This window comes from Apium graveolens, chromosome 4 (genome assembly GCF_009905375.1).
Source record: "Apium graveolens cultivar Ventura chromosome 4, ASM990537v1, whole genome shotgun sequence".
Taxonomy (NCBI): domain Eukaryota; kingdom Viridiplantae; phylum Streptophyta; class Magnoliopsida; order Apiales; family Apiaceae; genus Apium; species Apium graveolens.
This window is the reverse complement of record NC_133650.1, coordinates 1,689,220-1,761,308: the sequence shown is the minus strand read 5'-3', so window position 1 is coordinate 1,761,308 and position 72,089 is coordinate 1,689,220. Positions and strand designations below refer to the sequence as shown.

The 72,089-nt window shown below is 36.3% G+C and overlaps 1 protein-coding gene and 1 long non-coding RNA gene across 8 annotated transcripts; one reads left to right on the top strand and one right to left on the bottom strand.

Moving 5' to 3' along the window:
* Positions 1-43,156: 43,156 nt before the first annotated feature.
* Positions 43,157-57,670, bottom strand: LOC141717435 (uncharacterized). 5 transcript variants are annotated; one of them, XR_012573651.1, is made up of 9 exons: positions 57,374-57,669; positions 57,133-57,214; positions 54,966-55,215; positions 54,585-54,740; positions 53,968-54,131; positions 53,716-53,781; positions 53,243-53,311; positions 52,457-52,619; positions 43,157-43,175 (listed from the first exon to the last, which is right to left on the bottom strand). It is a non-coding gene; the product is annotated as an uncharacterized LOC141717435 (long non-coding RNA). The 5 variants fall into 5 exon arrangements; XR_012573650.1 differs by lacking the exon at positions 43,157-43,175 and adding an exon at positions 45,001-45,019; XR_012573649.1 differs by lacking the exon at positions 43,157-43,175 and adding an exon at positions 50,098-50,524 and having other exon boundaries at positions 57,374-57,668.
* On the top strand, positions 45,429-51,244 carry LOC141717434 (uncharacterized). 3 transcript variants are annotated; one of them, XR_012573646.1, is made up of 3 exons: positions 45,446-45,747; positions 48,974-49,055; positions 49,227-49,430. XR_012573646.1 is itself a non-coding variant. In XM_074519486.1 (2 exons), the coding sequence occupies exons 1-2, from the start codon at positions 45,518-45,520 to the stop codon at positions 50,581-50,583; spliced, it is 732 nt and encodes a 243-aa protein (XP_074375587.1). In that variant the 5' UTR covers positions 45,451-45,517; the 3' UTR covers positions 50,584-51,244. The 3 variants fall into 3 exon arrangements, 1 of the variants encoding a protein (XP_074375587.1); XR_012573645.1 differs by lacking the exon at positions 48,974-49,055 and having other exon boundaries at positions 45,429-45,747; XM_074519486.1 differs by lacking the exons at positions 48,974-49,055; positions 49,227-49,430 and adding an exon at positions 50,082-51,244 and having other exon boundaries at positions 45,451-45,747.
* Positions 57,671-72,089: the final 14,419 nt, after the last annotated feature.

The following is a 72,089-nucleotide window of genomic DNA, read 5'->3' as shown; positions in this document are numbered from 1 at the left end:
TTTTCCCTTGTCTTTCCTTGAGACAACAACTTTTGGGATTTCCTCCTCAGCCTTAAGAGCAACTGTCTTTAACTTTCTCCCATTCCTCTTGCTTCTTTGTTTCATCTCAAGTTCATGAGTCTTGAGCATCCCATAAATTTCATCAAGAGTTGTTTCCTCAAGAGCATAGTTGTGTCTTATTATTGTGGCCTTCAAATCCCATCTTTCAGGAAGAGCTAACAGGAATTTAAGATTTGAATCTTCAAGGTCGTATTCCTTGTCTACTAGTGACAAATCATTCAAGAGTTTGACAAATCTGTCATATAAACCAGTTAATGACTCATCAGGTTTTGAGTCAAAGTGCTCATAATCTTGAGTGAGTATTGTCTTCCTGTTCTTCTTGATTACATCAGTTCCCTGACACCTTGTCTCCAAGGCATCCCATATCTCCTTTGCAGTCTTGCAGTGAATTACCCTGTTTGACATAACATTATCAATGGCATTGTGCAGCAAATGCCTTACCTTTGCATCATTGGCAATAGATGAGATATCTTCAGCTGTATATTCACTTTTCTCCTTTGGTACAGTCTTTGCTGGATGATCTGCAACTACAACAGAGAGCTTAGTTGGCTTATGTGGCCCTTCATTAATTCTGTCACGGTATCTTGGATCTGTAGCTTCTAGAAACATAGTCATCTTCACTTTCCATATGGGATACTCAGAAGGTCTCAATATGGGAACCCTTATTATCTCATATCGACTGTGGGTTATGGTTTTTGGAGTTTCTTCAGTGTTGGTGGGCTTGGTTGGAGTTTCTTCTTCAGACATGATTGTTTTTGGATCTTAAACTGTTTGTGTGTTAACAGATCTGCTCTGATACCACTTGTTAGGTCACACACACTGTAGAAGGGGGTTAAATACAGTGTATAACACAATCAAATCGAATTAAAAACACAAGTAACAGAACACAGATTATATTCAATATAATAAACTCTGTTACAATGGAATTGTCCTCTCTCAGTGATGAACAAATATCACGAGAGCTGCTAGGGTTACAATGATTAATATTCTCGATTAAGATAACACATATAGTGTAAACCCTATGTCTGTGTTTATATACTACACAGTTACAAGATAATCTTCTAATTGATATGGAATATAATTCTGTCTCCTAAAATATATCAATCAGATATCTTATACAAGTCTTTCAGTCCTCTAACTCTTTCCATGCATATCTTCCTTTGTTTTAGTCTCGATCTTCTACTGCAAATCAGCTTCCTTCCTTAACTTTAAGTCCTCCCGTACTTCAGTTCTGATATGACCTTAAGTCCTGACTTCCAGTAAGTCCTGATTTCAGTAAGTCCCGATATTTCCTGTTAGTTAAGATCTGAAAACTAAACATGAAACATATTAGACATGACATCTCAAATATATCTAACAGAGTTATTTTCTGGGACTTCAAGTCAAGCAAACTGAAGAAGGTACTTTTATCATTCAATCCAAGTACGCCAGAAATCTACTCAAAAAATTTGGAATGCAAGACAGTTCTACTGCATCAACTCCCATGGCCACTGCCACAAAGTTAGATAAGGATATTGGATCATCAGTAGATATTACTAACTACAGAGGTATGATTGGATCTTTACTTTATTTAACTGCAAGTAAACCTGATATCATGTATGCTACCTGTCTTTGTGCAAGATTTCAAGTTGATCCAAGAGAACCTCATCTTGTAGCTGTGAAAATAATTTTCAAGTACCTCAAGGGTACAATTGATTTAGGATTGTTGTATCCTAGAGAATCAGACTTTAAGCTAATAGGTTACTCAGATGCAGATTTTGCAGGATGCAAAATTGACAGGAAAAGCACTAGTGGAAGCTGCCAATTTCTTGGAGGCAGATTGGTTTCTTGGTTTAGCAAGAAACAGAAATCAATTTCCACATCAACTGCAGAAGCATAATATATTGTTGTAGGGAGCTGTTGTGCACAGATTCTATGGATGAAGAATCAGTTACTGGACTATGGGTTAGAATTCTCTAAAATACCCATTTAGTGTGATAATCAAAGTGTTATTGTTATGACAGGGAATCCAGTTCAACACTCAATGAAATAGCACATCAGCAATAGGTACCATTTCATAAGGGAACATGTGATGGAAAGTACAGTGGAACTGCATTTTGTTCCAACAGATCAGCAACTAGCAGATATCTTCACAAAACCACTATGTGAAGCTACTTTTACAAGACTGGTAAATGAACTTGGAATGGTTTCAGGTTCTTTCTCAAAATCTGCTTAGTTTGTGCTCTCATACATCAGACTTAATGATCAGTATTTACAGATTGTATAACTGCTATATAATCTGTACTCATATTATACTTTATCAAACACTGATTTGAGAAGAAGGAAGTTGACAGAAGAAGTCAAAACAACCTCTGACACTGCCCAAGTTGTTCAAAGCCAAAAAGCTCAGAATTCTGTAAATTTTGAAGATGCTACAAAGCAAAGGGATGGAGCTGAAGCTGAAAAGTCTGAAGAATTAAAGAAGAAGCTTTCAACCTCTGACAAGGCTCAAGTTGACATAGACAGCCTATCTCTTGATCAGAAAAAGAAGCTGCTATGGAATAAAGCTACTCCTGTGGAACCCAAGACCAATTCAACTTTGAACCATCTTGTATCTTTTGGGGTTAAACCTAAACAGGCTAGGGACACATCAGGGTTAGGTTCTGACAGAGAGAAGAGACAGACAGGAATTGAAGTTAGCCTCAGAGATCCTTTCAGTTTGACAGACAAACCTTATGAAGAAATCAAACAAAAGCACCTTAACAAAGTGTTGTCTGCTCAGATTGTCATGGATACTCATGATGGATCAGAAGATAAAGAAAAGTTGATCTTGTTTCTAAATGATGCAAGAACTTACAGACTGGGAGATCATGATGTTCTGAAAAAGCCTGTCAAGGAACTTCAATACATCCACTACCTTCTAGAAGAAAAATCTGATGTTACTAGAAGATGGTCAGACTATATCTTAAAGACTATCAGAGATCTTCTCAGAATTTCTGGTACAAAAGCTTCTGAATTTGTTCCAAAGATTACTGAAGATGATGGAAAGGAAATCTCAATGAAGAAAAAGTCTGCTAAGATTGAAGTCATCATGAAGGGTAAATGTATGTGCTACAATGAAGATTCTTCATATCCCAAGGTTATCAGACTTGGAGATGGTCTTGAAAGGACATCCATTCCAGCACTCAAAGCAGCCATATATCAGATTGGTGATACTGAATATCAAGAACTGTTGCAAGTCAAAGCACAGTTAGCTGAAGTTCTGAGGAATGCTGAGAATAAGTTGATAACAGACTTTACAAGGAATCAATATGGATTCAGATTGATCCAGTGATGTTGATAAAGTCACATGTACTATAAGTTGTATTTAGCTGTTTAAATTATATCTCATTGCATTTGTACTTAACTGTTTTTGACATCATCAAATCTATGAACTTGTATATTTTTCATAATTTACAAGTTGGGGGAGATTGTTAGATATATTTGTGATGTCATGTCTAATATCATTTGTTTAGTTTCAGAACTTAGTATCAGAACTTACTGGAATCAGAACTTGCTGAGTACTGGAGTTATCAGAACTTAAATCAGAACTTAAGTGCGGGTACACTTCAGATAAGGAAAGCAGCTGATTTACAGGAGTGGAATTGGAATAAACAAGTGAAGATATGCATGAAGAGATATACAGCTATAGGACTGCAGGAGATAAACTCTAATTGATGTATTCTACGAAATTGAATCATTATCATATCAATTAGTAATTATCTTGTAACTGTGTAATATATAAACACAGATTAGGGTTTACACTATAAATGTTATCATTAACGAGAAGATTATTCTTTGTAATCCTAGCAGCTCTTAGTGATAATTGTTCATCACTGAGAGAGTAGATTAAAACCTACTGTAACAAATTATCATATATTGAATAAATCAGTTTTATGTTACATACCTGTGTGATTAATCGAATTGGTTGTAAATACTATATTCAACCCCCTTCTATAGTATCATCCGGGTCTAACAGACAGAATTTTACTTATTGAGGCATTTCGGGTTAATGGATTTTTGTATAGAAGGGTTTTGTGTATAAAAGGATAACTTTGGGTGTTAATTAGTGGCATTCATATCATTTTTGGGCCTTGTATTTGTGAATTTTGTTAATATTACACCCTACTTAGAAGTCATTTGATCTGTTTTACTTTCATATTTTTATAGGCTCTGATGCTCTGAAGCCTGTGGAAACCAGTGAGGATGTTGATGTCCTCTCTCTCTCTCTCTCAATGTTGGAGTTGACATATTTATTAAATTAAGCCTCTTTCTGTCTATCTTTCTGAAGAATGTTACGCTAGTGCAATATTTTCAACTTACAACTTGTTGGCAGGATTCCAGTTTGACTATGTATTTGATTGGACCATTCTGAAGTATCAGATGTCAAAGATGTCTGCTCCTCCATCCGGGATCTAGTAACTGGCATAATATAATGAGCTTCTATCTGGTTTTAAAATGTTGGTTTGTGCTAAATGACAGTATTTCTGGTAGGAGCTAAATGACAGTGAAGCAGGAAGGTTTGTCTTCTGTTGATCTTGTTCGTAGAAGCAGCCTTGGACAATACATAAATAATAGAGGTTCATTCAAGCAGCCTTGGAAAAGAGAAAAGATTTTGATTGATGGAGCCTTAGTTTGGAAGCAGTTGTACGTGAGAACTGATCTTTCTCTCTCTCTCCCCCCTTCTGATCATGCCTTGTTAATTTAATCACATACAATTAGATTGATATGTCGGACATATAAGATAATTTAATATGTTCAAGTTTAAAAGAAGAAACAATTGATAAACTAAGTGTGATCAGGGAGCATACCATGACGATGAAGGAAAGCCGTTGGTATTGGAGTGTGTTAGAGAAGCTGAACAGAGAATTGCTTGCAATCTCATCATGTCAGTCCCCCTCTATGCACTTAGTGTATTTACTTTAGTTGTCTAATATTATTCAAAATTAATTCGTCTCGATTCAAAATACAGCTGAAGTGAGTAATCCTATAATTCTTGTCTCAGATTGTGGAAGTTTATGCAGACCCGACAACACCCTTAAGGCCGGTTGATGAGCTTTTCAGGTAATTGGTCACTTCCCTATTTAGCTTGTTTCGTAAATTGGGAAGTTTTATATTTATGTTTTGTAATTGTTTATGTAGAATTAAGGTAGGACAATGTAGGCATTTTATGGTTTAAAGTTTGGTTTTAGAGTAGATGGGTTGTTTGGCATATGATTCATTTTTTTCGACCGAGTGTAAACTGGACTTTGGATAGTGAAGTTAATGCAGGCTGGAAATATTGTTGTTGAGTTATGGTGTTGTGATTGAAAATTATTCTCGGGTTTGTTGTTAGGTTTGTAGTCATTTATTGGGCATTTGTACAAGTTTAGTTTTGATTATGAGGACAAACAAATAAATTTTGTAAACGAAGTTGGAACGAAATATTAACTTTTAGTTGAAGAGTTTATTGACTGAAATTAATACTCTTGGATATTTAGAAAAGATAGTTTTGTTTAGCAAATTGACCAAAACTACTTGTTTTAGTGAAATCATATAGTAATTTTTTAAATGGTTGGGGATCCTATCATGCTACGCTACAAGTAATTTGTAATTTACGGTTAGTAGTTTTTTTTGCTTCTTTTAAGCCTTGTTTGCTGTTAATCCTGGTTTTTCTACAGTACGTTAAATGTGTTTTCAATTATTACACAGTTGGGTATATATGCTTGCCTATTTTTGATGATTGTATAACATCTGCTAGAGCCTGGAGGGCATGTTTTTTTGGGGTATTGGAAGGCGTTTATCACGTTTGTTTGTCATTTTATCACTAAAATGTTCGTGAGTTCATTAAAATTAAGAGAGCAACTATTTTGCACCAGAGGATGTGTTTTTATACCTGGTTTCTTTTCTGAATACTTCTTTTGAATAATCTATGCCTTAGATGAACCCTTTCTTTTTTGGGCTGGGAAAAAAACCAACTCCAGGATATATATTTAAGTTTTAAGATAATTATCCATAAGTGACTTGTTATTTCTATTTTATTTGACTGCTCTGTTGCTGAAAGTAAACATAGAAAACTTTAATACATGAACCAGTGAAACAAAAATGCTCAAGATCAGAGAATCATGTTAATTTAGTTTGTGCTTGCTATACGTCTGCAGAGTCAGGTTCATATTTTAATACATCAGTGTATATGAGTATTAATGCTCTTCATTTTCTTGCACACTGATCCATTTTTTGTTCAATGCACCAGATTTTTTACTTGTTATGTGCGCTTGGAGATGGACATCTTATTAACTTCTTGTTGAATATGACAATTGGTCAGTTAACAGATAGGAAAAAGGCGTCCCTTGGGACCCAACCTATACCCTACGAACTTTCTCATCGAAGAAAGTAAGCACTGGTTCATGTATGATGGTTTAATTTTAATGTCAATCAGTGACTTGTTTAGTGGCAGTTAGGGAGGCGGTGGATTTATGATGATTTACATTTGCGGTATTGTTATTAGTAGTAGTTCTGATGTAAAATTGATTGTATTTTCGTTTATGGAGATAATATATGAATGAAATTCAAATTGTTATCGTTATACCTAAACCGCATTATCGGACCGCAAATATATAGAACTGGGCATTGATATATGTAAAAGTATATTTCAAAATTGACAATTACATAAATATTGCAATATATATTTAAAAATGTTGCAAAAACTGTATATTGTTGTTGTTATCTTCAATAAAGTGTTGACATTTAGTGTAAGTGTTACAAAATAAAAGCGGGACCCGGATTTTAGTGGGACCCATACGTCAGTGGGAGCCACCCGTCAGCAGGACCCACCTCTCCACGTGTCAAGCCACGTGTTGAGCTACGTGGCAGTCCATGTGACAATCCACATGTCATGTGGGCCCATTTTTTTTTGCTAAATCATAGTTTTTAGCAACATAATTTTTGGTGTTGCCCTAAACGAGGAAATGTTGTCATTGAACCCTAAGGCAACATCGAAAATACTAACAACAGAAAAGTGTTGTCGTTAAATTTTTTCAATATTTTGCAACATTTATTGGGCCTTTTGCAACTTTTTTGGAATGTTGCAGAAAGCCATTATTGGCGTAGTGGTAGCAAACTAGTTCAATTGCCTTCATGCATCTTATTAAAGATTTCAGTTATGTTCTTGGTTGTTTATAAGTAGCATGCACTACACCATAAATGACCTATCACAACCCCTGTTATTCCTAGTGGACTAACAATGAGATTTACAGAAGGGGGGTTGAATGTAAATCTCAAAACTTTTTCAAGTTTTGAGCAGTTTATGAAAGTTGTGTGTTCAAGATGAACAAGTGTGTGAATTGCTTTAAGCTAATACAGACAGATATATATTCAAGCACAAATGTAAAGAACACAACAGACCTTAAAAACTTTTCTGGTGGATTTGTTGTTCCACCAGAGATGGTGTTTTAGAAAATCTGTGATTCAACAATGTTGATCACAGCTGCATCCTAGTACAAACTAGATGAATTTTCTCTCAATATTTTTCTAAACAGCTCTGGAAAATCTCTCTTCTAATTACTAGCTTCTACTTGGTTTTATATATTACCAAGTGTACAAGTGAGGACCAATATAAAATACAGTAATAAAATAAGTTCTTCACTTGCTTCTTTTCCTGTTCACTCCAGTACTTTGTTGACTATTGCATCTTTGTACTAAAGAAGAACGGCTGCTTTTTCTGTTGTTCCAACGGCTGTTAAACACCTGAATCGACTGATGTGACATTTCAACGGATAAGGCAAATTGTCATCCGTTGAAAGGTACTTCAGTTTTATCCGTTGACGGATAAAAATTCCAGAAATGTATTTGTCTTTCAATGGATAATGACTATCCGTTGATAGAGCAATTTTGACTTTCAACGGATAGGGAACATCCGTTGATGGAATAAACTATGTTAAAAGTCAAATTTGTTCTAGCAACTAATATTTTTCAGGCTTCAATTCAAATTGCAATAAAGACATGAATTTTAAGAGTAATTAAGCATACCTAGCTCACTTACCAATCTTGTGAATGTTGATTCATCAAGTGGCTTGGTAAATATGTCAGTAATTTGTTGTTCACTTGGAACAAAATGTAGTTCCACTGTACCATTCATGACATGCTCCCTAATGAAGTGGTACTTGATATCAATGTGCTTGGTCCTTGAGTGCTGCACAGGATTCTCTGTTATGGCTATGGCACTTGTGTTGTCACAAAAGATAGGAATTCTATCAACATGAAGTCCATAGTCAAGGAGTTGATTCCTCATCCATAACACTTGAGAACAGCAACTTCCAGCAGCAATGTATTCAGCCTCAGCTGTAGAAGTAGAGACTGAATTTTGCTTTTTGCTAAACCATGATACAAGCTTGTTTCCCAGGAATTGGCAGGAGCCTGTTGTACTTTTCCTGTCTATTTTGCAACCTGCATAGTCTGCATCTGAATAACCAATTAGATCAAAGCCAGATTCTCTAGGATACCAAATACCTAAATTTGGTGTACCCTTGAGATATCTGAAAATCCTTTTGATAGCAATTAAGTGAGACTCCCTAGGATCAGCTTGAAATCTAGCACATAGACATGTAGCAAACATTATATCTGGTCTGCTAGCAGTTAAATATAAAAGTGAACCAACCATGCCTCTATAACTTGTAATATCCACAGACCTTTCAGTCTTATTTAATTCAAGTTTGGTGGCAGTGGCCATGGGAGTTTTTGCAGATGAACATTCCATTAAGTCAAACTTCTTTAAAAGATCATAAATATATTTAGTTTGACTAATGAAAATTCCATCACTAACTTGTTTAACTTGTAAACCAAGAAAATAGGTTAGTTCTCCCATTAGGCTCATTTCATAATTACTTTGCATTAGCTTAGCAAACTTTTTGCAAAGTTTATCATCTATAGAACCAATTATTATGTCATCTACATAAATTTGAACAAGTATACTAGAGCCATTAACATCCCTAAAGAAGAGAGTTTTATCAATAGTACCTCTAGTGAAGTGATTCTCCAAAAGAAATTTTGATAAGGTTTCATACCAGGCTCTAGGTGCTTGCTTCAGTCCATAGAGTGCTTTCAACAGATAATACACATAGTCTGGAAAATTTGGATCTTCAAATCCTGGAGGTTGACTTACATAGACTTCTTCCTCTAATTTCCCATTTAGAAATGCACTCTTGACATCCATTTGATAGACTTTGAAATTGGCATGGGCTGCATGGGCTAGAAAGATTCTGATGGCTTCAAGTCTTGCAACAGGAGCATATATTTCATCAAAATCTATTCCCTCTTGCTGAGAATAGCCTTTAGCAACCAATCTGGCTTTATTCCTTATGATAATGCCATTTTCATCCATCTTGTTTCTGAATACCCACTTTGTGTCAATAGGACTCTTGTTCTTTGGTTTGGGTACCAGCTTCCATACTTGGTTTCTCTCAAATTGGTTCAGCTCTTCCTGCATAGCTAATATCCAATCTGGATCCAATAGAGCTTCTTCCACTTTCTTAGGTTCCTCCTGAGACAGAAAACTACTATACAGACATTCATCTTGAGTAGCTTTTCGTGTTTGCACTTTAGATGATGCATCACCAATGATCAGTTCAAAGGGATGATTCTTGGTCCATTTCCTTTGTGGTGGAAGATGTGCTCTAGATGAGGTGGCCTCAGTATTGTCATGATGTGAGACAGAGTGTTGACTAGTTGAAACTCCCCCTGAGTTGTTGGTCCTTTGCAGGGAACTTGGAGTTCTATCAACTGATGATGTAAATCGATTATCCGTTGATGAACTATGATCAACGGATGCTTCATTTTGTACTTCAACGGATGATGCACTATGTCTTTCAACGGATACTGCATTGCCTCTATCAACGGATGCAGTATTTTGTGCATTATCCAAGGGCATGTTTTGAATCCCTTTTGAAGTGTCATCTCCATCAGTCTCCTCTTCACTATCATCACAATATATCTCAATGTTGTCAAATTTGAGTCTCTCATTATGTCCCTCATCTGTTAGTCCATCAATCTTTTTATCATCAAACACAACATGCACAGATTCCATAACAATGTTGGTTCTTAGATTGTAGACCCTATAAGATTTTCCAGCTGAATAACCAACAAATATCCCTTCATCAGCCTTTGCATCAAACTTCCCTTTATGGTCAGATTGATTCCTCAGTATAAAGCATTTACATCCAAAGACATGAAGAAAGTTTAGAGTTGGTTTTCTTCTCTTGAACAACTGATAAGGAGTCATGCCTTTAGCTTGATTGATCAAAGAAATATTCTGAGTGTAGCAAGCACAATTAACAGCTTCAGCCCAGAAATATGTTGGTAACTTTGATTCTTCAAGCATTGTTCTGGCAGCTTCAATTAAAGATCTGTTCTTCCTTTCAACAACCCCATTTTGCTGAGGTGTTCTTGGAGCTGAGAACTCATGCATGATTCCATTTTCTTCACAGAACAGCCTTAATGTCAAATTCTTGAACTCAGTTCCATTGTCACTCCTGATATTTCTAACCTTCAAGTCAGGATGATTGTTGACTTGCCTGATGTGATTGATAATGATTTCACTTGCTTCATCCTTTGATCCAAGAAAATAGACCCATGAGAACTTTGAGAAATCATCTACAATCACTAAGCAATATCTTTTTCTTGCAATAGACAATACATTGACTGGTCCAAACAAATCCATATGTAGCAGCTGTAATGGTTCATCAATTGTTGTTTCAAGCTTCTTTTTGAATGATGCTTTCCTTTGTTTGTCTTTCTGACAAGCATCACACAAACCATCCCTTGTGAATTCAACTAGAGGGATTCCTCTAACTAAGTCCTTTTTGACTAGATCATTCATTGTCTTGAAATTCAAGTGGGATAGCTTCTTGTGCCATAGCCAACTTTCAACTGTGCTTGCTTTGCTGAAGAGACAAGTAATGGATTCTGCATCTGTAGAGTTGAAGTCAGCTATGTACACATTTCCTTTTCTAACTCCAGTTAGAACCACTTTGTTGTCTTTCTTACTGGTGACAACACAGGCTTCAGAATTGAAGGAAACTGTATTCCCTTTATCACATAGTTGACTGATGCTCAGTAAATTGTGCTTGAGACCATCAACTAATGCAACTTCATTAATGATGACATTCCTTGTTGAAATCAAGCCATATCCCATAGTAAACCCTTTGCTGTCATCTCCAAAGGTTATGCTAGGGCCAGCTCTCTCCTTGAACTCTGTGAGCAGGGAGAAATCTCCTGTCATGTGTCTTGAACAACCACTGTCCAAGTACCATAGATTTCTTCCATTTCCCTGCACACCATAAAATCAATCAATTTGATTTTGGTACCCAAGTTTCCTTGGGTCCATTCTTGTTAGCCTTTCTCCTAGACTTCATTCCTCCTGCATCTTTAGACTTAGGTAAGTTTGAGTCAACCTTGGTCTTAGATGTAGTTGGTTGAGGTGTAGGGTTAGTCACAGAATCATTTAGCACATTTGTAAAATTATTAGGCATGGATTGTGCAAACATGTTATTCCACATGGGCATATTGTATGGCATTTGAGGCATACTAAATGCAGCAAGATAAGGATTGTTAAAATATGGCATGTTTGCAAAATGTGCATAAGGATTTTGTTGAGACATAACAGGCATAGCATGCAGAGGTGATGCAGACATATTAGGCATGGAAGAGGGTACAGTTATGGGAGTCTTCTTAATGGATTTGCAATTAGCAGATAGATGATTAACACTACTACAATGCACACAGCTTTTTCTAGGAGCATACCTATCAGGTGTGTAATTGTTGTGTTTATTAACTCCTACCTTCCCATTTCTGTTGGATTTTCTTTTAGATTCATTTTTATCCTCAACCATCTTGAGCCTATTATTTAACTGTTCTAAGGTCATGTGCCCTACATTCACCTTACTGACATCTTTGGATGTGCTTGCTTCTTCTTTGACAAAGTTCTTTGAAGTTGAACCAAACTTTTTGTTGAGTTTCTTTAGATTTTCTCTTTTAGAAGCATCTGCCTGTTTTGATTGAGGAACCTTCAACGGATGCTCCTTTTCTTCCTTCAACGGATAACTTTCATCATCCGTTGATTCCACATCCGTTGACAGCCCATCAATTAATTCCAGTTTCTTTTTATTTTTATCCCAGGCAGTTTCACAGAATGATTCAATTCCTTGGACCTTAGCAATTTGAGCACTTACATCCCTAGATGTCTTCCAGGCTTTAATCACCTCTTGCTCTTTCTCTAATTGATTGGAAAGTATTTCTACTTTCTTAACAGATTCAGCTAGTTCATTTTCAACAGATATACAATGCAACTTGGTTTTCTCTAGGTCAATCAACTTATCTTCTAACATAGCATTTCTATTACTTAAAAACAGATTGTTCTCTTTAATCCTACTATTTTCTTTAGCAAGAGATTTAAGAGACACACGCAAATGATACAATTCAGTAGACATGTCATTAAAAGCATCATTGCACTCTTCTTTAGTAAGCTGTGTTAAGTCAGTAGTGATTACCTGATTGCTTGATGAACTAACTTCATTTTCTTCAGAATCAGCCATGAGAGCAAGGTTGACATACTCCACATCTTCATCCTCTTCATCTCCATCAGCTGCCCAGTCCTTTTCTTGAGTAATGAAAGCCCTCTCCTTTTGCTTGAGCAGATCAAAATATTTCTTTTTGTAATCTACTTGTTCAAATTTCTTCTTTTCAGAAGTTGGCTTTCTGCACTCACTTGCAAAGTGTCCACTTATACCACAATTGAAACACTTGAACTTGGATTTGTCCACAGTGTTCTTGTGAGGTTTAGTGGCTCTAGTGTTTTTCTTGAATTTCATCTTCGCAAATCTTCTGGACAGAAATGCAAGATGCTCATCAATACCATCTGAGTCATCTTGGCTGGAGTTGTCTTCATTTTCAGCAACTTGCTCTTTCCCCTTGCTTGATTCCTGATTTCTTATACCATCTTTGGAGTTTGATGTAGATCTCACAGTTTCTTGTCTGCATTTCCTCTCATCTTCAGCTACCAATGCAACTGAACTTCCTTTCTTTCTCCCCTTCTCCAATACCTCATCCTGTTCCAGCTCTAGTTCATAAGTCTTCAAGATTCCATACAATCTTTCAAGAGTGAAGTCCTTATAATCTTGAGAGTTTCTTAAGGAGACAGTCATGGGTTTCCATTCCTTTGGCAAGGATCTTAAAAATTTAAGATTTGAATCCTTCACCTGGTACACTCTTCCATACAGCTTCAGTCCATTCAACAGCTTTTGGAACCTATTGAATGTTTCATTTAAAGATTCATTTTCTTCAAAATGAAAGTATTCATACTGTTGAATGAGAAGCTGCATTTTGTTTTCTTTCACTTGTTCTGTACCTTCACACAGTAGTTGAACTGTGTCCCAAACCTCTTTGGCAGTTGTGCAATTTATCACATTATCAAACATATCCATGTTAAGACCATTAAACAAAATGTTCATAGCCTTCTTATCCTTGTGGACTTCTTCTGTGTCTTCCATTGTCCATTCTGCTCTAGGTTTTGGAATGGATTGACCAACAGCAACTGTGGCTGTAGCAACTGTGGCTACTTTGTGGGGAATGTGAGGACCATTCTCAATGCAGTTTACATAACCTTCATCTTGGGAGAGTAGATGAAGGTGCATTTTCACCTTCCAATGGTGATAACTGTCTTTGTCAAGAACTGGGATCTTTACTCCAATATCCTTCTTACTCATCTTTGTTAGATTCCAAGATCTTTAAACTCTTTATATGTCAAGAGCCTGCTCTGATACCAATTGTTATTCCTAGTGGACTAACAATGAGATTTACAGAAGGGGGGTTGAATGTAAATCTCAAAACTTTTTCAAGTTTTGAGCAGTTTATGAAAGTTGTGTGTTCAAGATGAACAAGTGTGTGAATTGCTTTAAGCTAATACAGACAGATATATATTCAAGCACAAATGTAAAGAACACAACAGACCTTAAAAACTTTTCTGGTGGATTTGTTGTTCCACCAGAGATGGTGTTTTAGAAAATCTGTGATTCAACAATGTTGATCACAGCTGCATCCTAGTACAAACTAGATGAATTTTCTCTCAATATTTTTCTAAACAGCTCTGGAAAATCTCTCTTCTAATTACTAGCTTCTACTTGGTTTTATATATTACCAAGTGTACAAGTGAGGACCAATATAAAATACAGTAATAAAATAAGTTCTTCACTTGCTTCTTTTCCTGTTCACTCCAGTACTTTGTTGACTATTGCATCTTTGTACTAAAGAAGAACGGCTGCTTTTTCTGTTGTTCCTGAAATTCGGCTTCCACATCTCAGTTGTCTCTATCAACCCATGTGCCTCTGTTTGTAGGTACAACTACCACTTATCAACGGCTAATCATCAGAACATCCGTTGAAGCTTTCATCCGTTGATCCGTTGAAGCTTTCATCCGTTGATGCACTCATCCGTTGAAGGATGTTATCCGTTGATGACTTTATCCGTTGAAGCTTTAGAGACATCCGTTGAAGCTTAGCTTCTCATCCGTTGAAGGTCTTTAAGTCATCCGTTGATACCACTTCACTTATACAAAATTACAAGGCATGAAGTATTTACAATTGGCCTTCCTATCTGCATATCATCTAGTAGTCAACATGACTCGTAGTTTCTCTCAACTTCTAAGAATTACATTTTAAATACAGAGACTGAAATATGCTACAACACTAGACTTATTTCTAAGTAAAGCTACACCATCAACGGATAGCCAAAGTGGTCTTATCCGTTGAGGCTACAGACACTAAATTTCTACTTAAGTATTTTGTTAAACATATCATCAAACTAATGCACATACATTCCTAACAACCCCCTTTTGACAAATATTAGCCAAATATGTTATCTTAGGTATGCTACTTATGACCTAATCTAACATTATATTTTTTATGTTAGCTTAGCCAGAAATTTGGTGTTACATTAGTTACAAAGTGTTAAGATTTGCAACATACATGAATAATTGTTATCTTAGAGTATTAAAAAGAAAAATATAATACTATTTTAAGATTAAATATTAATTTTACAAGAATTGGAGGTGATACATGAATTAACTTTAATAAATAAAATACATGATGATCTACATATTTTCTTCATAACTAAAATTAAAAAGGAATTTTATAATACCAATTAAGTTTCTAATTTAAAAACGTCTTAATAAAAATAAATATAGTAAAATCTACCTCCATTATTAATATGAATATTTATAGATATTTTTTCAAAATAAAAATATTAAATTGTAAATCTATGATGTAAAAGTAAAAATTCACATAAAAACAATTATTTATTCACTGATAAATAAATAAATATTCTTTATTACGGTTTCTGTACATAACTATATGGAATACATAAAAAGTTTCAAACCGGGCGCCCAATTTTGATATGGGCGACTAATTTTTAGGTTAAAGCCGCCCAATTTTTCAGCCCATTTCAAATTTCAACCCACCAAGTCTCCTTCTCACTCATATTAGTCACTCGTTACCCTCTCTCTCGCTGGATGCTCTCTCTATTCTCTTCTTAATCATTTTTCTTTCAATTTTCTTGTTTATCTCATTCTGATTCTCTTCTTATTTGCGTCTTTTCCTTATTCACACTTTCATTCAAATGGGTTGAAATGAGTTTTCCAATTAGAGATTCAATTATCTCTCTAGTTCTCACTCTCGCTTAAAATGGGTTCTTCAACTAGTGATTCAATTCGCTTCTTCAAGTCTCGTACTTCGGGTCTTCTCAGTTTCTGCGGATTCAGATCTTGTCGAGTCTTCAAATTGGGGGTTCCTGATTTTGAGTTCTCATTTATGTATTTATTTATTTAAATTTCAATTATGTAGGTAAAAGATAAGCTCAAAAAGTCCATGGTTGCTGAAAATGAATTGGGGTTCTCACTTTGATTTAAGGACCTGATTTTTGCTTTAATGTTAGCTTCTATAGTTGAATAGACCTGCTTTTCTCTGGATTGCTCGATACAACATCCTTATGTAATACAGGGTCCGCCACGGTATTTCTTCTCTATAATGATGAATTGGATGCATATCTGGATTGGAACAACATGTTAGTGTAGGTGCCCTAGAGGCAATACATTATTCTTTTAAATCTTTATGTCAGTTGATCATTCAATAAATGTATTTATTATGACCTTAATTACTGCGATATTTTTCTAGCATAATAAATGTCCTTAGAATCATGATACACATTGTATAGTTTAAGTACATGACTTGAACTTGAGATTATATAATATATCATATTCTTAAAGGTCCCTAGTCGAGTATTATTATATAGGAAAATAATAATACATAGATAGACTAGTATGTTGTTTGACAAGATAACCACATCTCATTGGTTATAAGTATGGGGATACTAAAGTCAATACATAGGTACATGTGAGAGTACATGGTACTGGACAGACCCACAGTGAGATTCTTCATGTTTAATAAAGTCATAAGAAAGACTCACAGTGATAATGGTGTAACGATCCTTTGACTTGAAATCATTATATTTCTATACAAGGATTAATATACTTTGACTACATTAAAAGTTACTTTTAATCGGGTGATGATAAAAGTGGACATCGGGTATATCATGAGTCGTATGAGAAATATGAATGATAGATAAAGGTTTTAACCATCCTATAATTAGGAGAGATATTATTGGCCTCTTGATTGAGTGAGATTATAAAAGCATGGCCATGCTCAAATAATGATTTGTATTGATAATCTACTCATGGATCAAGTAAACCCGGATTAACTGTTGAAGAGGATGACTAAATACATGCCTCGAGTTTAATCTATAATATGTATGGTTAAAGGGATTATATTACATGAAAAACATTAATCACGAAAGGTTTTATCTAATCACGATTTAATTATTGTTTAATTGGGTAACAATGATGTATTACTAGATACCACTCATTGTTTATAATTTTATTAGAGAATAAAATTATTGCCAATTAAATAATAGCCTATAGGGTCGCACAAATAGAGCACTTAATGGAATAGTTAATTTAAATTATGGATTTAAATTAATTGATGATTATTCGAATTTTATTATAATTAAGTAAGACTTAATTGAGATAATATAAATTCGAATTAAAAGGAATGTTTTTGCCCATAATAATTAAGTATGACTTAGTTATTAATTAAATAATAGAAATTCGTTTTTATTATTTAATCCAATACCTACTAGGGTTGGGCTTTACTGTTATGGGCCTTTTTAATTAGCCATTATAAATACATAATGATAGGTTAAAGAGGCTTGTACGTTTTTTGTGAAAACCCTAGTAGCAAAGAGAGGCAGAGGCAATTCGGATCGTCAAGAAGCAGGCTAGTACATCCATTCCGTAGTCAAGTTCGTGAGACGTTCTTGGAGGTGCTCGTGTGGATACCATAGAGGTGTTTCTCCGAGAGGTAGACACAAAGCGTGATAACTAGGATCTCCGTTGAGTTCGTGAAAGTTAAGGTCTTGAAAGGTATGATTCGTTATCTCCATAATCCGCCCATAATTATACATGGATCCTGTTTTGGGTTTCGAAATTTTTTTTTGTTTTATTTACGTTTATCCGCTGCATTTTATGCCTCGGAACCCAACAATGATATTAGAGCTACGTGTATAAGGGGCTGATTTGGTTACGTGTTTACTGTATTTTTACAAGTATGCATGTGTGATGAGTTTTCCATGATAACAATTATGTTATATGAGTCTGCCATGATAACAGTTATGTTATATGAATGATATGATGAATCTGTTAATGATCTATATGATGATACTAGTATGTTTAAGATCTGCCATAACTCATATGTATGCGATCTCTTAAAATATGTATACTGATACATGTTTTTGGTAACTGGGATATGGATCGTGTGTATACTGATATATGCTTCTGGAATAGTATTCTGATACATGTTTTGCAAGTATTCTGATACTTGATTTTGCAAAAATTTCCGCCATCGGGGGGCTCGCTGCCCCCCCCCCCCGAACCCCCCCAGCGACCTCAGCGCGGAGGTCGATCCACGTGCTTAGGGTTTCGTTTTTAATTTGTGCTTATGACATATGCTTTACTTATTTATTTTTCTTGATTGGATCATGATAAGTGATAAATAGTATGTCATCTTTATATGATCTATCATGTTCTTTAATGGTTACTTGAGCATGGTGCATAGTTATGGCCTTAAGACCTTAGTTGTAATGGTTTATTCTTTTGGTTTGTAATAAATACGACTTACATGTTGTTTTCTATTTGTAGTTGTTTTATCTCGAATGTAACTCGAGTTCTTTTGTAAGTTCATTAGTATAATTCTTAATGTAACATCCAAAAAGGACAAGGGAACAAGGAGGCATCCTATGGAGGCCAAGGAGACAATGGAAGCAATATAGAAGACATATGTAATAGTTATTTTTACACCATAGATGGACCTTGATCTTTTCATTAGCCTGAAAAGATCACATAGGATTGGGCCATAACTATTGCACGTTTACTTTACGCACTTTTCATATGATGTATAAATAGTATGTGTAGAGTAGAAAATGCATGTTTTAATTAGATTAATGATGCATGTATGTATTAGATACATCACCCATGCCATGCCTTTAAACAAGATAAAATCTGTAACGACTCAAGATTTAAAATTAACAAACGATCATGAGATTCTCGTGTTTATGAAACACGGAATAAAATACGAATTTTCTTTATTTCTGACATGGGGCGATTTTGTCAACAACGGGTTCATAGAACTTGTAAGGTTGTGGGTTTTAAGCGAGACCGATGTGACTCCTCCACTACCTGGAAATCAAACCATTGACGAGTATTGATTTGAAGTATTTTATTCAAGAAAAAATTGGGAATCTCTTTATGATGGGATCATGATCGTTCTAAATTAAAAATCCCTAAGTAAAAATATTAAGTTTTAATCAGATGCTTTCCAATGAATGAACACTCATTGAATCCTAGATCGATAAGGGGAAGGGCTGTCAGTGGCAGGGGACTCCTATCTATCGTGGTGAAATGCGACGAATATAAATGGTTATATTCGGACGTTGTATCATTGGGTCTAACTTAACTGAGTCATCATAATAAGGTGAATATAAACGGTTATATTCAACTATTATGAACTTAGAAGCATAGAGTTTGGTTAAAAATCTATTAGATAGATAAGATCAATTGTTGTTCACCAAATTATCCAAGAATTATATATGATATAATTGACAACTGTTGTCTACCTAAATAATCATGTTTTAAGGATACCAGTGGTTGACTTAGGACATGACGAAATATGGATCTTGGCTCACTAGAAAGATTTATGGGATATACTTTCCGAATTAATAGTTAGGGCTATTAATTTGATAAAAAATAGTGGGAGATATATTATGAATATATCATAATCATATGAACATAAAATTTTAACTCAGACAATCTAATATTTATTTTGCGCTTTTATTATTGTAGATACTGAGTAATGGCAAACAACACAAACACACTATCCGTACGTTCAGTCCTTGAGAAGGACAAGCTGACAGGAGGAAACAACTTCCTAGACTGGCAGAGGAATTTGAGGATTGTCCTCAGGCAGGAGCGCAAGCTTCATGTCATTGATATTCCTCCTCCAGGCCCCCTTCCTGAGGGTGCTACTGCTGATGAACGAGCAGCACGCACAAGGGATGAGAATGATGCAAATGATGTTGCATGTCTTATGTTGGCAACTATGAGTGCTGAGCTTCAAAGACAACATGTGCATATGGATGCATATACTATCAATGAGCACTTGCAAAGCATGTTCGCAAGCCAAACTCGTCAAGAAAGGTTCAACACGAGTAAGTCACTTTTTAATTGCAAACAAGGGGCAAGTGAACCAGTTGGCCCACATGTTCTGAAGATGATTGGTTACATTGAGTACCTTGAAACTTTGGGTTTCCCGATTGGTCCGGAAACTGGTATTGACCTAATCATGAATTCTTTGAACAACAAATTCACTCAGTTTGTTGTGAACTACAATATGAATGAATTTGACAAAACACCTACTAAATTGTTGTATATGTTGAGAACATATGAGACCAACATGAAGACAGCTGAACCTGCTCCCATATTGATGGTGGGAAATAAAGGTAAGGCCAAAGGGAAGGGCAAGTGAAAGGGTAAGAAGAAGATTGGATCTGATTCTACACCCAAGCCAAAATCAGGTCCCAAACAGGCTTTAAAGCCTAAAGGTGGTGTGGCCAAGGGTGAATGTCACTACTGTAAGAAAGCTGGTCACTGGAAGAGAAACTGTCCAATTTACTTGGAGGATCTGAAGAAAATGAAAGCATTTCAGATTTCTGGATCAGGTATTTATGTTATAGAAGTCAATTTGTCTATTTCTACATCTTGGGTATTTGATACTGGATGTGCTTCTCACATTTGTATAAATGTGCAGGGCCTGCAGAGAAGTAGGACTTTGGCTAAGGGAGAAGTGGACCTAAGAGTAGGCAAAGGAGCAAAAGTTGCTGCTTTAGCTGTAGGGACTTATTATTTATCTATGCCCTCTGGGCTTGTTTTAGAACTAGAAGACTGTTTTTACGTGCCTGCGATTCGCAGAAACATTATTTCTGTTTCTTGTTTGGACAAGAAAGGTTTTTCGTTTACAATAAAGAACAACAGTTGCTCTTTTGCTTTGAATGATTTAACCTATGGTGTTGCGCGTTTATTTAATGATTTATGTTCTTGATTTAGATAATCCTATCTGTAATATAGAAAACAAATGACTTAAAATGAATGACTCAAATCAAACATACCTCTGGCATTGTCGTCTAGGCCACATAAATGAGAAACGCATATCCAAATTACATAAAGATGGATACTTGGATAAGTTTGATTTTGAATCATACCAAGAATGCGAATCTTGTTTGCTTGGTAAGATGACTAAAGCCCCTTTCACTGGTAAGGGTCAAAGGGTCACTAAACGTCTGGAGCTAATACTGTTAGGTCCCAATTTGTTTGTAGAAGGGGGGGTTGAATGCAAACAATACCGTTTAATCGAATAAAATGCGGAATAAAATTGTGAAACAAAATTCAAGTTAAATAAAACTTTTATTAAACTTGAAAGGTGTTACAACTACGGTATCGGTTACAAGGGATTAATCTCAAATCAATTATTACAAATCTAGAATAAATTCGACATGAACTTTTTCTATTTTTGTAATTAAAAGATCAAATGCTAAATGCGATTTGAGATTAAGTTCTAGGGATTTTAATCCGCTAGATTGATACACAAGAACAAGATAAGTATTTCTAGTTGATTGGATTTAACTTTACAATCTAGAAATTGATCTTGAAGTTGCAGATGAGATGTAATATTTTTCTGCTCCTTTTTCTTTTTGTTCTTGAGTATGTATTCTGTTTGATTGCCTGCTACTTTTTTATGAACTGGTCTTCTGCTTCTTTTAAACAACACAGCCGAGTAGATTGAATTGGAATGACAATCCTTTAAGCTTGTGAGACTTTCGGTAGGACAATGTTTACAACTAGCAAGACAATTAAAAATGAGCTAGCAAGACTTTCGGTATGACTATAGATTGTCATACCGATTGTCATATTAGTTCAAATAAATTGTCTTGCTGAATTAATAACTGATTTTAATCTAAACAGAAATTCTAATAAGACAATTATATGTATTGGCATGACTTTCGGTATGACTATCAATTGTCATACCGATTGTCATACTAGTTCAAATGAATTGTCTTGCTGAATTTAAGCAGATTTTAAACCAATTAAAATCTTGTAAATCCTTAATATTAATTCTAAATTAATTAATCAATTTAATTCAATTAATCAATAAATTAATCTTTGCAGATATAATTTATTTTCTTAATTAAATTATATGACTTAATTAATTAATAGAGAATTAATACTAACCCTTAGCAGCATCCATTCTTCTGACAATCTTCTGAAAGTCACTGAGACTTATGAATCAATTCCGCCACTTCAATGCTGACACTCGATGTACTGTCTGGTTCATGAGTGACTAACTTTGGTGACGTTTCTTCATGTCTTGACTTTGATATTCTGATTAAATCCTTGTAATAAATGATACCTTGACGAGATCTCTGTCACTTGATTAAATCCACGATCTTGATTTATATCACTGAGGCATGATCAAATTCTTGAACTTCTTCCAGTGAATCTTCAAGTCTGCAGATGAACAATGTTTCTTTATTCTTTGACAGATGTTACATTGTGAGATCTCTCTGATGATTAATCCACTATTTACTTATTACATTCTTATTTGAGTTGAGTTAAATACTCGAATAAACGAGTAGGCTATGACATATGCCTTTCAATCTCCCCCTATTTGCTTGTTAGACAATAACAACAAATACCTAGAGGATAACTCAACTAACAAATAAAAAAAAGATATAAACAGTAATGTAAAGTAAATAGCAGAAAAGTTCTGGATTATATTTAACATTTTCCAGATTCCAAATGAAATTTACAAGTGAATACAAGATAGATGTTCCTCTAGCCTGAACATATAACTACATTAGACTATCTTGATTCATAAAGCTCTAATCATATTACATTGAGTTTTGAGCTAATTGACTTCAGTTGTCTTCTCTTCTGACTTCACCTTCTTCTAAATCTTGAAGCAATTCCTTGTCAAAGACACGATCCTTTTCTGAAGTGAAGCTTGCTGGTCTGACTGGTTGAACTCCAACTGACTTCAGCTTATTCTTGAGTTGAGTGTACCTTTTAACATTCTTTTCACAATAAGCTTGAATCAAGTCAGCAGCTTGAGTCTTCAACATGGATGAATATCCAGCAGTTCTCAAATGATGTTCTATCCAGACCAGATGCTTAGCTGAGTAGTCTTTAAGAGATTGTACATCTAGCTGACAGATTTGAAGACAATCAGACTTAAAGAATCTCACCTGATGAGGATTGTTGACCACTTGAGGACTAGCCCTGCTGGCAAACTCTTTAAGCCTTTCTCGAAGAACTTCATTCAATTCTGAGCTTCTTTTGACTTTGTTTAAAAGAACCCAAATCTCTGACAAAGAACGATTCTCAAATAGATGAAGTGACACCTTGAATGATCCTTCACTCTGACAATATACAAAAATGCTCATCTCATTTAGGGATCTATCAAAAGCAGTTGTGATCCTTGAGACTTCAGTCTTGATAGCATTCATGTACATGTCATTGTTAGGATTTGAGATTTCCAGCTTGTCAAGAAGATGTAAGAACTGCCTATCATTGTTAGTGCTCAGCTGAGGCATATCGAGTACTCTCCTAGCTTCATCCCATTTTTCACCAATCTTTAGTCTGACATCTCTTCTCCTTTCTTGAGCCTTAATGTCATGAAGACGTTGCTTTTGAAGAGTTTCTGTTCTTTGTATGTCTTTCCTCCTGTCAATGATCTGAGAGACCTTCTTGAGTTCAGCTTCTTTTCTTTTCATCTCTGACTGCTCCTTCTGAAATTCTTTCTCAAACATAGGATCCACTGTATCTTCCTCTTCCCAATCTTCAAAATCACTTTCCTCTTCAGCTTCAAATAACCCATCTTTATCTTCCTGAACTGGTTCAGTGGGAATGTCAAAAATATCAAAGTCATCCTGTTCTCCACTGTAGTAGACATCATCAGCCTTTCCTTTGTTTCCAGCAGAGGTATCTTTTTCTTTCCCTTTGGCACTACTTCCTTTCTTCTCCCCCTTAGTTGAGGGATCCTCTTCTGATCTTCCTTTGGAACCTCCATCACCTCCAGAGCCTGATCCTCCACCAGACGGTCCTTCAAAATAAGTTCTTTGTTCTTCATTAGGGCAATGAGAATTCTTGATCATGTAATATAGGTGCTTCATCCCTTCATTGAGATGTTCCATGGCCGTCTCTATCTTTAGAAATCTTGAAGAGTCCAGTGAATGATTCATCTCAACGAGGTCTTCAAGAGAAGTCATTCTTGTATGTAAAGAGCAGAAGTTGGATATGTCATCAGCTGATAAAGTTGGAGTGTCCTGAATAGAATTGAGCTTTGGTATTACAGTGGTCTTTAGATCTGAGATGTCATTCCTTATAATTGCAAGCTGATTGTTGACAGAGGTGGAAGAAGAAGACCGTTCAACCACTTGTGCTTTGAATGCTTGAGCTTCAGCTTGGCTTTTAGCAAGTTCTTCTTTTAGGGCAGCAATCTGAGCTAACAGGTTTACAGTATCAGTGTCTGTGTGTGCTCTCACCTGAATTTCACTCGTGTTTGGTTCACTCATCTCACGTGCATGTGTTTCTCTCAATATAATTGCTCGTGAGGAGTCTTCCTGTTGCTGTTCTTCTGTACCTGCATTAAAAATCACCCTAGCCTCTTCAAGAGAGGTAAGTGGTGGTGCAATGGGAATTCGCGAGTCCCGATCCTCAGTCAATACTATCAAATCTTTTGGAATAGATGTCTGAATTGCTTCAGGGATAGATTGACCGAGTTGCCCTCCACTTTCTCCAGATAAATCTGCGAGTGGAGAATCCCATAAGGGAGCCAGAGGTGTTTGATCTGGGAGGGGAGAAAATGACTCTATTAAAGATGGCGGAGAGTCAGATTTTCCCTCTGAAGCATGTGACTGCTCTTCTGCCGTAACTATGGCAGGCACTGTAACCGACTCTACGTGCACTCCTCGCTGTGTGTCCTGAGTATGATCTGGGGAAGTGTATGGTTCCATTGTGAGTAATGGAATTGTGCCTGACTCAGTACAAGATGCCATGGCCCTATGGCGAATTTCAATAGATGCATCCTGTTGAGAGAATGCCTCTAGTAACTGTTCATTGGCCATTTCAAAGTCCATGTCCTGTTGGGAGGACAAGGATGGGCTTTCAGATGCCTCAGAATATGTTCTTCTTTTCTTAGGAGGAGGCAGAGCTGAGGGTTCACTCATATTTAACAATGTACTACTTCCTAGTAATCTTCTGGGTAACATTTTAGACAGTGGGGGAGAGGTTGAGATAGAATGTGACTCTGTGTTTGGCTCTATGACCTGGGATTGAAGCTGTGGTTCTACAACTTCATGGTCAGCCCTATCAACCACTGGGGGTCTTTCAACAGAAGTAGGAAGGGAGTGAGAGTGAGGAATTACTACTTGTAATGGAAGAGCATCTGATGTTGGAGGAGCCTGGGTGGCTTGAACCACTGGAGGTTGATGTTGCTGTTCATGGCCGGGAAGATTGAAAATAGGTAAAGGAATATAAGTGGCCATGAAAGCAGATACAAGTACTGGAACTTGCATGAATTTGAAGGTTGTGTCTTGGCGAGTGTAAATCTTTTTGCTAACTGGAGGGGGTTCGGTTACTGCAGAGTTAGCAAAAAGGGCTTTGTGATCAGGTGTGAGAAGATGATCTGCTATAAGCATGAGAAAACGAGCATAGTAACATGATACCCTACGATTTGTAGAATGATCACGTAAAGCAGAAGTTAGACGTCTCAAGAGAATGGGAAAAAGTAGTTTGCCAAAATTGATCCTTTGATTGAAAACAACCGCAAGACCAATATACTGCAGAGTGGAAGTGATGTTATGAAAATTGGATTTTGTGCAGTTGGCAAACACTTTGGAAAGTGTATCGAAGAAAATATCCCATTCAGACACCAAATTTGATTTAGAAAGTTTGGTTAAATTGATCACCCCCTGATAGTGAATAGCATTGAAAAAATTTGTGATATCATTTTCAGAGGGTAAATTACAGAAATTGTCTAGTGGAAAATTTAACGCACGATTGACGATTGTTTCATCAACTACATACTGTGTGTTTGCGACGGTGAATGAAAAAGATTTTGAATCATCGGCCACAGTAGAGGTTGTGCAAATCATTCTAAGTAGATCGACGTTTAAAATCACATTTGATTTAATAGCAGAGCTAACAATCGAATGGTCATTTAAAAATCTAATCCATGGCTTAAATTTTTCAACATCACATTTTTCCGGATTAAAATAACCAACCTGATTATGCGCGACAATTTGGAAATTGAGAGCCATTTAAAATAATAATAAGACACACGCTTTCAGAATTTTAAGAATAATATTAAGAAAATTCGAATTAATTAAATTTATTTAATAATTCGAATTAAATTAATTATAATCGAAAAATTTAGACAGAAATGTATCTTGTTAAAATTCCTAACTCACAAACACAGTTTTGAAAGACCAAACGACACAAATCAGAAATTAAAATAAGAAATAAAAATGCTCAAAATCAACAAACACAAATCGAAATAAAATATAGATTTAACAAAAATTCAACAGCACCTTTGTATGTATATACTTGTATGTATATACCACAAAGTGATGAATTAGTAAGCTGAGTAAAAACTCGAGCAAAGGAGAATCAAAACAGATTTGAAGATGTTTTTGATCGAAGAGAGAGAATGAGGAAACTGTTCGAATTTTTGAAAGAAAAGAAAACTGTTGTGATGGTAAAAAAAACAACAAACGCCTTTATATAACAGCTGGTATGACAATCCTGGATTGTCATACCGATTGTCATACCAGGCAAAAGAAAGAAAATAACCGAAAAGAATAAGAATAAAACAAGTGATAATATATAACTGGTATGAAAATCTGATAGTCATACCGATTGTCATACCAGTATAAAATAAAATAATATATATATATATAATGTTTATAACTGGCAAGACAATCAATAGTCATACCGATTGTCTTGCCAGTATAAAACTATACTGAAAAACACTGAAATGACAATTATATTCGCAAATGACTTTCAGCAAGACAATTTCAATTGTCTTGCCGATTGTCATTCTGGAAATAAAAGGATTTCACACAGAATTAATATGAAAATAAGTATATATATATATAAGTACTGAAATGATTTTCAGCAAGACAATTTCAATTGTCTTGCCGATTGTCATTTCAGTAGAAAGACACTCAAATATGTACATAAATTATATAACAAAATAGCAAAACTGAAATACAGACCTATAATATTTACAGAACCAAAGACAATATATCAGAATTTATTATTTTTATTCCAAAAATAGATTTCTGTTGAATTTTAGCAAATAAAATTCATAGAAAAATATTTTTAGAGAAAATAAAATATTCTGAGATATTTTAAATTAACAAGAAGGGAAAATAAAAATAGATAAGATAATATATATTACATAGAAATAAGCAAGAAATATGATAAAATGATAACATAAATTTGCAAATGAATTTTTCATTTATGAAAAATTCATTTGTAAATTCATTCAAGAACAGATCTCAGATATTAACTAAATTAATCACTAAAACTATTCAACATGCCCAATTTACCAACTAATCTGGTAAATGTGGATTCGTCAAGTGGTTTAGTGAAAATATCTGCTATTTGTTCTTCTGTTGGAACAAAAAATAGTTCAACGGTACCATTCATGACGTGCTCTCTAATAAAATGATACCTGATGTCAATGTGCTTTGTCCTCGAGTGCTGCACAGGGTTGTTGGTGATGGCTATTGCACTTGTGTTGTCACATAAAATAGGAATCTTGTTCAATACAGAGCCATAGTCTCGTAGTTGGTTCCTAATCCACAAGATCTGAGCACAGCAGCTTCCAGCAGCAATATATTCAACCTCGGCCGTTGAGTTGGAAACTGTTTGCTGTTTCTTGCTGTACCAAGAGACTAGCCTGCTTCCTAGGAATTGACAACTTCCTGAGGTGCTTTTCCTATCAACAACACTTCCTGCATAATCTGAATCTGTATATCCGACAAGGTTAAAACCAGATTCTTTAGGGTACCAAATACCTAGATTTGGTGTTCCCTTAAGATATCTTAAGATTCGTTTAACAGCAACGAGATGAATATCTCTAGGATCCGCTTGGAACCTTGCACATAAACATGTAGCATACATAATATCTGGTCTACTTGCAGTAAGATAGAGTAACGAGCCAATCATACCTCTGTAGCTTGTGACATCTACCTTAATGGAGTTTTCACATGGTCCAAGCTTGACAGCTGTAGTTGATGGAGTCCTTGCTGATGCAGAATCCTCTAGATTGTACTTTTTGAGGAGTTCCTTGAGATACTTGGATTGACAAATAAATGTTCCATCTAACCTTTGATTTACTTGTAATCCAAGAAAGAACTTCAGCTCTCCCATCATGCTCATTTCAAACTTGCTGCGCATTAACTTAGCAAATCTCTTACAGAGATTATCATTAGTAGACCCAAATATTATATCATCCACATAGACTTGGACTAATATAGTATCCTTCTTATGTGTTTTAGAAAAGAGAGTTTTGTCTATGACACCTCTAATAAAGCTATTTTCAATAAGAAATTCAGAGAGAGTGTCATACCATTTTCTTGGAGACTGTTTTAGCCCATAGATAGCCTTGAAAAGAAAGAAGACAAAATCCAAATGATCTGGATCTTCAAAACCAGGAGGTTGCTCTACATATACCTCTTCATCCAGCTTTCCATTCAGAAAGGCGCTCTTGACATCCATTTGATAAACTTTAAAGTTTGAAAATGCTGCGAATGCCAGAAATATCCTGATGGCCTCAAGTCTAGCCACTGGAGCATAGGTTTCATCATAATCAATGCCTTCAGCTTGAGAATACCCTTTAGCTACCAGTCTTGCCTTGTTTCTTGTAACCACACCATCTTCATCTAGTTTATTCCTGAATACCCACCTAGTACCAACAGCTTTCTTGTGTACAGGCCTAGGTACCAGTTTCCAGACTTGTTGACTTTCAAACTGATTGAGTTCATCTTGCATAGCAATCACCCAATCTGGATCAGTCAGTGCTTCTTCAATTTTCTTAGGTTCCATCTCAGAAAGAAATCCTGAGAACAGACACTCATTTTGAGTAGCACGTCTAGTTCTGACTCCAACATCTGGATCACCAATAATCAACTCAAAAGGGTGAGCTTTATTCCAGACAGTCTGTCTTGGAAGATTTGATCTTGATGATTCGCCTTGAAATTCATTGTGATGTTGTGTCCTACTAGATGATCCTTCAGCATCTCCCCCTGAGTTGTTGCCATATTGACTTGAAGATTCTCCGTCAGTAGCAGTGGTATCTTCATTGTTGCCAAAGTTTCCATCACTATTACCTTGAGTATCATCAGGATTAACAGGTTCTTCACCAGCAACAACCTCAGGTTCTTGACCATGTTCTGATTCTGAATCTGACGTATCATCAAACTTCAGTTTCTCAGAAGGATCTTCAGTTTGGATACTAGGGAGTTTAGTGTCATCAAATGTAACATTGACACTTTCAGTTACTTTGTGTTGATCAATGATATACACTCTATATGATCTTCTTCCATATCCAACAAAAATACCCTCATATGCCTTTGCCTCGAACTTACCACGACGATCATCTCCATCCTTGAGCACGAAGCATCTGGCACCAAATACATGAAAGTATTTGATAGAAGGTTTCTGTTCATTCAAAATCTCATAAGGAGTTTTCATGAAGTCTTTGTTGATTAGAGTTCGATTCTGAGTATAACATGCAGTATTGACAGCTTCAGCCCAAAAGTACATTGGAAGACCTGATTCACTTAACATCGTTCTTGCAGCTTCAATCAATGTACGATTCTTCCTTTCTACCACTCCATTTTGCTGAGGGGTTCTAGGAGCTGAAAATTGTCTGGTAATCCCTTTGTCTGTACAGAATCCATTGAGAAGTGCATTCTTGAATTCTGTCCCATTATCTGACCTTATTGCTCTAACAGGGACGTTAGAATCTAACTCAATCATCTTGATATGATCAATCACAACTTGTGGTGTTTCATCCTTAGAGTGAAGAAATAAAACCCACGTATACTTGGAATAGTCATCAACTATCACAAGACAGTAACACTTCTTTGACATAGAAAGGATATTAACTGGACCAAATAAATCCATGTGCAATAATTGCAGAACACCAGTTATGGAAGATGTGTCAGTGCCTTTGTGACTTGCTTTCTTTGACTTTCCTTTCTGGCAAGCCTCACATAGTCCTTCTGGAGAGAATTCCAGCTGAGGCAGACCTCTTACCAATTCTCTTTTGACAAGAGAATTCATTGTTTTGAAATTGAGATGGGAAAGTCTCTTGTGCCATAGCCAACTCTCATCTGACGATGCCTTTGCATAGAAACAATTGACTTCAAGATTGCTTCCAGAGTTCATGTCAGCTACGAACAGATTTCCTTTCTGGATTCCCATTAAGGAGGGTTTTTCACTTTTCTTGTGCAGAATCTGACACTTCAGCTTGTCGAATAAAACATTGTAGTCGTTGTCACAGAACTGACTAATGCTAAGCAGATTGTGTTCAAGTCCTTGCACAACATATACATTTTCAATGATAACATTTCCAGCTTGCAAACAGCCATATCCCTCCGTTAAACCTTTGCTGTTATCTCCAAAGGTAACCACTGGGCCAGCTTTCTCAACCACATTTGATAGCAGGGCTCTATCTCCGGTCATATGTCTTGACGATCCGCTGTCAAGAATCCACACTACCGGTTGTACCTGTTTAATGCCCTGCAATACAAATGGATTAGAACTTCTTCGGAACCCAAGCTTGGCTGGGTCCGGCATACTTGTAAAATTGGCCTTTATCAGGCAAAACAACATTCTTAATTTCACTATTCTCAACGTTCTCAATGACTGAACATTTGACCTTTAAAACAGCCTTATCAAATTTCTGTTTAGGCTTAGGCACAAATATCTCCTTTCTAGCTTTAGGAGGACTAGCAGTCTTAGACCTATCATGCTTTCTATTATTCACATGCTGACGAGGAGTAGTCTTATCATTAGAAACATGCTTACCATTAAAATAAGCAAACAACAGATTAAAAGCACAAGACATACAATCAGGAACACCACATGCTTTATGAGAAGGATTAACAATAGGCAACTTATGCATGGTAGACATGGCATTTGTGTTATCCAACTCATGTGTGTCTGAGTTAGTCTCAGTTGCTTTCACAACCTTGACTGGAACTTTTGACACACTTGACTTGGAGACAGCTTTCCCATTAGCATTATCTTCAGCACGGATTTCTTCTTGAATAATAAAAGAGGTCTCATCAAATGGTTCAGCAATTGATTCTTTATAGAGGGGTTCATCAACACCCTTAAGCACATGTGGTACTTCCCTGCCTTTAGCACATACATGAGGAGGAGAGTTTATGCCTAATTTTCCAATAGCAGCATTGTAATCATAACCTATTCCATGTGTTTGATTAACAGCCTGCTTATTATAAAACTCTTTGGACTTCGAACAAGAATTAAAGTAAGCTTTAACCTTAGCCTCAAGACCGGTGATCTTGTCTTTGAGAATAGTTTCGAGTTGTCTATAACAGTCAACTCTATTCTCTAGAAAAGATACTTGTTCTTTTAGTTTATCTTGATTAATGTGCACAAGTCTTAATTCATTGACCTCTTTCTCAAGGTCTTTGATTTGTTGATTTAACAATTCATTATCACGACGAGCACAATCTAAGGAACCTCCTAGATGATAAACTAATTCAGCATCAGTAAATTTTACCTCTTTTCTTGACGATGAGGTGCTTGCATTACTAGCCATGAGAGCAAGATTCCCAACTTCTTCATCTTCACTGTCAGTATCATCCCAGCTTCTTCCCTTTGCCAGGTACGCCCTTTCAGATTTACTCTTTTGATTAGAATCGTAAGAGTTCTTCCTAGCTTGTTTTGGCTTCCTGCATTCTGTGGCAAAGTGTCCCAACTCATTACAGTTGAAGCATCGAATGGTGCTTCGATCAACCATCCCTGTTTTATACCCACCACTGCTGGTGTTAGAGGATGAAGATCCACCTTTCTGGAATCTGTTGTAGTTGGACTTGTACTTGAACTTGGGATTCCTTTTGAATCTGAAATTTGAGAATCTCTTGACAATCAGGGCCATTGACTCATCCTCCAATTGCTCCAGTTCTTCCAAGGAATAATAATCATCTCCTGATTGATTTGTAGTAGGAGAATCAAATTCTGCTACTATCACATTATCTTCAACCTTGGAAGACTATACCATTCTTTCTGACTGTTGAGATTGATGTTGATATTGTGGTTGTTGTTGTTGTTCATCAGCTACTAGAGCAGTAGACGTGCTGACCACTCTTCCTTTCCCGTAAACTTCCTTCTGTTGAATCTGCTCCAACTCATAAGTCTTTAACACACCATAGAGCCTTTCCAAAGAAATCTCACTCAGATCTCTTGCTTCTCTTATGGCAGTGATTCTATGTTCGAGATGAGTTGGCAGTGTTAAAAGGAACTTTTTGTTGACCTCCCTGATGGAATAGTATTTACCATTAATGTTCAGGTTGTTGATCAATGCATTGTACCTCTCAAACACTTCAGTGATTCCTTCTCCTGGATTGGATTTAAAGTATTCATACTCAGAGGTTAGGATTTCTAGTTTGTTCTCCCTAACTTCCTCTGTGCCTTCATTAATAATCTCAATAGTTTCCCAGATATGTTTGAAATCTTTACAATTCATCACATATCTATTCATCAGGGGATTAAGGGAATCTACTAAGATTAATTGAAGGCTAGCATCCAGGGAAGCTTCTTCTATTTCAGCAGGAGAGAAGTCCTCAGGATCCTTCACATAAGTTCTCGCTTTGGTGATCACCACATCATTTTCTATTACCTCTGGTTCCATAACCATAGGAATTTTTGGACCCTTCTTCAACACTTGCAAATATTTGGGATTAGCAACCTGTAAAAACAGTAGCATCTTCTTCTTCCACATAACATAATTTTCTTTATCGAAAAGTGGAATTTTAACGGTTCCAACTTTTTGTGTAGTCATTATGAATTTTTTTAGTGAATAAAAAATTCAAGAAGTGAAAGAAACATAAAAGTCTAGGATCTAGATTTGTACGTTAATCAGAAGGCTCTGATACCAATTGTTAGGTCCCAATTTGTTTGTAGAAGGGGGGGTTGAATGCAAACAATACCGTTTAATCGAATAAAATGCGGAATAAAATTGTGAAACAAAATTCAAGTTAAATAAAACTTTTATTAAACTTGAAAGGTGTTACAACTACGGTATCGGTTACAAGGGATTAATCTCAAATCAATTATTACAAATCTAGAATAAATTCGACATGAACTTTTTCTATTTTTGTAATTAAAAGATCAAATGCTAAATGCGATTTGAGATTAAGTTCTAGGGATTTTAATCCGCTAGATTGATACACAAGAACAAGATAAGTATTTCTAGTTGATTGGATTTAACTTTACAATCTAGAAATTGATCTTGAAGTTGCAGATGAGATGTAATATTTTTCTGCTCCTTTTTCTTTTTGTTCTTGAGTATGTATTCTGTTTGATTGCCTGCTACTTTTTTATGAACTGGTCTTCTGCTTCTTTTAAACAACACAGCCGAGTAGATTGAATTGGAATGACAATCCTTTAATCTTGTGAGACTTTCGGTAGGACAATGTTTACAACTAGCAAGACAATTAAAAATGAGCTAGCAAGACTTTCGGTATGACTATAGATTGTCATACCGATTGTCATATTAGTTCAAATAAATTGTCTTGCTGAATTAATAACTGATTTTAATCTAAACAGAAATTCTAATAAGACAATTATATGTATTGGCATGACTTTCGGTATGACTATCAATTGTCATACCGATTGTCATACTAGTTCAAATGAATTGTCTTGCTGAATTTAAGCAGATTTTAAACCAATTAAAATCTTGTAAATCCTTAATATTAATTCTAAATTAATTAATCAATTTAATTCAATTAATCAATAAATTAATCTTTGCAGATATAATTTATTTTCTTAATTAAATTATATGACTTAATTAATTAATAGAGAATTAATACTAACCCTTAGCAGCATCCATTCTTCTGACAATCTTCTGAAAGTCACTGAGACTTATGAATCAATTCCGCCACTTCAATGCTGACACTCGATGTACTGTCTGGTTCATGAGTGACTAACTTTGGTGACGTTTCTTCATGTCTTGACTTTGATATTCTGATTGAATCCTTGTAATAAATGATACCTTGACGAGATCTCTGTCACTTGATTAAATCCACGATCTTGATTTATATCACTGAGGCATGATCAAATTCTTGAACTTCTTCCAGTGAATCTTCAAGTCTACAGATGAACAATGTTTCTTTATTCTTTGACAGATGTTACATTGTGAGATCTCTCTGATGATTAATCCACTATTTACTTATTACATTCTTATTTGAGTTGAGTTAAATACTCGAATAAACGAGTAGGCTATGACATATGCCTTTCAAATACATAGTGATGTATGTGGCCCAATGCGTGTAATGGCTAGAGGAGGCTACTACTACTTCATAACATTTACTGATGATTTCAGTAGATATGGATATGTATATCTTATGAAGAACAAATCCGATTCTTTTGAAAAATTTAAAGAATACAAGGTTGAAGTAGAGAAGCAAATTGGCGGAGATGCAAGTATTAAGATCTTATGATCCGATCGTGGAGGTGAATACTTAAGCACCGAATTTAGAGAGTATTTGAAAGAGTGTGGTATTGTATCACAACTCACTCCGCCAGGAACACCTCAATGGAATGGAGTTTCAGAGAGGAGAAATCGCACCTTGTTGGACATGGTGCGATCGATGATGAGTCATGCAGATCTTCCAATAAGTTTCTGGGGTTACGCTCTAGAAACAACGGCTTTCACACTTAACCGTGTTCCTACTAAGAAGGTTCAAAAGACCCCATATGAGATATGGAAGGAGAAACGGTCAGGCATGAACTTATGAAAGTTTGGGGATGTAAGGCGTTTGTGAAACGTCAAGAATCTGACAAGCTTGGACCTAAATCCGAAGAGTGCATTTTTGTGGGATACCCTAATGAAACAAAGGCGTATTATTTATATAGTCCTTCTGAGCAGAAAGTGTTTATTGCTCGAGATGCTGTCTTCATGGAAAGAGATTTTGTTTCCAAAAGAAACAGTGGGAGAACTATAGATCTCGATGAAGATCGAGAACCGCAAAATAGCATTGAACCTGAAGTGGAACAAGAGCAGCATAATGATAATGCTCAACAAACACGGGTTGTTCGTAGATCTGGTAGATTTCGCCATGAGCCAGAGAGATATGGATTTCTCATGACTCAGTGTGGTGATTTGATGCTCATAGATGAAGATGAGCCTCTCACATACCAAGATGCTATGAACAGTCCAGACTCTAAGAGATGGCTTGAAGCCATGAAATCCGAGATAGATTCCATGTACGAAAACCAAGTATGGACTTTGGTTGATCCACCTGAAGGGGTAAAACCCATAGGGTGCAAATGGGTTTTTAAGAAGAAAAAGGGCATGGATGGAAATGTTCAGACCTATAAAGCTAGGCTGGTTGCAAAAGGTTTCAAACAAATTCATGGTATTGACTATGATGAAACTTTCTCACCAGTGGCTATGGTCAAGTCTATAAGGATTTTACTTTCCATTGCAGCATTCCATGATTATGAAATCTGGAAAATGGATGTCAAAACAGCCTTCCTTAATGGAAGCCTTGAAGAGGATGTGTACATGACACAACCTGAGGGTTTTGTCGATCCAAGGAATGCTGGAAAGGTATGTAAATTGCGTCGATCCATTTATGGATTGAAGCAATCCTCTAGGAGATGGAATATCCGTTTTGATGAAATAGTCACAGAGTATGGCTTTGTTCAAAACGAAGATGAACCGTGTGTTTACAAGAAGGTTAGTGGGAGCTATGTGGCATTCATAGTACTATATGTTGATGATATACTACTAATGGGGAATGCCATACCTTCTCTAAAGGCTGTTAAGACTTGGTTAGGGAGCAATTTCTCCATGAAAGACTTAGGAGAGGCATCCTACATTCTAGGAATGAGGATCTATAGAGAAAGATCTAGAATGATGATCGGTCTAAGTTAGAGCAAATACATTGATAAGGTTTTGCATCGTTTTGGAATGCAAAATGCAAAAAGGGGATATGTCCCCGTGTCTCAATGGATAACGATCTCTAAGGACCAGTGTCCGAAATCATTGGATGAGAAGGACCACATGAATAAAGTTCCATATGCTTCAACAATTGGATCTATCATGTATGCAATGGTATGTACTCGCCCAGATGTCTCGTATGCTTTGAGTATGACGAGCAGATACCAGTCTAATCCGGGTGAAGGTCACTGGACGGCAGTCAAGAATATTCTTAAGTACCTAAAAAGAACTAAAGATTCATTCTTGGTGTATGGAGGAGAAGAGAAACTCATTGTAAAAGGTTACACCGATGCAAGTTTCCAAACAGACAGAGATGATACTGTATCACAATCTGGTTTTGTGTTTTGTCTAAACGGAGGTGCTGTAAGCTGGAAGAGTTCAAAGCAAGAAACAGTAGCTGATTCTACAATGGAGGCTGAGTACATTGCAGCTTGTGAAGCAGCTAAGGAGGCTGTTTGAATTCGAAATTTCATTTCTGATTTGAGAGTGGTTCCATCGATCGCAGATCCCATTGCTCTATACTGCGATAATAATGGAGCCATTGCACAAGCTAAAGAACCTAGATCACACTCCCGGGCTAAACATATACTCAGGAGATTTCACCTTATTCGAGAGATTAATGAAAGGGGTGATATACACATATGTAAAGTGCATACAAATGATAACATTGTAGACCCACTGACCAAAGGCTTGTCGCAGCAGAAGCACGATGGTCATACTAGTTCCATGGGTATTAGATATATGGGTGATTGGCTCTAGTGCAAGTGGGAGATTGTTAGTGTAGGTGCCCTAGAGGCAATACATTATTCTTTTAAATCTTTATGTCAGTTGATCATTCAATAAATGTATTTATTATGACCTTAATTACTGCGATATTTTTCTAGCATAATAAATGTCCTTAGAATCATGATACACATTGTATAGTTTAAGTACATGACTTGAACTTGAGATTATATAATATATCATATTCTTAAAGGTCCCTAGTCGAGTATTATTATATAGGACAATAATAATACATAGATAGACTAGTATGTTGTTTGACAAGATAACCACATCTCATTGGTTATAAGTATGGGGATACTAAAGTCAATACATAGGTACATGTGAGAGTACGTGGTACTGGACAGACCCACAGTGAGATTCTTCATGTTTAATAAAGTCATAAGAAAGACTCACAGTGATAATGGTGTAACGATCCTTTGACTTGAAATCATTATATTTCTATACAAGGATTAATATACTTTGACTACATTAAAAGTTACTTTTAATCGGGTGTTGATAAAAGTGGACATCGGGTATATCATGAGTCGTATGAGAAATATGAATGATAGATAAAGGATTTAACCCTCCTATAATTAGGAGAGATATTATTGGCCTCTTGATTGAGTGAGATTATAAAAGCATGGCCATGCTCAAATAATGATTTGTCTTGATAATCTACTCATGGATCAAGTAAACCCGGATTAAATGTTGAAGAGGATGACTAAATACATGCCTCGAGTTTAATCTATAATATGTATGGTTAAAGGGATTATATTACATGAAAAACATTAATCACGAAAGGTTTTATCTAATCACGATTTAATGATTGTTTAATTGGGTAACAATGATGTATTACTAGATACCACTCATTATTTATAATTTTATTAGAGAATAAAATTATTGCCAATTAAATAATAGCATATAGGGTCGCACAAATAGAGCACTTAATGGAATAGTTAATTTAAATTATGGATTTAAATTAATTGATGATTATTCAAATTTTATTATAATTAAGTAAGACTTAATTGAGATAATATAAATTCGAATTAAAAGGAATGTTTTTGCCCATAATAATTAAGTATGACTTAGTTATTAATTAAATAATAGAAATTCATTTTTATTATTTAATCCAATACCTACTAGGGTTGGGCTTTGCTGTTATGGGCCTTTTTAATCAGCCATTATAAATACATAATGATAGGTTAAAGAGGCTTGTACATTTTTTGTGAAAACCCTAGCAGCAAAGAAAGGCAGAGGCAATTCGGATCGTCAAGAAGGAGGCTAGTACATCCATTCCGTAGTCAAGTTCGTGAGACGTTCTTGGAGGTGCTCGTGTGGATACCATAGAGGTGTTTCTCCGAGAGGTAGACACAAAGCGTGATAGCTAGGATCTCCGTTGAGTTCGTGAAAGTTAAGGTCTTGAAAGGTATGATTCGTTATCTCCATAATCTGCCCATAATTATACATGGATCCTGTTTTGGGTTTCGAATTTTTTTTTGTTTTATTTACGTTTATCCGCTGCGTTTTATGCCTCGGAACCCAACACAACACTAAACCCTACTAGTTAATTGATTGATTATTTATTTAATTTCCTATTTCAGTTCTCGGACTGCTATTGCCCCTTTGGAACGCCTCAAAATATTGCTACAGGTTCACTACCCCCTTTCCTCCTTTTATGTGGATTTTTCAACATGTTTTATTTTGTTTGGTCACAGATCTATTCTTTTAAAATGTGATATAAAATTATTATTCTTTTGTGTTTTATATCCATTATTTTTTAATTTCAGTTAAGTTAGGTTAATCTTGTGGCGAATTCTGTATTTTGTCTTGTGATGGAATTTATGGTTTGTATTCTATGCATGCCTCGGAAATAAATTGTCTTTGTGATGCTGAACTATGAATACAACTAGTTGAAAACCCATGCTTCACGCGGTGGAAAAGTATATCTTAAAAACTGCACATATTATATTTTGTTAAAAATATCTTTACATTTGATTAGTTAATTTGTAAAATTCATAATTGTCTTCAAATTCATGTTAGACTATAATTTGAATCAAGTGTATAACTCATCGGTGGCTTATATAGTCTTATTATCTCAAATTAGAGATAAGAATACATATTTATTTTCCTTTGTATATTTTTTAAGTTACCAAATTTTAAAAATATATTACTTTCATAAATTAAAAATGCATATGTTTCGAACTGAATTTGTCATAATCAAGAAAGTTTGGAAACAATATAATAGTCTTATTCCCGTGAGGTTGTATGAATAGTTTTGAGAATATACTACTTTATGTCATTCGAAATAATTTAATATTAAATAATTTATTATTTATTAATCATGCTTGTAGAATTTAAGTTGGTAGTTAGAGCACTTTGAACTTCTCCTAGCACCATATTCTTTGTACGTTATCATATTTTAAAGACATGCTTGAAGCCAGTGTTTTTAGTTAACTTTAAACATTAAGTGGCCATTTTAGGCAAATCAAGTAATAAAATGAAGAAAAATATTTTACTTTCTCCTTTGACATTTGTGAAGGACCAACATAATTAAATCTGGGTTAAAATCAACAAGCAGGTGTTGGGTACCCCTGATTGCTATATAATGATTTACAAAATGAGTAGTGTTAGCTGTACAGAATTTTGTACAAAAAATTTGTACATAACAACGTGTCATTTGATGTGGGATATTTTAATTGGTTTTGTTGATGTAAATGTAAGGGATCATTCCAATTAAAACACACAACATGTCATTATGTACAATATTTGGCACACTATTATGTACACCAACCATTTTCCTTACAAAATATAATGTTACAATTACATCGCTATGCTGCTATGCCTTGAGGTTAAAACTATCATTTCAAGTCAGTTATATATACTCGTTAATCAAACAAGACATTGTTCGTGAATTTAAAAGTGGATAATAGTAATTTGTGCGAATAACGAATAATCGCGTAATTAGACTGACTGCATTTCATGTCTTTTGATAAGAAATAAATTCATAATCATATCAAAATATGGGCTCTATTCCGGATATTCATGAAAAATGTGGTTCATGCATGAAATAAAATGATCTACTTATACCAAATGTTATGGTTCTTCCGATTACTTGCAATGGTAATATATAAACATTACAACTGTTGAATCACAAAAGTCAGTTTACACGAGATGAAAGTAAAAAAAAAAATCCTTGTCAACCAACTTTATTCTAATATACTTTGTAATTTGTAAACATGCGTAAGATGAAGAGATCGATTAAGCAGCATGAATTGCCATAAAATGAACATATTGATTGATTTATTTGACATTCCGAGAGCAGCTTTAACACTATGTTCCATCAACTGGGTAGTCTTGTGGATGTGAACAAAGCAAATCCAAAGTCTCACTATTTTCCAAACATGAGTATATACTCTTTTCCTTTTGCAAGTACTATAAATTTAGGAAACAAAGTGAAACAAATATAGTGGTAAAAATTTTGTAGCGATACACCAACAATTTCTATTAGGCACAGGAATCAGGCTTTTGCAAGAACAAATATATTAAAAAAAATTGGCCTACTAAAAACATAGCATACTCTGTGAATTGACAAAGCTACAAACTAACTCATTAGCCTCCTGTGACATGCATGTAGGTATAAAGCACAAATATGGGTAACTAATTCATAATTAAAAGATTAAAAAAAAAGCAATGCAAAATGAAATGTAAAATGACATACGTATATAAGAAATTATAAATGCAAAACATAACAAATTATATATGCAAACCTTGAAAACATGTGATGAAGAGGTGTGGCAAAGTGATGCATCATTTCCTTTTCTTATATAATGGTGAATAATAGTAAAATATCAAAAGTTGGACGTTACAAAATATAAATCATCCGGCCTTTTGAATTTATTGGTTCTTTCTGCTCACTCTCTTTATCCGAATCTTCAAAATCTATCTTCTCCGGAATATCAAGAACTGAGTCTGTCTCCTCAGCCGTATCTAAAGTCCTCTTGCGAGTACGAGAACGTGTTTGCATAAACGCTCGCTAAAGTACCTGAAACACAACCGGAAACAATAAGTAACACGCCTTAATCAATGGGTCCTAATGACCACTGATGGTAAGTACATAAACTAAACAAATACGCCGAGTCCCCGGTAGCGGCGCCAAAAACTTGTTAGGCACAAAACACGCGCTAATAATTCACGCAAGTATACGCGTTCGCAAGTAATATAGAATAAATTCTAGTTCGTTCCCACAGAGACTCAGATTAATTATGTTCAATTAACACTTACTCACCAATATATGATTACTTCTCAATGTCAAGACAATAACACTTTGAATTGATTAACTAATTATTAACTATAATTAACTACGAGAATTAAACACTTGAATTAACAAAATTAAACACACATGAGATCATAACTTCATTACTACTTCCTTCAATAGTTATCGTTATTACCCTTAGCATGAAACAATGATGATATTAATTGAACAACACGAAACTGATAAAAGCCAACTTTCGTTGTACTAATACCATTCTACCAAACATCCACAATTAAGATAGAAGTTGAATAGACATAAATTATGTTGAGACCCTATATGTCTACAGAATTTGACAACATAACGATTTAAGCACAAGTTATTCCTTATGATTACACAGGGCAAGTAAAACGGTTAGAGTTACCCACTAATCATGCATACACATACATGAACCTATGCTAGCATGGCAAGTTCTAAACCTCAAGATCCACCGTCGCTTCACAAGAGATTAACAGCCTATCTTATATGTTCGCGACGCACATAAGACGAATAAGCGCAACCTATGCTAGATATCATACAATCATCATACAATAAGGTATTAAACAACTAACTAAAGAATTTCATAGTAAATCCGTTACGACCCCATGATCACGATTAGCCCATGATAGAACTCATCGTCACCATGGGTTCATATGAAAACATGATAATAACACACGAGATAAACTAATAAAAATATTTATTAAAACCAGAGTACGTCACAAGAGTAATAAGGTTCAAAGTAAAGAAAACTAGCATCCACTGATACAACGAATAAAAGAATCACAAGAAAACGTATGCTTCCTCTTCTTCGTTGCGAAGTGCTAAAACCGTCTTCTTCCTTCTCTCCTTGCTTCTTGATTGATACCACACACTTCCTTCGTGAAACGTCTCTGAAAACTACTTATATAGAAGCCCACAAAACCCAGTTATCTCAAAAGTCAGAAGTCCAACAGAATCAGGAGTCTAAAAATCAGTATTTAATTTTACGACCCTGAGCGGCCGCCCAGCAATCCTGAGCGCGCGCCCAGCTTCCTGAGCGGCCGCCCAGCCAGGCTGAGCGGGCGCCCAACACCTTACTGGAAAAATTATTAATCTGCTCCCATTTTCTGTTGCGCTCTGCTCCTAACTACCCACTTCCAATGCCAAGTACATACCTAGGCTTATTCCTGATGAAATCTCTCCACAAATACAAGTAATACCCTGAAATGCACAAACACTAGAAAAACGCATCAAATACACAAAATATCTGATTTCAAGACATCAATTCAAGCCATTATAGGATGTTCTAAGTAGTATAAAATGCCACTTATCAGTTATCAAATTGTGTACCAAAATTTGGTCTTAAATAACGCGGCTTTGGTGATTAGGTAATTTGGGAAAATGTGATTGGGAAAATTTATGCAAATAAAAAACATTTATAACTACTTGTAATATAATTATGGAGGAGATGATGGCCGAGTGAAAGTAAAATAATTAAATAATAATTTGAATTATAAAATGGCTTACCTAGATTGATTGTATTATGAGATATCTTAACTACTTCTAAAAATTAATCAACCTGCATAATTGGTAACAGAAGAAACATGAGAAATCAAGAAAGAGTTTGAATATAGGTTGTACCAAAATTGGGTTTGAAAATAGCGAATAAACCCACCAGTAACAAATTGTTCAAAGCCATGATATGCGATTTGCACAAAATCAACCTTAATTTGTGGAAGATTCAAATTTTAAAATCATTTTCGTGAATGCATAATATAATTAAGCTAGTGCAGACACTGAAGTTTATCAACTGAGTTACGTAATGTTGGTCCTAAATATCACTTTGATGAAAAATGGTCAAAAATATCATTCCCGAAAATTACCCAAAATATCATTCTAAACGCGAATGAGAGTAGCGTTTTTTAACAGCCCGCACTTCCGGACTATTAATTCTAAATAAAAACTAATACAAAATACAATTTATTGATCCAAAAGTCTATTACAAAGATGACTATTACAAAAGCGCGGCTAAAAGCGGATGTCCAAAAGTCAATCTACTCCAATTCTAAGTCCTCGAAACTCCAATGCTATCCAACTCGAATCTTAAACGAAACCTGAAATTGTAAGTAATGAGCTAAACAGCCCAGCAAGAAAACAATCGATCCAACTAGTAGGCCAAGTAACACATACACATATAACAAAATACGACAATCTATACGATACGATATACGAAACAAACACGTTTGATAAACTTTCTTATTCTTATTCAATACACAGAATACACATAGCATATAAACAACAGTAATTCAAAATCCATAACTCATGCCACGACCACTACAACCCGGTGATAACGGTCCTAAATTTTAAAAAAACTGTCACTAGAATCCGGTGACTGCGGTCCTAAGTTCTTATTCGATATTTTCACAAACCATGGCACAAATCAGAGATCTAAAATTATCGTATTGACACCACAGAGATAAAATAATACAACAATACGTATACTATAAACCATAATACTTTAAAATATATCATCTTTTAGCCCAGGTTTTCATAATCAAATATACACGTATATCACACAATTTTGAAAACACTAGAAAAATCGATCGAAAACTTACCTCTAAACCTGATCAGATCTGAATTTAATCTCTTTGACCCTCTAAACAACATTTTCTTGAAAAACACAATACACGAAAGTTGAAGAGAACGAAAAGACCTTTCCGAAAAGTCTAGAATCATTGAATTTTGACTTACGATGAATTTTCTACGAATTTTACAAGACTGTTGATTTATGCTGAGAAGAGCCCTACGAATTTTAATATTAAAAACGAGAAAAATGAATAGAATGTATTTATAACGATACAAAATCCTATATCTTAACCTACAAGTTATCCATATTAGAATCTGATTCAAATTTTAGACCCATTACTCTAATTCAATTTTAAATCATAGTCCTTATCTAATTTTAATAGTTTTATTCTATTATTATATTATCAATCTAATTCTAAAAATTACGGGATATTACACGTTTCAACAAATATTGGCGTAAAATTAAATGAGATTCTTCATATTGTACAGCAACGATAGGTTCCTGATCAATTTCATTTATTCAGCTTCAGCTTGAGGTTGTGGATCACTTTATTGTTCTGCACCTTCATCAGTTTGATGTGCAGCTTCAGGTTGCTGAGCAATGGTAGCAAAGTACTCCCTAATGTGATTTATCAGGGATACTTGAGCTCTCTTTTTATTGTCATTGGGATCAGATTTTTGTTTGAGTTACTTGACAACCATGATTTCTGACAGCACATGCGGTTCTTCCAAGTGATCACTTCGTACTAAGACTTTTTGTTCTTCCATCAGCTTTGCACCTAACACTATCTCAAGGAACCTGTGATACAAGACGTGATATTGATGATGAGCCTAATTCTCTAAGATTTCTTCCATGAACAGACATCCAAAGTTTATTATGAGATTTTCAGCAACAAGTTTATTATGAGATTTTCAGCAACATCTACTCCAATGATTTGATTAATCTTGTCCAGCCCATGAAATCCACCAGTCTTTGGAGTCAAACATACGACAGTATGTTGAAGAAAATATGTCATTCCTTCGGTAATGACTCTTGTTGAAATATCGAGGATATTTGTCATTTTCCATTGTGCAATTTATGGCATTAAAGAAGCTCAACAGTTCACATCTTTTTGGTATCTCATCAAAATGATCACGAGAAAGTTAAATATTTTCATTTAAATCGTCCTCAGCGATTCTGATTGTTTCGTCACCAATTAAGAAAGAAAACCAAGCTGATTGTCGTCTGATGTGTCTTCAGCTGTTGTGTGAATAAATATGAGAAGCTCAACATTCGACTTGACATTAGTAGTTAATGTATAGCGCACAATTGAGTGTTCGTTCGGAAGACGGATCCATTTTTCGAAAATACCCATTTTTACTGGATCGTGTTCTGCAGTTGAAACACAATTTGTTTTTAGAATTTTAATATTATCCGCCAATTAACTAAAAATGATAATAAACTTTTGTTTTAAACCAAATTGAATTGTGCACCAAAATATAAATCCACTAAAACTAACACACACAAATTATTATGGAACAAATTAAAGATAAACCCTAGATTTAATCAATTCGAAATTAAAATCAATTTTAAATAAATCAAGCAAACCAAACACATGCTTAACAAAAAATAGGAGTAGCGTTTGAACAAAAAATGGCTTAAAATGAACTAAAAAAAATTAAAAATAAAACTTTAACCACTACACAATATAGAGTTTTGGATTTTTTTTCAAAAAACATACGATTTTAAGGTGACATTTCGGATTTTTTTTTTCAATAACGACATTTTAGATTGGGCCTTTTGTACATATTTAGGATGTTTGCACTGGGCTTAGATTAGATAAAAGGGGGAGCAGAACAAAGAAAAATACCAAGAGTCTAAAACCTAGATATGAGGTTTCTACATTCGTTGATGCGAAGTGCTCCGTCGATGTTGATAGCGAAGACTACTCTCACCGTCGTGCCTAAGACTCTTCCATTGTTTTTGCCTGTGCGACAGCCGCCTATGACGCCTGCGATTTCGGTTCAGCGCATCTACTCTTCCCGCAACTACGGCGATAATGTGATCAACTGGAGCAAAAGCTTCGGTGATGGAACTGCTGACGACTGGGATGAAGAAAGGTATAATAATAATCATTTCTTTTATATGTACGGGATTTAGGTTTTGGATGATGTATAAGTTTGTTTTTGTTGATTTCCTGGCCTTAAATGACTGTATATGTTTGTTTTTGTTGATTTCTTGGTTTTAGATGACTGTATATGTTTGTTTTTGTTGTTTTCTTGGTTTTAGATGACTGTATATGTTTGTATTTGTTGTTTTCTTGGTTTTAGATGACTGTATATGTTTGTTTTTGTTGTTTTCTTGGTTTTAGATAAATTAACAATACATGTATGGGTCAAGTTAGGCCTTCTTCCACATAGATAGACTTTTTTGAGGTTGTCTTTTTGTTGCTAAAATGGATGGCCTCATAACACAAATGCTCACTTTAGAATAATCGTAATGAAGCATCATGCATCCCGTGAATGAAGCTTTGTCCTGGGACTATCCCCCTTTAATTGTGCACTTATTTTCAACCACTGGTTTATTTTGTATCCAGGATCTGCTGAAATTTCTTGTACTTTTCCCGTTTTTTTGTAAAAAAAAACTAGACTACGAGAACTTTCGAATGGCATGTGATTCACTAAAATGGCCATAGTGCCTTGTAGAAAATTTATTTCCCTGCACCGTTTTTTGCATAAATAACTAGTTTCCGAGATCTTTCTAACAGCATATAATGTGCTGCTTAGGACTTTGCTGATAAAAGCAGTTTACTCTGAGAAGTTGAGCATTCGGTTGTTTTCATGTTTCCAGATTTCCATTTTTGTGCTAACCTTTGCTTTAATTGTTTCCTCTCACTCTTTTTTTTTCACTTTTGACTGCTGCTAAGTGCTACCAAACCCAGGTGCATTCTTTAGGCTTTTTCTTTGCACTAATGTTAAGGTCCAGCTTTAACACACTCACCATTCACAACTTCTCGGTAATTCATATTCAGCATAAACGACACACATTAGTGATGTCGTTTTACTTTCTGACTTTCTGATACTTTGCATGTTTTTCCTTGTAACACTGTCAGTCATTGATGGTTGTTGCCCCTAAATTTGGTCTCCCTAATTCCTTGATTTTTTTGAGCACCAATTTGTATGCTTCCATATAATTTATTGAACCTTTTGTATGCATTGCTGTAGTAGTCTGCTTCTTTTTTGCTGCAGAAGATATATCTTGTTAACTGTTATGCACAAAATGTCGCATTTAATTTTCCTGCTGCTATAGGGTGGTATACACCATCTTTTTCTTTTGTTTTAGTATCCTTTCTCATTTGTGATCACTATTTTACCAAAGCGCTGTCACCCCTATCAGCACATTCATGTTTCCATCTTTGTTCAATCCTCTTTTTAAAAAGTGCATAACAAACCTCCTGTCTTGTTTCTTTTCCGTAATGTAGTATTTTGGTTCATAAATTCCCCATCAAAAGTATGTAATGAAGATAAATATAGACGGCGTAGCCTGTTGTAGATTTCACACTAACGAAGTGTTAGGAAAAAAAGTCTTACATTACAACTTATATGGTAAGGACATTGGTATACTATATTCTTGTACAGTTGTACCTAGATGACTTATTTAGAAAGCATTTGGTATTTATTTAATTGTTGGTTTGATTTTAGTCTCCAGATTTAGCTTCAGTTGTATTGCCAACATCCAGTTGTATATCACCTCTTTAGTTTATATTTTTTATCTGAGCAAGCGAGTAGCGTAGAAGAAATTTGTAGATCAACGCATATTACGAATCTGGACAGCAGGACCCTTCTTCACTAAAATGGCCATAGTGCCTTGTAGAAAATTTATTTTCCTGCACCGTTTTTTGCATAAAAAACTAGTTTCTGAGATCTTTCTAACAGCATATAAATTGCTGCTTAGGACTTTCCTGATAAAAGCAGTTTATTCTGAGAAGTTGAGCATTAGGTTGTTTTCATGTTTCCAAATTTCCATTTTTGTGCTAATTTTTGCTTTAATTGCTTCCTCTCACTTTTTTTTTTACTTTTGACTGCTGCTAAGTGCTACCAAACCCAGGTGCGCATTCTTTAGGCTTTGTCTTTGCATTAATATTAAGGTCCAGCTTTAACACACTCACCATTTCCCAACTTCTCGGTAATTCATATTCAGCATAAATGACACACATTAGTGTCGTTTTACTTTCTGATACTTTGCATGTATTTCCCAGTATTTTTGTGATGAGCACTTCGAAGAACACCAGCAATCATTGATGGTTGTTGCCCCTAAATTTAGTCTTCCTAATTACTTGATTCTTTTGAGCACCAATTTTATATGCTTCCATATAATTTATTGAACCTTTTGTATGCATTGCTGTAGTAGTCTGCTTTGTCTTTTGTTTTAGTATCCTTTCTGATTCGTAATCACTTCGTGTATGAATTTTACCAAAGCGCTGTCACGTCTATCAGCACATTCATGTTTTCATCTTTGTTCAATCCTCTTTTTAAAAAGCGCATAACAAAGCGAGTAGCGTAGAAGAAATTTGTAGATCAACGCATATTACGGACAGCAGGACCCTTCTTCACTAAAATGGCCATAGTGCCTTGTAGAAAATTTATTTTCCTGCACCGTTTTTTGCATAAAAAACTAGTTTCTGAGATCTTTCTAACAGCATATAAATTGCTGCTTAGGACTTTCCTGATAAAAGCAGTTTATTCTGAGAAGTTGAGCATTAGGTTGTTTTCATGTTTCCAAATTTCCATTTTTGTGCTAACCTTTGCTTTAATTGCTTCCTCTCACTTTTTTTTTTACTTTTGACTGCTGCTAAGTGCTACCAAACCCAGGTGCGCATTCTTTAGGCTTTGTCTTTGCATTAATATTAAGGTCCAGCTTTAACACACTCACCATTTCCCAACTTCTCGGTAATTCATATTCAGCATAAATGACACACATTAGTGTCGTTTTACTTTCTGATACTTTGCATGTATTTCCCAGTATTTTTGTGATGAGCACTTCGAAGAACACCAGCAATCATTGATGGTTGTTGCCCCTAAATTTAGTCTTCCTAATTACTTGATTCTTTTGAGCACCAATTTTATATGCTTCCATATAATTTATTGAACCTTTTGTATGCATTGCTGTAGTAGTCTGCTTTGTCTTTTGTTTTAGTATCCTTTCTGATTCGTAATCACTTCGTGTATGAATTTTACCAAAGCGCTGTCACGTCTATCAGCACATTCATGTTTTCATCTTTGTTCAATCCTCTTTTTAAAAAGCGCATAACAAACCTCCTGTCTTGGTTTTTTTTCTGTAATGTAGTATTTTGGTTCATAAACTCCCCATCAAAAGTATGTAATGAAGATAAATATAGACGGCGTAGCCTGTTGTACATACTCATATGGTAAGGACATTGGTATACTATATTCTTGTACCTGGATGACTTATTTAGAAAGCATTTGGTATTTATTCAATTGTCAGTTTAAGTTGTCCAATTCTTTCTTAGTTTTTTTAGTTTATTTAAGTTGCCAATATTGTTGATATTGATTGAATCACTGATTGCTGTTGTGGATAGATATGTGAAGCATAACACATGTTGGCTGAGTTGGTGTCAAGGGAACAGTGAAGAGAGGAGGAGCAAATGATTAAATTATTTTGCTTTTAAGCTGTATCTTTAACTCCACTTTTATCTCACATTGTTTAATTATCGCGACTGTTACGCACAAAATGTCATATTTAATTTTCCTGCTGCTATAGGGTGGTATACCATCTTTGTCTTTGTTTTAGTATCCTTTCTGATTTGTGATTACTACGTGTATGAATTTTACCAAAGCACTGTCACGTCTACCAGCACATTCATGTCTTCATCTCTGTTCAATCCTCTTTTTAAAAAGTGCATTTTGGTTCATAAACTCCCCATCAAAGTATGTAATGAAGATAAATATAGACGGTGTAGCCTGTTGTAGATTTCACACTAACGTGGTGTTAGGAAGTGCATTTTGGTTCATAAACTCCCCATCAAAGTATGTAATGAAGATAAATATAGACGGTGTAGCCTGTTGTAGATTTCACACTAACGTGGTGTTAGGAAAAAAAGTCTTACAACTTGTATGGTAAGGACATTGGTATACTATATCCTTGTACCTAGATGACTTATTTAGAAAGCGTTTAGTATTTATTTAATTGTTAGTTTGTTCAAGTTGTCCAATTCTTTCTCATTTTTTTTAGTTTATTTAAGTTGCCAATATTGTTGATATTGATTGAATCGCTGATTGCTGTTATGGATAGGTATGTGAAGCATAACACATGTTGGCTGAGTTGCTTTTAAGCTGTATCTTTAACTCAAATTTTGTACCTCACATTGTTTAATGCTAGTCTGTATAACTATGTTTTTTTATCACAAGTTTAATGCAATGTTTTTGATTTTCAGCAACTGGAAATTCTGCTTCGTAACAATTAAAGAATATATTAAACAGCGCAATGCATCAGCCGTTGACAATGAGTTCAAACAGTGGATTGTGGCAAACAAGCCATCACCGGATACTTTCTTTTATATAATTGACAAACTGCTGAAGATGAACGAAGTGGTTCTGGCAATTTCCTACTTGGAGGACCTTCTATCAACTCAGTACTCGGGTTTAGATCAGAACAAGTTGATGAACTGCTTGCAAGTTGCTGAGAGGACCTGTTCTAAGCAGGGTTATGAAGAGCTTGTAAAGGTTGTGGAAAGCTTTGCTGCTAAGGTAGGGGTGAATCTGAATGCAGCCAAGGAAGCATGGAAAGCTAGAAAAGAGGAGCGACAACCAAAGAAGAAGACTAGTGCTAATCTCCGAACTGGAGTGGTGAAACAGATGAAGAATCTAGATGAACTTCCTGAAGATTACAATCATTTTGCAAACAACATACGGGCCAGGATCAACAAAAGAAAGTGATCTCAAGTCCCTAAAGAAACATGTTAATACTACTTACTGCTCAGATGTTAATACTGCTCAAAGATTGTGCTAATGCTTGCTGATAAAAATGTTAATACGCTCAAATGTTACTTGTTACTTGCTCAAAGATGGTGTAAATACTTGCTCAAAGATGGTGCTAATGCTTGCTGATAACAATGTTAATACGCTCAAATGTTACTTGCTCAATTACTTGTTACTTTCAAAGATGGTGTAGTCGTTTAAACTGGTAAAGAGAATGCCACTTTGTTCTCATACATTGATATGACATCTGATTTCTCATATTACTGGTATGAATGAATGCTTCATATAAATTTCCAGGCTAGAACTATTTCTACCAACAAAAAAGACAGTTTAAAACTATTTCATACAATTTTTTCACACACATAGGCCTACCTTTTTTGCTGTGTTATAAAAAAGTTCCAAAAGCCATCATTGCTACTATTCAGGAGGCTGAACCTCCTCCCACTGCGGTATATTTGTGAGGTACAAAACATATCAACTTCTGACATTTCAAGTAGCTAGGTTACTAGGGTCAAAAAAAAAGTTGCTAGGTTACTACCTGTCTACATTTATTCCCACATGAAACTATTGCAATTGTTTGTATTATTATTAACTTGAACCATTTTGGTTTATATTAAAAGTTACTCCCTCCGTCCCTCATTTTTTTACATTTATTTTTCACTGCTCGGCACGTATTTTAAGCCTTATATATACTATAGTTTCATAACTTAATTTTAAGATTTTTTTTCCTGAATAAAAATTAAATATTTAAAGTTTAATTCAAAAAAAATAAAATTTTAAAAATAAGTTATGAAACTATACTATATAGAAGCCTTAAAATACGTGTCGAGTAGTTGAAAAGAAACATAAAGAAATGAGGGGGCGGAGGGAGTACTTAGTAACATTGAACTCCTTCATATGGTTATTGAAGTATAGTATAATGCTAATATGGTTAAGAGAAATCAATATTCTAAATCTAGAGTTAAGAACTGAGTTCCAACACTAGCAGAACTGCAAATGTCACCTACAATGCATGGGCCCTGCTAAAATGTCACCTACATTTTAAAGTGTAAGTTGGGATTCTTTGATTTGCATTTATAAAAAAGTAATTCCAGAGGTCCCAAAAATAGTTTCCAAAAAATTCCCAAAAAGTGAGGTGTTGATTTGTGATTGGTTGATTGCTCATCAATGCAATGGACCCCAAGTGTATTAATATGAGTCCCACTAATTAAAACATGCCACGTGTATTTTGGGAGTTATTTTGGGAGTTCTTTTTTTACCTCTAGCACTACTCTTTATAAAAATCAAAAACATATGCTTATATAACTTAACTACACAGAAAACATAACTAGCAACTTTATAAAAACTATATTCAATTTATAAATTTAAATATATATTTCATATTTGCACGAGTGGGCATACCTCTGCACCAACACATCATAAAAGCAATAACCAATAAGCAACCAATAGGAAAAGATCATAAAAGACAACACATCAAAGTTGATAAATTACCCTAGAGTATCACTATGATCTGTCACTGAATAATATGCCTAAAGATTTGCTGAAAATAAATATACTGTTTAGAGTAAGACCATGCGCTCACAGTTTTTATGTGCTCTATTATTAAACAGGTTTATTTCTGAGCTTAGACAACTAAGAAAATATCAAGCTTTAATATTCAATTAATTATCTTAATAAAATTCAGTAAGTTCCGTAATCAATCTTTTTGAAAGGTTAGGCAATTATAAAAATTAAACGCTCATAATTTTTTTACTACTATATATTATCAAATTTCAAAAAACATCAATGATATATCTGTGCAAAGATAAGAACATAACACAAAGCATCTAACCTGGTGTTGACAGCTTTCGTAGAATTAAGGGTGCTGGAGTGGAATTTGTTCTTGCCAGGTATTTAGCAGGTTTTTAAAAAATTTAAAGATCTGAAGTCAATTGAGGATCCCCTTCAAACATATTCTTCCAAGGATGCGCCATTGAGCTAACGTGGTCTATTCCCTTCAGAAATTCACATACATGTGGTTACATATATCAGAAATATAATGCCTTGTTCTAGAGAATGGAGCGCAATGTTTAGTGAAAAGTTACGTGAATGAATGTGCAGACTCCACTACCTAGTGCCATTGGAGAACCAACATAAAGTAAAAGGAAAACTGTTTCAACTCGTGTTAGCAGAGGAAAAATACTAGATCAATCAAATTTTAACTCAACTAAATATTTATTTACCATAAACCATAGATAAAATTTATGACCATAAACCATATCAAGTAAACAAAGAGAAATTTTCTATTAAATTAAAATTTAAAAATAATTATTCATATCAAACATGTCATGTGCAGATAAGATATCCAAATGTACTTATTTGTTCACACTTTTCATATTCTAACGACAATGCCTTCCACCAGATAAATCATCACACCTCAAATAAGCCATTCAAAAAACAATTGTCTACAATTAAAAAACTAAAAGAGAAAATGGATTCATATGAATGCAAACAGATACCACTTCCCAGTGGCATTTCACAAACCAAAATTAAAAAAAAAAAAAAAAAAAACAGCAGTTAGTTGTACTAGAATCAGAGTATAATCAAGCTATCTTGGTTAACTAGCATGGGACACTACCTTAGTCCACTACCAGCATAAGTTTGGTGAAAAGCTCCATGGCTTTGAAACTGCAACGACTACGTTTGCCTGCATTTGAGTTGCGAATGCAAAATCTCTATAATATTACGTCAAGTGACAATAAAGGCATGTCTAACCAAGAAAACCAGTTTGCACTTGTTTACAGCCAAGAATTCATTATCTAGGAACACATAGTCCAATAAGCCCCAACATCCCCTAGTAAATTGTACAAAAAAAAGGAATCACAAAAGCCATTATTTGTCCCCAGGAAAATTTATTTTGGTCATGATTACAAAATAAAAAAAATAATAAGTTTAAGCCAAATTATAGTTTTAGAATGAATTGGGCATATCAATGACAATACTTAAAATTTATTAATACAATATTCATGCATGTAAATGATGCATAACTATGAGAAACTGAGTTATAATATTCAGTACTTCATTTATAGCTAGTTACAAGTACAAGGTTACCTTCTTTTGCTGCAGCAGGTTACTAATGCAAGACCTAGGGTTCAATGGACTGAAACTGGAATGCCCCTACGTGAGAAGAATTGAGTAATAAATACATTAACAACATATATTTCTTGAGATTTTTATAATATAATTCAGATCTTGGAACTTATAAAGTTCTTATTTACAATTTGGATATCTGCAAAAATTTACATCCAGGCCTGAACACGGTAAATTTCCCAATGCAATGTAATGTACTTTGTCATATCTAACCTGTAACAAAGCAACCTTGAGATGACAAACTCCATATATGTCGACTCTTTTTTCTGGTATTCATTTCGTCGGCCAAATTTTTTGATTGTGGTGAACAATATCTCTCTCTGTTCATCAGGGAGACCATGATATGGTCGGGCGATAAGCACCACACATCTTTTCACCTAACACTTGCACATAAGATGAGATGAGACTAACTTCAAAATTTAAGAAGGATAAACAAAGTTCTTTCCTTAAAATCTTGCGCTTACTTAAATTTCTCTAGGTAAATCTGTTCATTACAAAAATGCACATGTTGCCTGAGAACCTAGCTTAATGCAGTTTATTCGAGTACCGTGCTACTGAAAGAAAAATATAAATCCAGAATACAATATTTTCACCTAACACTTGCATATGTAGTGTATCCAGTAAAAGCACATCGAACACTAGATCTCCCATTAGATTATCTTGTGTAGTGTAATATCAGAGCTGATGTTGTAAACATTATAAATCCAGAAGAGAATGATTGAGGATTATTCAAAATTTTGATGAGTAGAGATTTATAACCAGGAAAGAGTAAGCAGGCCATATCTTAACTTAAAGCTAACAGATCATATGTGAGTAAAAATATAGTATACCTGGCATTGTAAATATGTTGTCTAGCAATGAAAGGAGGCAGGTCCTTGGAATTCGCTCAGGCAATAGCTATAAGTCAATTTTTTATAACCATGACCATATTTGTTTCCAAAATAGGTAACTAAAGATTTCATGCTACACAATATTCTTGGTATAACCTGCACAAGGCTCAGCCAGAAATGTTAAAAGCCAGTAGCAAGATAAATATACATATGAACTGGGAATAAACTGATTGGGCGGAAGTGTGTTCTCCTAAAATGTATATACTTCAATCATGTTAGAAAATAAATCCAACTTTTTCACGTTGGTTCATTTACCGTTAGGTAAATACAGATTTAACAGTAAGCTAATATTGCACAGATATTTGAAAAGAGGAAACTTACATGCACTTGTAATGGCTATGTCTATTTGATTCATGTTTTTGATACTTTACTTTCCAGACATTTAAGATCATCAAGTAACTCAACTCTCTTCTCTTTTATTATTTCCTGAAATATCACCATCTACAATCATTTTATACAATGTCCAGCTGAAGTACATCTGTTTCCAAGCACTATCCATCAATCCACGGCTGCAACTGACCGAACTTGTTAGTCATAACCATTAACTGCTCCCTGGAAAAACTCCCAGAGTCTGGAAAGTACAGGAAAAAGAAGTCATAAATATTATCTTTGTGAAATAAAGTCGATTAAACACGTGAAAATCATAAATAACTGGGCGCCACACAAAGTTGCGGACTGCTAGGTACTGGTTTACTATATTAAAAGTACGGAACCTTGTATCATTACATTGGAACATGGCATCATCTCTTTGCACATACAGTCATTTGAGAAACTGAAAACCTTTTCACAACATAAAACTTAAAACATATCGGTTTGATACGCAATGCTGCTAACTGGCAATTTTCTGAAACTACAAAACAATCAAAAAACTTAAAGAGTCTCAACAGTTATTACAATCCAAATTTAAGAAGCTTACACTATGGAAATGATCGCCAATATATTACAACTAATCTTTTGGTGATGTCTTATAACTTTTAGTTTTTAATGTAATGTTTACCTCTATTTACAGTAATTAACTCAAGTCAAGCTGGTGCACATGCCTGGAACACAATACACTTACAATGTTTGAATTTTTGGTCAACCTTATATTCAGAGAAAGTGTCATGAAAATTCCCTTTTTCTATTATTCGTAACCCACAACCATAAAATCACAAAATAGGCATGCAAATCTGGTGAGCTTATCATAGCAGCTCCCTCCTAATCTTACATTTTCTCTCCTGTTCAAGTTTATTTTTTTTCTAATCCGCTTCTTAGGCATGACTGATATTAATGTTGTTTTTCTGCAAGTACACCTGCCTGCTTGAAGTTCATCCACAATAATACCATCAGCAGAAGCCACCGCATAACTTGGCAGCTCCGCATTTTTTAATTGAGTTTAACACAGCTTAAGCTTATGTGCACTCTTAATTTGTTTATGACGCAGAGGTTGAAACATTGTCTACATACACATTAAGTCAAAATTGATTATACTTTTCCTCAGCATCGAAGATGGTGATTTGATTCAACTTCAACAATTACTGCAAGTTACTGAGATAAAAAAGTAGTAAAATGCTTGTAGTTCTTTTTCACAACTCTGTAAAGTGCATTTGTATAGTCAAAATAAAAAGTAAAACCAAAATCCAACTCATCAAAATGCTGAATTTTTATAAACGAAACTGAAATGCAAAAAGGAACAACATGCATAGATCAACCGCAAAAAGCAAAAAAGAATTATCACCAAAATTGAACCAATCATAAGTAAATAGAGTGTTACAATTTTTTTTGCTTTCGTCTTCTCCTGTCTATCATGCCGTCTAATTTACTAATAAATAGAGCACATGCTACAAGATTAAGACAAACGAAATGATGGGCTTATAACATACAAAGATGAGTTATAATGTTCAGGTATAAATTTACATATCAACGGAATTGAGAGGATGAATTTTAATGTTCGGGTATAAATTACATATGCGCATAAAATTTGTATTAAAATTTATGGAAAAAAAGTACATAATTATATATTTAGTAGTAAAAAAAAATTATTTTCAATTTTCAACCCCTAAAAAATATATAAATTTTATGAATTTAGTACTAATATTAATGATATTTACAATTGTTATGAATTTAGAGACACGAATTCAAGTATAATTTGTATATACATTGAAATTGTTAAAAATAATATTTATTAATTAACTGCAAATATCTAACAAATTAAAAAAAAATATCAGTTACTCCGAAAAGAAATTGTTCAGCCCAAACTCCGGTTGGTCCCTGTCCAGGGGTATATATCACACTTATTTATTATTTATTTTTCTATTTAGAGGTTAAAATTTAAAGTTTGAGTCACAAGAGTGTATTTTCATTGTCGGCAAAGCATATAATAATAGTCTATAGTCCGCACCCCACCACCACCACCACCGCCGCCTAGTTGAACAACACTACTAATTAATTAAAAATCTTCACTAACATGATCATCATGAAATAAACTATAAGGTGAAAGGCGGCTTACCATGAAAGATTAGGATATATTGATTTAATTGTAGATCCACTCCAGATTGAGTAATTCATCTTAAAAAATCAAAGCTTTACATCTGCACATAGAAAAACGTATGAGTGCAAATTTTAAAAAAAAAATCATGTAACAGAACAGAAAAAAGAATTTAATTAATTTGATACAAGTAAAAACTTATAAACAAATACGCACGTAACATACGTGAGTGCAACGTTAAAAAAGTATACATGTAAATCACCTGAAAATGGAAAACAGTGGCGGTGTTCTTGACATCTCCGTCGATCCAAAAGGCATCAATGGTGATACATAAGAAAATCGTTGAGGTTAAAAAAAAACAAAAGATTATATGCATAACCATATTCTGAGGCGATTTGTGAGGGGAGAGAGAGAGAGAGAGAGAGAGAGAGAGAGAGAGAGAGAGAGAAGGCATCCAGGTTATTCTTCTTTCTATACCATGGGAAGGTAGATAGGGTTTCAGTCTTTCAGATCTACCCCTAACCTTTACCCTTTAAGGCCGCCTCTTTTTTTTTTTTTTTTTTTTACTTTTTACGTGAGTATTGCTGACCTCAAGCAGTATATAGAGGATCTAGGGATGCGTACGGTTTTGACAGACAAGACAAAGTACTAGCTGTCTACTGTCCAGCAAGTAGGGCTGCACAAAGGTCAAAACCCGGACCGGATCGGACCGCGGATTTTTTCAGAATTAAGAACCGAGGACCGAACCGACTCTATCCGGTTTTGAGACCGGACCGGACCGGAAAAACCCGGATTGGACCGGGACCGGACCGGTTTAATTAATATTTATATAAAAAATTTATTTATATAATTTTTTTAATATTTTTTTTCAAATTTATATACATTAAAAATTTTGTTACTTGGTATGTCAATAAAAAGTTAAAAGTAAGTACATATTTTATTATTTTAAAAGTAAATATAAAATCTTAGGAGTATGAATATCAATATTTTATTACATGAAGTACGAAATTTAGTAATTTAAAGTGTAGTATCGATCTATTTTATTATATAAATTTATTATCTATTAACTTGGATCAATAAAATATGATATGGGTGAATATTTAATATTTATATATGAACTTATAAGACATAAACTAAAGATAAAACAATTATATATATGAATTCAGGTCTGGACCGGATTTTTTCAGGTCTTGGACCAGACCGGACCGGACCGAAGACCGTATTTTTTCAATTATAAGGACCGAGGACCGGACCGGGTATGTCCGGTCCGGTTCAGGTCTTGGACAGGTAGACCCGGTCCGGTCCGGTCCGGGTTACAGGTCCATACCGAAATTCCGTGCAGCCCTACCAGCTAGTACCGTCTTTTATCACAACGGGTACATAAATAAATCTAATTGTTCAAAAAAAAAATAGAGAAATTATCAAAAATATTAATTTTTTAAGTTTTTTTTTACGATTTGACTGATTTCTGATTTTTTTTTAAATACGAAATCAATCAAAATCAAAAAGATATATTGTGTCATTACTTATAAGCTACTTCTGGCTTATAAGCCCGTAATTACTTATCGATAAGTGTTTGTTGATCCAACTTATAAGTTCAATTTACCACTTATAAGCTGATAAGTTGAATGTTAGGAACAACATACTTTTTCTCAACTTATTTTGATTTTTCGCTTTTTTATTAATTTTTGTTTTAAAATTTATATTTTCACGTGTATTTCTAATTTAAAATTTACGAATTAAGTTAATTATATTTAAAATTTATTTATTTTAGCTCAATTAAGTAAAAAAAATTCTAACATTCAACCAAACACTTATTTAACTTATAATTGTTCATCTACTTATCACTTATAAATCCCTTATGCATTTTAAGTCATAAGTTACTTATTTTAAGATTTCCCAAACGGGCACCTAGTTAAATGTAGTTGCAGCAAACCGTCAAAATTTGCATTCAGTTGATTCCAGTTGCTAAAAGTCATATTTTTGTAAAAAATATTAAAAAATAGTATTTTTGAAAATTAAAAAGTATTTTTCCTTTTTTTAAAATATAAAAATAGACATTCAGTGTACAACAATTGTATAAGTAATATTCCCTCCGTCCCGCTGGGTTCTTTACGTACACTATTTGCACGTATTTCGAGTCTTCAATAAAGTATAGTTTCATAATGTTTTTTTTTTTAAAAAAATTGAATAAAAGTTTAAACATAAAATTTTTTTTCAAAAATTTTTTATTTTTAAAAATATTATGAAATTATACTTTAAATTAGCATTGAAAAGTGTGCCGAAAAGTAACGTAAATAATCTAGTGAGATTGAGGGAATAATATTTTGCAAATTAAAAGTATTTTTCCAAATTTCTTAAAAAAATAAAAATATTTTCAAAAAATTATAGGTTATAGACGTTCAGTGTACAACAATTGTATAAGTATAACACGTTAGAGACCCCACGACGGTTACCTCTACTGCAGTTCATGTAAATTTATACGTAAGTGAGGCAAGTGCGTTCGTGTTAGTGAAAAGATGGGGCATTCTCTTTTGCAGTCAAATTATTGGCCTGCAACAACTCAATTATTGCTGGTCCCTTCTCTTTTATATCGACGCCCACCACTCGTGACCTACCGTAAATAATGTCCTGTCCTTCTAACATCCAGTCAGTTTATTTGAATTATTGGGTCCAAATTTATAAGATTTTTTTAATTAAATGATTATTATAATTAAATTTAAGTATTAAAAATATATATATAACTCAAATTTTTAGGTTCGAATCCCGTCTGATAGGGGTAAAATAAAACCTAATGGGCCAAATTAAGCCTAATGTGCCAGATTAGGTCTGTTAATATAAAGAAGGTCAAAATAGCCCAAAATATTTGTTATTTTCGTAGATGATAAATGTGGGAAAAATCAGCCACCCAGATAAGTCCTAACAAGAATATAAATCCTTGAAGATCAGCCGTCAAGGGGTCTTATAGGATAAGAAATTAGTTTACTACTTCCTAGGACTCCAAAATCCATTTTGATTTGGAGACTTGTCCACCAAGTCTTCTAACTCTAGTCCAATTCAAGGACTCCCAACATCTATATAAGGGGTCTCACCCCATCACATAGAACTACGTTTTTTGACTTGATCCTTAGCATTCAGCAAAGTACGTAGGCATCTTATTAAGGCAGATTGAGTCACGAAATACAATAGCAGTAAAATCGAGCCTTGAAGCTCACGAGTCCTAGAATACATATAGTTATTTACATACTCTGATTTTATACCCATAATATTTGGCGCCGTCTGTGGGAAAAGATCAACAACCATGGTGAACACACGGAGCAGAAACCTTGAAGGAACACCTTCTGCAACAACTCAAACTATTTCGTCCGCGGTGGAGATACCCCCGCACTCGTCCTACGCCCCTACTCAAGGGGGAATCCCGATAGGGGCAACGGCGCCTCAGCCGCAAGGGACGAATCCCCCAGCTCCTCAAGAGGCGAATCCCCAATTCCAACAGGTACATGTGCCTATAAGCTCTCAACCTGTAAGTTATGAATATTCGACTATTGTAACCACTAACCCCCCTTACGGGATGCCCATATACCCTGAGGTTGGAGGAAGTGGACACACTGGACGTAGTGAAACACAGGGACAAACAGCCCTGTACATACGTGATTTGGCTCCTATTCCGGAGGATCGAGAATTTTATGGGCCTTACACTGAAAGGGATTCCGAATCTTCGGATGATGATGTGGCTCCGAGAAGGAGGCGTACTGGAAAAGAGCCTATGTCTGATGGAACTCAGCATCCTAGGAGCACCCGAGGGACAAATCCCCAAGAAGTGCATGAAAGAATCAAGGCTCATGAGGCTGATATACAAAGACTGAAGCGTGATTTGGAGGCGCACTTGAGACCCTCACCACTTCCGAGGAGAAGGAATCATCCTCCAGTCATAGACCTGGATGGTCCAATACTGATAGGGATAAATAAATTATGATTGTATAATTAAATACTGCATTAATTGTACAAGCTGTGGGCTGCTAGGCCCAATAAAAAGATATATGATACTCAGACCAGAAAGGTTAAGCCTGATGGACCAGATCAGGCCTGATGGAATAAAAAAGGCCTAAAAGCCCTGATTATTAATTAATTTCGTAATTAATTAATAAGGGAAAAATCAGATGTTGAGAAGAGTCCCGATAAGGATATAAATCCTTAGAGATTAGCCTCAAGGGGACCTAAAAGGATAAGGAATCAGTTTCCTACTATCTAGGACTCCAAAGTCCATTCTAATTATGAGACTTGCCCACCAAGTCTCCTATACCAAGTCCAATTCAAGGACTCCCAACATCTATATAAGGGGCCTCACCCCACAGCTCAGAACTACGTTTTTTGGCTTGATTCTCTAATTCACAGAGATACGTAGGCATCTCGTAAAGGCAGATCGAGCCACGAAACACGAGAGCAGCCATTAAAGGCCTTGAGCTCCCGAATCTTAGTAATAAATACAGAAAATAATAACCTTAGTTTTTTATCCATAACATTTGGCGCCGTCTGTGGGAAACGCAACAACAACCATGGCGAGAACACGGAGAACAATTGGAGCTCTAGAGGAAGGAACACCATCAGAGACAACCCAGGTGATTTCATCAACCGTGGAGGTTCCTCCCCATTCAACTTATGCATCTACCCAGGGGGAAGCCCAGACAGGGGCAACTCGTCCTCAGCCACAAGGGACAACTCCCCCGACTATTCAAGGTACGAATCCTCAAGTTCAACAAGTACATATACCTGTGAATTCTCGACCCGTCGGGTATGAATATTCAACTATTGTTACTACTAACCCCCTTATGGGATGCCCCTTCACCCTGAGGTTGGAGGAAGCGGGTATGCTGGGCGAAGCGAAGCACGAGGGCAGTCGCCCCCTATATACGAGGTTTGGGTCCTATCCCTGAGGATCGGGAATTTTCTGGTCCTTACAGTGAAAGAGACTCCGAATCTTCGGATGATGAAGTGGCCCCGAGAAGGAGGCGTCCTGGAAAAGAGCCAATGGCCGATGGAAGGCAACGCCCCCAAAGCACCCCAGGGGCGAATCCCCAAGAAGTGCAGGAAAGGATCAGGGCTCATGAGGCTGAAATCCAAAGGCTGAGGCGTGATTTGGAGGCTCACCAGGCCACTAGACCCCAGATACCTCCTAGGGGGAGAAATCCTCCTCCTGTCATAGACCTGGATGGTCCGGTAAGAAGAAGGGCTGCTGTCCCAAGAACTGATCCAAGCAATCTCCTTCCCCTTGGAGATCCTGATGATCCAACTCCACCCTTCACAGAAGAGATAATGAATGCCCATATCTCGAGGAAATTCAAGATGCCCACTATCAAAGCATATGATGGCACGGGAGACCCCGCTAATCATGTTAGGACATTCTCTAATGCACTGCTGCTGCAACCCGTGAATGATGCTATAAAGTGTCGGGCCTTCCCTCAAACCCTGTCGGGTATGGCTCAAAGATGGTACAGTCGCCTGCCCCCAAATTCTATTGGATCAGTTCAGAGAATTAAGTCAGGCTTTTATTAAGCAATTCATCAGTGGAAGAGTCCATGAGAAAAGTTCAGCATCTCTTATGAGTCTTGTGCAGGGAGCTAAGGAATCCTTGAGAGATTACCTGAATCGTTTTATAAAGGAGGCTTTAAAAGTCCCAGACCTTGATGATAAGGTAACCATGATAGTACTGCAACAAGGAACCAGGGATGAGTTTTTCAAGATGTCCTTGGCCAAACGTCCCCCTGAAAACATGTTACAACTCCAAGAGAGGGCAGGGAAGTATATCAAGGTTGAAGAAAGCATGAGGAAGACCGTGGTAAGTAATGAGCCCACTGGAGGCAAGAAGCGAAAAACTGATTTAGAATATATTGCAAAGGACAAATATCCTAGAACCGAACAAAAGCCTGATTCAACCCCCAAGAAGGGAGGACCTGGGCAAAAGTTCACTGAATACGCTAAGCTGAATGCTCCTAGAAGTCAGATTTTGATGGAGATTGAGAAAGACAGAGATGTTCGCTGGCCTAAGCCCTTGAAGGCTGATCCCGCCAAGCTAGATAAGAGCAAGTATTGCAGGTTTCACAAAGATGTTGGCCATGACACCGATGAGTGTAGGCAATTGAAAGATGAAATTGAGTTCCTCATTCGAAAAGGAAGATTGAACAAATACACTAGAGAAGGAGGGGATAGGAATAATAATGGAAGGAAGAACTTTGAGGATCGTAGGAGAGACCAAGACGATCAGGGGCGAAACCCCCAGCCTAGAGGACCAGTTATAAACACCATTTATGGAGGGCCTAGACCTCGAGGGCCTGCGATAAACACGATCTTTGGAGGTCCAACTGCTGCTGGATTGTCCAAAAATTCCAGAAAGGCATATACTAGAGAGGTTATGCATATTGTTGGAGAAGCCCCGAAGAGGGCCAGGACAGAAGTAACATTGGCTTTTGATGATTCCGACCTAGAGGGTGTGAAGTTTCCCCATGACGACCCGCTGGTCATAACACCAATAATAGGAAATAGCCCGGTTAAGAGGGTCCTTGTGCATAATGGTGCTTCTGTGGATATCTTGCTCCACGACACCTTTCTAAGGATGGGGTATAACGACTCCCAGTTGACACCAACCGACATGCCGATATATGGATTTGCTGGAGTAGAATGTCCTGTGGAAGGGATAATCAAATTGCCAACCACCATAGGTACGGAGCCAAGGCAAGCAACGCAGATGCTGGATTTCGTGGTGATAAAGGCTAGTTCAACTTATAATGCTATCATGGGGAGAACAGGGATACATGCCTTCAAGGCAGTCCCCTCTTCCTACCATTCAGTCATGAAGTTTCCCACCCGAAACGGGATTGGAGAAGAGAGAGGAGATCAAAAAATGGCTAGAAGCTATTATGTGGCCTCTTTGAGGGCAGATGGAGTCGGGGGGCAGGTTCTTCCTATTGAAGATATGGATGTTCGAGAAAATGATGAGAATAGAGGAAGGCCAGCAGAAGAATTGGTTTCGGTTCCTTTAGACCCCGAGAATCCTGAGAGGGCGATTTTCATTGGAGCCACATTAGAGGAGCCCCTTAGAGGGAAGTTAGTGAAATTTTTGCAAGAAAATAGTGATGTGTTTGCATGGTCAGCAGCTGATATGCCAGGCATAGACCCGGAGTTAATTACTCACAAGCTAAACGTGGATCCAAGCCGGAAGACGGTAAAACAAAAGAAAAGAAATTTTGCCCCGGAAAGACAAGAGGCTATAAAACAGGAAGTAGAAAAGCTCTTAGAGGCTGGTTTCATTGAGGAGATTCAATTTCCGGAGTGGTTAGCAAACCCTGTAATGGTGAAGAAGGGTAATGGAAAGTGGAGGATGTGTATAGACTTCACTGATCTGAATGATGCATGCCCCAAAGACTGTTTTCCGCTGCCTAGAATTGATACTTTGATTGATGCCACTGCTGGACATGAGATGCTGAGTTTCATGGATGGATTTAGCGGATACAACCAGATCAAAATGCATAAGGATGACATTCCAAAGGTATCATTTATCACTGACTTTGGTGTTTATTGTTATCTTGTTATGGCGTTTGGTCTCAAGAATGCAGGAGCCACCTATCAAAGGTTGGTGAATAGAATTTTTAAGGATCTTATTGGTAAGACTATGGAAGTCTATGTTGATGACATGTTAGTCAAGAGTCTAGTAAAGACTGATCATATAGCCCATTTAAGGGAAGCTTTTGAGGTCCTGAGGTACCACAAGATGATGTTGAATCCTACGAAGTGTGCTTTCGGAGTAGGATCTGGAAAATTCTTGGGACTGATGGTCTCAAAGAGGGGAATTGAGCCTAACCCGGATAAGATAAAGGCGATCCTGGACATGAAACCACCAAAAACTGTTAAGGATGTTCAGAAGCTTACAGGAAGGGTTGCTGCGCTAGGACGATTCATCTCCAAGTCGGGGGACAAGTGTTTGTCATTCTTCAAATCGCTAAAGAGCATCAAAGACTTTGTATGGAGTGAGGAAAACCAAAAGGCATTTGAAGAGTTAAAGAAGTATATGGCCCAGGCCTCGTTGTTGGCCAAGCCAGTTCTGAGGGAAATTTTATTCTTGTACTTGGCTGTTTCAGAGAGCGCCTTGAGCGCGGTGTTGGTTAAGGAAGAACTGAAAGTCCAGAAACCCGTATACTATGTCAGCAAAATTTTGCATGGTGCTGAGTTGAATTATTCAACTATTGAGAAATTCGCTTTAGCCTTGGTAATGGCTTCAAGAAAGCTGCGTCCTTATTTTCAAGCTCACCAGATTGAAGTGCTAACAAATCAGCCACTGAGAAATATCATTCACAGTCCCAAGGCAAGTGGGAGACTGATTAAGTGGGCAATAGAGTTGGGAGAGTTTGATCTCAAGTATAAGCCACGTACGGCTATAAAAGCCCAGGCACTAGCTGACTTCGTGGTGGAATGTACCATACCCAACCAAGAAGTCGGGGGGCAGGAAGATACCATACCTCAAGACAAGGGAGTCGACAATGGGGACAGGGAGAAGGATGATAAGGAGAAAGAATATTGGGTTCTCTATTTTGATGGAGCATCAAAAACAAATTCCAGTGGAGCAGGGTTGGTTTTGTAAAGCCCTGATGGGTTCTTAATTGAGTATGCTATGAAGCTAGATTTTCCAACCACAAACAATGAGGCAGAGTATGAAGCCCTGATAGCTGGCCTTGGTCTAGCTGGGACACTTAGAGTCAAAAACTTAAAGGTCCGTGGAGACTCGAAGCTGATCATATCCCAGTTGGTTTTGCAAAGCCCTGATGGGTTCTTAATTGAGTATGCTATGAAGCTAGATTTTCCAACCACAAATAATGAGGCAGAGTATGAAGCCCTGATAGCTGGCCTTGGTCTAGCTGGGACACTTAGAGTCAAAAACTTAAAGGTCCGTGGAGACTCGAAGCTGATCATATCCCAGGTAAAGGGAGAATTTGAGGCAAGGGATGATACGATGGCTAAGTATGTCCGCCTAGTAAGGGCTGTGATGACCCAATTTAATGAATGCCATGTTGAACACATTCCAAGGGAAGAAAATGTTAAGGCAGATGCGCTATCAAAGTTCGCTTCGTCTGAGATTGAAGAAAGTTCAGGAAGTGTGTACTTCCGTGTTTTGAAGACACGAAGCATAGATGTTAAGCTAGTGGCTCCCATAGGCTTGGGGACGTCATGGATTGATCCCATCAAGGCTCACATTCAGACCGGTTGGTTGCCAAGTGATGCAACTGAAGCACGGAAGTTAACTGTTCGGGCACTAAGGTAATCTTTGATAGATGGGATTCTTTACAAAAGATCTTTCATGGTTCCCTACTTGACGTGTCTCAGGCCCGATGAGGCACGCTTGGCTCTTGAAGAAGTGCATGAAGGTATTTGTGGACAACACTTGGGGGGCAGGGCCTTGGCTCATAAGATAACTCGTTTAGGCTTCTATTGGCCAGAAATGATGGCTGATGCCAAAGAATATGTGAAGAAGTGTGATCGATGTCAGAAGCATGCACCAGTTGTTAGACAACCCCCCGAGATGCTGACCTCTATCAACTCGCCTATTCCCTTTGCCATGTGGGGATGGATATTCTAGGGCCTTTTCCTATGGCCACGGCACAAAGGAAATTTCTGATTGTAGCCATTGATTATTTCACCAAGTGGATCGAAGCCAAACCCTTGGCCAAAATCACAACTAAGCAGGTTGCACAATTCCTGTGGGAAAACATTATGTGCCGATATGGAATTCCCCGTATCCTCGTCACTGACAACGGAACACAATTCAACAATGAGGAATTCAAGAAGTATTGTGAAGAAAATGAAATTGAGTTACGATTCACCTCTGTGGCTCACCCGCAAGCCAATGGGCAAGCAGAGGTAGCAAATCGGATAATCCTGGATGGACTAAAGAAGAGGATCGAGAAGTCAAGAAATAATTGGGTGGATGAGATACTTCCAATATTATGGGCCTACAGGACTACCTGTAGAGTCACGACAGGAGCAACTCCCTTCATGTTGGCATATGGGGCAGAAGCAGTAGTTCCAGTAGAGATATCACATTCCTCTCCAAGGATTCAGGCTTTCAATGCAGAAGAAAATGAGGAAGGGGAGAGGTTAGCCCTGGATTTAATCGATGAAGTGCGAGATAAAGCACATGCAAAGATAGTAGAATATCAAAAAAAGGCTTCATTCTACTACAACCTAAGGGTTAAAGAGAGGTTTTTCAAACAAGGTGACCTAGTCTTGAGAAAAATAGAGGCTTCTGGTGTCGGACAGAAAGGAAAGCTTGCCCCGAATTGGGAAGGGCCGTACAGAGTCAAGAGCGTTCAGGGTAGAGGAACCTACAAGCTGGAAACTATGGAAGGTTTTGAAGTCCCGAGGACCTAGCACGCACAAAACCTGAAGGTTTACTGCGTGTAAGATAGGCGAAGTACGATTCTCACTTATCATTATAACAAGTAGGTTTAAAAGCACCTTGAAGCTTTGCTTGCGTAGGATTTTATATTCCAGTAGAATTTACATTGTCTATTTATTGTTGATTAGGGTCGAACCCATGCTGTGTAAGGTTTTGGAAAACCAGACTTCATATTAAAGAGTTTGAAATTATTTCTATCTAAGGATGTTTAAAGTTCAAATGCGTATTAAGATTGTAAAGTTAAAACAGAAAGAGGCAAGAAAAGCAACATATGAAATATAACCCCGAAGGGTAACAAGTTTAGATATGAATAAAGTTCAAAAAGAAGATATACAAAAAGTTAGGCCTTGGAAGGCTGAGATTCCTCAGAACCACTATCCGAAGTCTCCTCGGAAGTCTCAGTCGTTCCTTCGGACGTCTCGGTTGTCCCCTCCGAAGTCCCTGTAGAAGTTCCCTCTGCAGGAGATGCTAGCTGTTGAGGCGCTGCTTTTGGAGGCTCTTCCACCCTGGCCTTCTTAGCGACAGGCTCAAACTCCTCTTCGGAAGAATCTTCCTCCTCTCCATCCTTGATCATAACAGCAAGCTTCTCAGTAACACCTCCAAGCTCTGGAACCCGCACAGGGCAAGGAAAGGGGGACTGCTCAAGGACCTCTGGAAACTCATCCTGGATGGCCTCCACAGCAGCATCCCAGCCCTCTTTATAGCTAACTGGGTGAAGAAGGGCATCATGCTCCACCATCAAGTCCTTGAATTCTTGGGTGTCCATCCAGCCATCAAAGGCTTTGTCCTTCTGCGCCTTCAGAATGACATTTTCGGCCCGAGCCGTCTCCAGGTCAGAAGTGGAAGAGGCCAGCTGAGCTTCAAGGGCCTCTATTTTTTGGTTGGCCTCCTCCAACTTCTTGTTGGCATCTTCCAGGCCAACCTTCCAAGCCTTAGCTTGGTGAATGGCCCCTTGGAAATGGGCGTTAGCCTGCAAGAGATACAGCGAAAGTTTAGAAAAGAAACATGGGAAGATAAGTACGAAGGGCATAAGTAAAGGACGTACTGTCGCCAGAGCCTGGGCTCCAAATAGCTCATTCCCCTCTAAGTCCTGTTGAAGGACAAAATCTTGATAATCCACCGGGGAGATGGAATGCTTAGACCATTCCTTGGACAGCGCCGTGCTGCCCACAATTGAGTCCTTGCCCCGGATCCCCCAAGCAGGTTGAAAATAGGCCCCTGGCCTCTGCTTGATGCGCAGAACTTGGCTGGGGCCTTCCTCATCTGGCCCCGTTGCCTGAAGAAGGAACTCGGGGAAGCGGTCACCCAGTCGAGGGTCTTTAAAGATCTTCCCGGCCCTCTTCATCCTGGTTGTCTCCAGGTCCTTCGGCTTGGTAGCCTCCTCAATCTTCTCAGCCACTGCAACAAACAAAGTCAGTTGAAAACCAATGAAATAAAAGTACAGGAAATAAAGGAGGTAAGAAAGGGAACTTACTTTTCTTATTAACGGGCGAAAGGCCGCGTTCTACCAGGACGGTCTCCCGGATAAGGTCCCAAGAATGGGAAGTACCGTTGTCTTGCGTAAGGAGGTTGAAACCTCTAGCCTCCTCCTCAGACAAAGTTATGTCATTTGGGCTCCCGTCCACGGCCAGCCCAAAGGATGATCGAAACAGGGAGCCCCAATCTCCACCTTCATAAATAACAAACAAACAATCTTTCTTCAACCCCAAGTTGTTGTCAGGGATGGACTTCCCATTCACGATATGGGGGATAGTGGGGCGCTGGTTGATAGAAACCCAACCCGGACTTTTATCAGGGCTGTTTTTGAACTGAAAAATCTTCCTGAAGACAGCAACAGATGTGGGGACGTTGTGCTTGGCGCATTGCGACAGATAGCACAGAATCAACCTCCAGGAATTAGGGGGAAGTTGGCAAGGGCTGATGCCCACATCAGCCAGTAGCAAAGGAATGAATGGATGAAAAGGGAGTCTAATACCTGCCCTTAGAGTATCCCTATAGACGCATAGCGCGTCCTTCTTCCACTGACAGGCCCTGTCGGCCGGACCCGCAAGAACCAGCTTAAAAGGCTCCTTGATTTTGAAGTAGCTGCTCAACTTTTCCAGCTCCTTGGGATCCCGTAAAGCACTAATATGATCGTGCGCGTCCAGATGCGCATCAGACGGATACTCGTCCCCTCGAGTGTTGATCATGTCGATTAAGGAAATATACCTCGATCGAATAGGAAAATCGTTGGACTTTCTAGCCACGTTCATCTTGGCCAAGCGAGTCATTCTTTTGTCAGCCATCTGAAAAAAGTAAGGGGCACGTAAATAGGCTATCTTAAAATGGCACACAATGGAAAAATAGACACGAAAAGCAAAGGGAGGAATCTTACCTAAAGAAGCGCTCCTGAAAAAGGCTTTGAGCTCCGACTTGCTGTTATTCCTCTGAGAATCTTAGCAGGAAGATAAAGAAGAAAACTAAGAAATGAGAAAGTGAGGAGTAATAGCCTTTCCTCATTCCTTTATATAAGAGGAAAAGGAAGTTGAAGGGACGAAAAGCCCATTGAGAACAAAAGCCCATAGGAAAAAGCCCATAGGAAGCAAGAAAACCAAAGAATTTTCGAACAGGATTCAGGTCGAAATATCGACTAGAATCCTAGTCGATAGGCTCATGACAAGAAGCTAAAAAAAAGATGGAATTTTCGACCTAAATACAGGTCGAATTTTCGACTAGGATCCTGGTCGAATTCCAGGTCCTAGATCCAGGTCGAAATTTCGACTAGGATCCTGGTCGAATTCCAGGTCGTGGATCCTAGTCGAATTCCTTCGACCAGGATGGCAAGGCTGACCCCTATTTTCGACTAGGATCCAGGTCAAAATTTCGACTAGGATCCTGGTCGAAAAAGGGCTGGAAATCTGAAAAATCCCAGAAAATTAGGGAAAATCCCAAAAAATTAGAGAAAAATCCCGGAAATTAGGGAAAATCCCAGAAAATTAGGGAAAAATCCCAGAAAATTAGGGAAAATCCCAGAAAATTAGGAAAAAATCCAGAAAATAAGGGGAAAATCCCGGAAATAAGGGAAAAATTCCTGGAAATTAAGATAATTCCTGAATAAAAGGAAAAATTCATTGTAAATGTGTAGGTCGCTCCACACTTTACGGAGAAACGAAACCCTGTAAGGGAACGAATAGTCTTAACTTCTGCGAAACCTAATCAATGTTTCCCAAAAGTTGGGGGGCAAATGATAGGGATAAATAAATTATGATTGTATAATTAAATACTGCATTAATTGTACAAGCTGTGGGCTGCTAGGCCCAATAAAAAGATATATGATACTCAGACCAGAAAGGTTAAGCCTGATGGACCAGATCAGGCCTGATGGAATAAAAAAGGCCTAAAAGCCCTGATTATTAATTAATTTCGTAATTAATTAATAAGGGAAAAATCAGATGTTGAGAAGAGTCCCGATAAGGATATAAATCCTTAGAGATTAGCCTCAAGGGGACCTAAAAGGATAAGGAATCAGTTTCCTACTATCTAGGACTCCAAAGTCCATTCTAATTATGAGACTTGCCCACCAAGTCTCCTATACCAAGTCCAATTCAAGGACTCCCAACATCTATATAAGGGGCCTCACCCCACAGCTCAGAACTACGTTTTTTGGCTTGATTCTCTAATTCACAGAGATACGTAGGCATCTCGTAAAGGCAGATCGAGCCACGAAACACGAGAGCAGCCATTAAAGGCCTTGAGCTCCCGAATCTTAGTAATAAATACAGAAAATAATAACCTTAGTTTTTTATCCATAACAAATACATAGAAGGGTTGTTGCCCCGAGAGCTGACCCTAGTGATCTTCTTCCTTTGGGAGATCCAGATGATCCGACTCCACCATTCACTGAAGAGATAATGAATGCCCACATCTCAAGGAAGTTTAATGTAATAACCCCAATTTTTGGAATTTTTGAAACCCTGATGAATAGTAACTTTTGCTGATGATGCTGATTAAGGGAAATTATCAGACCACACTATATAGGAGTACTGTTATGGAAATTCTAAGATCGTATTAGTATTCCATAAAGTAAATAAGTGTATGTAAAGATCGTCAGAATCAAAATTCGAACACTTTGATTTTTCCCGAAAATCCACCAGATACCGAAAGAATTGAGTATAAGGTAACATGATTAAAAGGATTTAAATTCAAGGATTATAAGAGAGGGTCATAAAAGAAATATAAAATATTGAGAAAGGTTTAGGGGAACCCAAGTAATAAGATCCCGGATATGATCCCTCAAATGATCAACGAGAGCGAGAGTTAAGCGAACCGTAAAACAGATAAGCGGCCAAGAGACGAGCTTGTACAAGAAGCCAAGGATTGTGATGTCATCATACCAACAAGGAGATGACATGTGTAAACAAGATGACATAAGAATGATGACCTAAGCATGACAAAAAGAAGTGTGTTGTTGGTTGATTCTTGGTCATGCAAAAGTTACCATGGTAAAAGGTTAATTATCAAAATAAAACAATATCAACCAAGCATTTTTATGCAC

Coding starts and splice junctions, on each gene's coding strand:
- LOC141717434 (XM_074519486.1), top strand. CDS start 45,518: ATGAGGTTTCTACATTCGTTGATGCGAAGTGCTCCGTCGATGTTGATA. Junction 45,748..50,081: donor GACGACTGGGATGAAGAAAG/GTATAATAATAA, acceptor TTTGATTTTCAG/CAACTGGAAATTCTGCTTCG.